Source organism: Micromys minutus (genome assembly GCF_963924665.1).
Source record: "Micromys minutus genome assembly, chromosome: 26".
Taxonomy (NCBI): domain Eukaryota; kingdom Metazoa; phylum Chordata; class Mammalia; order Rodentia; family Muridae; genus Micromys; species Micromys minutus.
Window position 1 is genome coordinate 42,329,530 of NC_137961.1, and position 60,948 is coordinate 42,390,477.

The following is a 60,948-nucleotide window of genomic DNA, read 5'->3' on the forward strand; positions in this document are numbered from 1 at the left end:
GTGAACTAAGGTCATCATGGTGTAGAGATGGGGGCTCACGTGACCCACGTCTTCAGGAACTTCAACGTGGAGACTCGAGCAGAGCCGGTGATCAGCAAGAGGAAGCCCTCCATGGCACCCAAGCACCCTTCCACCCTCAGCCTCCTGCAGGAGCACCAGAGTCCGTATCCAGAAATCGAAGAAGAAGTTTCTAGAAAAGATAACAAGCTGCCTTCATTACTAAGAGAAGTATGTCGATTCCAAAGATCCGGTGTCTTCCTTGCTGGTAAAAGAGAAACCACAGCAAAAACCAAAGGAATTCAGACTGCCGATAGATCACTTTGACAAGAATCTCATGGACATTCCCAAAGGCAAGATTACTGTTGTAGCAGCCCTGACCCTTCTCAAAACCACAAACTCTCTCCAGAAAGATGGACCGCTGAAAAAATCGCCCAAGAATACCATTTAGGATTGAAAGATGTAAATTCCCTTCTCAAATACTTTGTTACTTTTGAAGTCAAAATCATTCCTCCTGAAGACAAGAAAGCAATACAATCAAAATGAAGAAAATCACAAAACAATTTCCTAGGTGCCCTTCCAAGCTCTGTGTCCTTGTTTTTCGTGCATTAAATTATACAAGTTACTGTAAGTTGAGGACCATTACTTGAATAGCTCTTTGGCCTCTTCAGGATTGTTCTTTTTTTTTTTTTTTTAATTTATGTATGGGTAGTTCCTGGGTATGTGTCAGCAGTACTGATCATGTGGCCTGAAGGATTCAATATTAAGTTTCACTTTCCAGTTTAGGGTGGTTTGTTCTTTGTAGGAGACACTGAAACAAGAGCCCTCCTGACTCCTATGAACCTGGCATTGTATTAGGACAGACGCTCAGCAGTGAGACAGGTGTCTGTATTTCCAAATGGAGGAAACTGAGTGCAAAGAAAGAAAAATATGTATTAGTATCTGCAGAATGAAAACCCATGAGGGTTTTTTAATGTTTTAAACATGAAATAATGTTTTTGAAGAATTAGTGCTGTCTGTGACAAATAAAAACAGGTAACTTGAAAAGTTTTCTGAGAGGCAATACTTAAAACTATTTGAACAAATAACATCCTTTAATTTAGAATTGAGAGAAATATGAATGAACAGCTAAAAATAAGAGGTCCCAGTTTGATAGCCAAACATAGCTGTTTTCATTCTAGGAGAAAAATAGCCAGTAGAAGTATAAAATAAATCCCTGAAGGGACCTAGAAAGTTACTGATTCATTCACTTAAACTCTGGAGCATGGCACAGTCCAGTGATGGAATCTCAGAGAAGGTAACGTGACTTTGGCTCATTCTGGCGTCTTAGACCTGTGGGTTCCTGGCTGTATTGTTTGACCTCTCTGAAACACAAGTTCTGTAAAATGATAACTCCGCCTCATGTAAACGCCAGGACAACAGTGAAGATAAGTGACAAAAGACCAGGCAAGTACAAAGTCTTGGAGTTAACATGGTCGCCTACAGAACATGTGACAGAGTTTGTAGTTTATGGTGCAAGGAAACTGGAGTCTAGGTTCTCAGAATCCTACTGGTCTTTTTACTTATTCCTCCAAAACCAAACAGATTTCCAGAGGACAGAGTGGACTTGTCCATGTTCTCTCAAGAGAACAGACAGGCAGACATACTTTCCTGGAGATGCCCCTGGAAATGATGTGGAAGCTGAAAGGAATCCAGCACAGTGATGGGGGGGAGGCAGATGGAACAGCAAAGATGGAGGTGATGGAAAGTTTGAACGCTTTTTCAGATCCAGTTCCAGGGAATAAACCTACTTATTTGTGGTTCAATACAGAAGTTTAAGAGAACATGCTAGTTCTAATCATTGCAAATTTTATTGTAAAATGCAATTAAAACCATCTTCCTTCCATTCAAAATGAATATGTGAATCCGTTGTACTGACTCATGTTTCCTGGGGGTTAGCCAATGTAAATACGGTTTCTTATTCGATGTCACACAATAAAATCCTTCCATTTACACATAAAAAAACAAAAAAAAAAAAAACAAATAAAAAGGAATAATAGAACCTGGTGTGTGTGTGTGTGTGTGTGTGTGTGTGTGTGTGTGTGTGTGTAAGAGAAAGACAGAGAAAAGGAAAGGGGGTGGGTGGTCATGCACATATGGTCAGAAGTCAGTGTTGGTCTTAATTGTTCTTCATCTTATTTTTTGAGATAGGGTCTCTTTCTGCAGTTCACGAATCTGTCTAAAGTACCTGGCCAGCACACCCTGAGGCTTCTCCTGGCTCAACCTCCCCGTCCCTGAAATTTCAGATGTATATTTCCATGGGTCATAGAACTTAGGTCTTCACAGTCACACAGCAAGAACTTTATGACTGAGCCGTGTCCTCGAAGCCTGTTTTCAGTGTGTTGATGATGGACTCATGCATGCCATGCCGCAGTGCATATGCAGAAGTCAGAACAACCTTCAGGAGTCTACCATCTTTCTCCACCTTGTGACAGGGTCTCTTGTCTTTCTGCTGCACTACATCCCAGGGTAGCCCTTAAATTTCCAGGCAGTTCTTTGGTCTCCCATCTTACAGTAGGAGTTCTGGGATTGCATGTGCTCACCACTGCATCCTGCCTGGATGTTTTATTTGGGGATGGGAGGTGTTTTCATTTTGTATTTTTTTTTACTCTAATAGAACCAGATACCGTGGCACATGCCTATAATCCCATCATTTAGAAGATTGAGACAAGAATCAACATAGAACTCTTGGTCAGCCTGAGCTACAGAGTGGGTGTCTCTCTCAATTAACTGATTAATTGATTGATTGACTGACTGACTGACAGATTGACTGGTGGACTGACAGACTGACATCTAATACATGTGAAAGACCACAGAATTCCAAAGGAACAAAGCTGCATAGCAATGTGCAATAGAGATCCCCTCCGTGCGGCCTCAAGTAAGAGCAGGCTCTGCACTTCCTCTGGAATTGTGAAAGGACACAAGGCAAGGACTGCTGCAGGACTTCCTTTCCTGACTGTGGCTCCAAAGCCCAAGGCACTTGGGAAATTTGCCAAATGTCCTGAGGGAGAAAAGAATCTCTGTGGGGACTGTAATCTGCCCCTGACAGACAAGAGGAATACAAATTCAAAGCCAGGCTGGGCTACATCCTGTAAATTCCAGGTCCACTTAAGCTACCTGGAAAAATGTGTCTCAAAAAGAAAGAAAAAAGCAACAACAAAAATGATTAAAGGTAGCAAATCTTCTCAAAGATTTGAGAGAAAGGAGGGCCTTTGTACACTGATGGGAAGGGGTAAGTTAGTGCAAAAAGAAATTCTTCAGGAAAAAAATGAACTGCTCATAAACTAATAATCCCATTACTAGGTATATATATCCAAAATAAGTAAAATCAGTATATCAAAGAACTATCTGCACTCTTGTGGTCAAAATAGTACCATTCCCAAAAGCCAACAAATAGACACAGCCTAAATGGCCATCAACTTATGGATGCAGAAAGGAAATACGTGCAGGGCTAGGGAGATGACTCTGTCCATACGGGGATGCTGTGCACACATGAGAACCTGAGCTCTAGCCTCAGCACCACATTCTAAAATCAAGGTATCAAAGGTGCACACTTGTAATCCCAGCCCTCAGGAGCTGAGAGAAAAGTATCCTTGAGGATTGCTGGCCAGCTAGTCCTGCCAAGTCAGTGATTTTCAGGTTTGGTGAGAGACCCTGTCTCAAAAAACAGAGTGGGGCACAGTTAAGGAAGACAGTCAACATCAACCCCCAGGCTCCACACACACCCACATACATGAACATATGCAAACATAGACATACATACACCACAGACAAACAGACAGACAGTGTATACAGATGCACAGTAGGATACAATAAACATAAATCAAGAATGAAATCTGGTTGTTTGTGGCAATGTGAATAGAACTAGAGCTTGTTAAGTGAAATATGACAGACACAAAAAGACAAGTGCTATATGGGCTCACTCATGTTAAATCTGAACAAATTGACCTCATGGAAAATGAGAACTGTAGGGAAATTTTAACTCAACAACATGGCTGCTCTAGCAAAAGATCTCATCAAAAGACCTTCTAGATCTATGTGATCTGGATGGAATATAGACAGGCCCTTAGTACACACCTATAATCCCTAACATGGAAGATAACAATAGTTTGGAGAAGGAAACATCCATATGTGGATGTTATATCTAATTGAGGAGCAGACAAAGTGACAAATCAGAGAAAGATTTGACAGAATGAATCAGAGATAGGACACGCGCAACAGACATGAAGGAGAGGCGACTTAAGAGCAGCAAACAGACAGGACGGTGTGGTGATGAGGTTATGTGGTATAGGTGTGGTATGTGTGGACAGTTTTACAGAGACAGGTTGCAAAGAGAACAAGCTAGACACAGTGAAGACAGAATGAGCCAGAGAATGAGAAGAAGCCATAAGATTAGAACAAATTGCCAAAGTTAGGATGAACCCAAGCAAAACAATTCAGTCAGAAGCCAAGAGAAGCCAAACTGAATCAGTCAGCTTGGAAGATTCGATTGTATGGAAGCTAGAAGCTTTCAGGCCTAGTCCTATGGATACTTAGAACAGAAAAAAGAAAAAAAAAAAACTCTTGGCCCAACCCAAGCCATGTATTCGCATAGCTTGGGTACAGTTCTCATCTCATTCCTTTATCTGAGGAAATAAAAGTAACATTTACAAGAACAGGGTGGTATTTAGTAGAAGTTGGAGAAGAAAAGGTGCAGAGAGGCTGGGCAAGGCCAAGCAATACTAAGTTACGCTAGACAGGACCAGATACCCTGCTGTACTAGTAAGGGACAGGCAACTGTAGGTAATGATGAGTATTGTAAAAGCAAGAAATGGCTTCAAATACTTCCAATAAAAGATAATGCTTGAGGAGATAGAAATGTTTCACTTGATTTAATCCCTACACAGTATTGTATTACATAAGACCCCATTATATGTATAATTCTGTTTCTGATGTATCCCTTTTCAGAATAAATTGTATAAAATAATAGAATAATAGTACTTAAACAATCTGCCTGACTTACTATGCTACTTTCTTTGGATTCTTAAGACATGTTGTCTCTTCTTTCAAATGTTCATCTCTAAACTATTCAACCCAGCCAGCAAAACAAGGAGGTGCCTCTGCATCCCATACCTACTCCAAGGGACAAGGGGATAAGGGAGTTGTCTGTACTGGAAACAAGTCTGGCTGAGGTGTAGAGAGACTAAAACTTGATGCAATCAGGAAAGAATGTTGTGACCAAGCTGTGGTGATAAGAGTTGAAAAGGAAGAGGCTGAAGCTGACTCTGTGGTTAATAGCACTGTTGATCGTGCAGAAGAGCTGAGGTCGTATCCTAGAACCAACAGCATGGCTCACAACCATCTATAATTCCAGTTTCAGGAAATCCTCTTCTAATTTCTACAAGCACCAAGCATGCATACACCAAGCATACACACACGAACAAAACATTCACACATATAAAACAAATACACCTAAATATTTTTAAAAGAGTTGAAAAGATTGCAGAGCAGAATTAACACAGTAGAAAACTAAATCAGTGCTGAGATGTTTCTCAGAAATGTAAAAAAAAACAGAAACAAATAAACTGCTGAGAATGGAAATAAGAACCACTGATGGACACCCTGGCCCTTACCTATAATCCTAGCAGTTGGAATCAGAAACAAGAAGATCACAAGTTCAAGACCAGCCTGAGCACTAGAGCGAAACTCTGTCAAAAAAGGGGGAGATGGTGAGGGGGAATATGAGCTACTGAGAACAATCGTTACAAGACAGAAAAAAATGAGTCTGAACTGGGAAAAAAGAAAAAGAAAGAATTATATCCTCTGGAGGAAAAGGACTCATTTGGAGCCACATAGATTTGATAACCAATGTTTAAGTCTCAGGGTGTTTTTTTTTTTTTCAATTTTTTTTTATTCACTTATTCTCAGGTTTTAAAAAATACAAATAAGGAATATGAAGATAAGAAATCGATCAGTGAATCATCAGGCATGCAAATCAATGGTATCTGCAAAGAAATAACAGTGAAACATAAGTTTTTGCCACAACACAAAATATAGAACTCCGAGGGCAAACACTGTCATTCAAACATCCCCTACCAGCAAGCTGTGTTTCCCACGGAAAGTAGTATGACTTGCTGAGATGTACCTTACCACCCACACAGCCTTCCCCGGTAGCTTCCCAGCCAGCTGCCTGAGCTGACAGAAAGAACCCAGAGCCTGGCAAGTCACAAGAAAAGCAGACTGATAACCACTGCGGTGGCAACAGGATAAAAGTTCAAATCATTGTAGATATGCTATTTATTCAAAATGACAAAAGACATGCAGTATAGAAAGTAGAAGATCATGGCTCCCTGGGCACAGTGGGCTCCCTGGCATGCAGGACGCTCTAGGCTCAGCCCTATACTGCATCACTCAGGAGGGGCATGCCTGCAGTCCCAGCGCTCACAAGACATCAGACACACTTGTTGCCGGCCAGCACTCCTGCCTCCCTGTAGCCCATTTTCTCCTCTCATCTTGCAAAGGAACTGTCCTCCATCCTCTCTGAGTCACTACCTGTGCTTGAAATAGAGAAGAGGTGGGTGACTCATGGTGGACTGGCCACATTCAGAGATGTTCGAAGTCAGGTTGGTGACACTCACCTGTGACTGGGCTCATCTGCCTTCAGGCTTAGAGCTTGGGAGGGAAGTGGAGGTAAAGGAAGAAAAGGAGGCTATGGAGGAGGCCCTTCTGGGGTGGGTTTCTCAATGGAGCAGAGGTAACAAGGGGAAACACAGGGCTGGAAGTACACAAACATGTGCAGGAAGTATCAACTAATCTCCCAATTTCTAGATACAGCAAATTAATCAAAAAGCCTATTGAATGCAATAAAAAGAACTAACTGGAATATTTAGTAGAAAACCCCTAAACAGCTGGATGGTGGAGGCACACATTTAGTCCCAGCACTGGGGAAGCAGAGGCAGGCAGATCTCTGTAAGTTTGAAGTCAGCCTGGTCTAAAGAACTAGGGCAGCCAAGGGTACACAAAGAAGCCCTGTCTGGGGGAAAAAACAGAAGAAGGAAGGAAGGGGGGAGGGAGGGAAGGAGAGAGGGAGGGAGGGAGGAAGGGAGGAGAAAAACAGAATCTTTGTGGGTGTTGGAAGCTGGGAAGAGCAGTTAGCTAAATCAAAGCAAATATATCCAGCTCACAGACTATTGAACTTTCAAAATGTAACCAACAAGCACTTTTTCTCTCCTTATACTTTTCCTTTTGAAGAATTTATATATTTTTTATTTCACAACCCAGTTGACATAATTAGAAATGGCATAGCTCCCAGGTACAGATAACACCCATTACCTGTCCCATGGCGTTAAGGCCAGGACAATTTCCTTTAACTGACAAGATTCGAGAGTCCTGAGCAGAAGATGAGAAAGCAAGGCTCTACACATGTCTAAGTCTGGGGGTCAGGACAGGGCTATCCAGTATCACACCTAGATTTTAAATTGTTCACAATATTTTGGCAAATGGATATTGGAGGGGAGACAATAAAATCAATAACTACCAAGAGGGGAAAGTTATCATGTTAGTTTACCTAAAACCTTTAAAACTGTCAGGCTATAAAAACCAATCAAGATACACACTAAGAGGCTAGTTAGAAAATTCATTACCAGGCTGGAGAGATTGCTCAGTGGTTAGAGCACTGACTGCTCTTCCAGAGGTCCTGAGTTCAATTCCCAGCAACCACATGATGGCTCACAACCATCTGTAATGAGATCTGATGCCCTCTTCTGGTGTGTCTGAAGACAGCTACAGTGTATGTGTGTATAAAAAAAAGAAAATTAATTACCCAAATCAGTAACTTTTCTACAATGATCAAACAAGAAAATACTGAAAACAAGAGCTGAGGAGCCAGCTCCGTGAGTGAAGTGTTTATCATGTAAGCAAGAGGATCTGGGCTCAGACCAAAGGAAAAAGAAAAAAAGCCAGGAACACAGCGTCAGTTCGTAGGCAGGCAGATCCCTGCAGCCAGGTGTCAAGTCCAGCCAATCAGTGAGCCCAAGGTTCAGTAGGAGACCCTGTTTCAAAACATAAAGTGAAGAAAAAATTGAGAAAGAGATTCTGAGTTCAACTTCTGGTCTCCTTGTGCATGCTTGTATGCACATGCATGCACACATATGCAATTTTAAAACTACAGATCTGTAAGATGGCTGAGTACATAAAGGTTCCTGCTACCCTGCCTGATACCTGAATTCAGTCGTTGGTACCCTCATGGTGGAACATGAGAACCAAGCAAGTTGTTCTCTGACATCCACACGTGTACCGTGCATGGCTTGTGCACATGTGCACACTCACTAAAACTAAATTTAAAACTTGCAAAGTTTTGTTGTGGTTTTGTTTTGTTTTTTGAAATACAGCCTCACTGTGTATGTAGCCCTGGCTGCTCTGAAACTTATTACGTAGACCCGGCTGGCTTTGGACTCGAACTCAGAGATCTGCCTACCTCTGCCTCCCAAGTGCTTGAGAGATCTGTGCCACTATACCAAGCATGAATTTATTTTAAATATGAAAGCATTAACCCCATTTTCATTGCCACAGTATCTTTTCTTTGACCCTGTTGCCATGGAAGTCAACAGATACAAAGGTGACACTCCCACATGCCCAATGAAGCACCTCATGAGACCATCATGTGATGCCAAACCCAAAAAAAGGAGCTTTCTGAGGGTTCTAACCATTAGACACTGAACATTGGTGATGACATCATGACAAAAGGCCCAGTTCCATTGGTCAGCATGTTTCTGACCTCATAAGAGCCTTTAAGAGTTGCCTTGACCATGCTGTCAACTAAGACATTTCTCCTTCCCAATATTCCTGCCTCTAACCTACGCTCTGCTTCCTCTCCCGAGTGTAACCCTTCCTACTCCATTGTTCCCTTTCAACCCTTCATGTTAGCGCATTCTGTGCCCCAATAGCTACCTCCACATCCCTTAGTAGTTTCCTGACCTCTGTGGAATTTCCAAATGAAACACACATGTCTGAAGACTCAAAGCTAACATGCACACATGAGAAAAAACATGTGACATTTGTCTTCTTAGTGTGGGTTGCCACACTCAGAATAATTATTTCTAGCTCTATTTTTGAGTCAAATAATTTCTTTAAGTCCAGTCATCCCAAGGGAAAGAGAAGAGAATCAAACCGAGAGGGTCTCTGTCATCTTTCATCTACGCTGTAATAGTTCAAATGAGAACAGCCCCTCTCCCAGTAGTTTATATGTTTAAAAGCTTGGTCCCCAGTAGATAAATCTGTGTGGGAAGGATGGGATGCATAGCCTTGTTGCTGTCTGCCTCCTCCTGTGGTTTGAGATGTGTGCTCTCAGCTGTTCTTGCTACTTTGTCTTCACTCCACCATTATAGACTGTAAGCCCAGTTAAACTGGTTTTTTATCAGTTTCCTTGGTCATGGTGTTTTATCACAGCAATAGAAAGGAAAAGAACTAATATACAGGGCTCCTCTGGTTGCCATGGACATCAACATCATGCAAACAGAGGAAAAGAAAAACATTTCTTCCAGATCTAAATGAGTCATCCGTCACTCCTGCTCCCATCTACTGAGTCCACCCAGTGTCATGGCCAGAGAGCATGGAACCAGAACTCAGTTACATAATAAAGACAGAAGGACCAGCCAGCTATCCTGCTCAGATGTCTGGATCTGGCCTTTTCTGAGAACACACAGTGTTAGGTTCCAAACCGTGGACAGAGGCCTGAGGTGCCTATTGTACACATCAAAGCAGAACTGGCTGTCAGTCCTACCCGTTACAGGATCATCCTGGCAGGCAAACCCCTGCCCCCTACCCTGAACTCTCCAGTCCTTGTAAAATCCAACCAATTTGTTACTCGTTGGTTTTGCACCTTTAAGCCTTGCTCCCCTCTCTCCGTTTCCTCCCTCACCTCTTCTCCCTACAAGGCACAACTCAGTCTGGTCAAGTGCATTCTGAACTCTCCCGGATGTGTCTGCCTCTGGCTGTGCTCTCCCACATATCTGCAATAAACTTCCTCCTCCATCATACCTGCGACCAGTCACATTCTTTTTTTTTTTTTCTTTCTTTTTATTTCCTTTTTTCACTCATACATTTCTCCCCTTCACCCATTCCCCTTTATGGCAGTATTTTTCTGTGTAACCCTGGCTGTCCTGGAAATTGCTCTGTGTTCAAGCTGACCTCAGAACACTTGGATTAAAGGTGTGCCCCATCACTGGCCAGCTGAGACAGCACTTGAACAATAGGCAAACATGGGCCTTTTGGTCTGGCTCAGGACACTCATCAGGACTACCAGGCCTCCCTGGCACTACTGTCAGAGGATCTTGGAGAGTTGCTGGTCCTCCACTCCCACAATCAAAGGTTCTAAATTATTCTCTTCTCATAAACACTTTGAAGTGATCCTTAGGAGACTGTCTATCCTTCACGCCTTCACAACGTGAGTGTGACACCCGTCAACTCCTACTGCTGTCACCACCACAGACTTCCAGGATCCCTTCCCTGACTAATGTCTTGTTTCTGCTAACATTTGAGCTCATTTTCACTATGGCTAAAGTAAAAGCATACAGTTGGAGCAGACAAAGGCCCACTCCCAAGTAAACAACAAAAAATGTAATCATCTGGCATTTTTTTAATGTGATTTGATTTTGACTGATTTTTGTTTTTCTGTTTTTAACAGTTGCCATGTCTTAGTCGGGGTTTCTATTCCTGCACAAACATCATGACCAAGAAGCAAGTTGGGGAGGAAAGGGTTTATTCAGCTTAAATTTCCACATTGCTGTTCATCACCAGAGGAAGTTGGGACTGGAACTCAAGCAGGTCAGGAAGCAGGAGCTGATGCAGAAGCCATGGAGGGATGTTACTTACTGGCTTGCTCCCCCTGGCTTGCTCAGCCTGCTTTCTTATAGAACCCAGGTCTACCAGCCCAGGGATGGCTCCACCCACAATGGGCTGGACCCTCCCCCTTGATCACTAGTTGAGAAAATGCCTTACAGTTGGATCTCATGGAGGCATTTCCTCAACTGAAGCTCCTTTCTCTGTAATAACTCCAGCCTGTGTCAAGTTGACACAAAACCAGCCAGTAAATGCCAATAAACATTATGTTGTTCTATGATATGATACTAGAAAATAAAATAAATCATGTCCCAAAAAGAACCACTTTACAAATAGCTCTATCTGCAGGGAAAAAAAAAAAAGACAAAACAAAGCTGTGATGTTGAGTGACAAGGAAGCAGGCCTGCAACACACTCTCACATAAAAACAAAAGCAAGAAGAAAAATAGCTATTGTCATGCTGATTGTATTTTTAGAAATAAATTTTTTATATACATAGAAAAAATCTGAGGTATAGGATTACTGGGAGCCTTTATTTTTTAATTTTTAAAGATTTATTTATTTATTATATATAAGTACACTGTAGCTATCTTCAGACACCGAAACAGGGAATCAGATCTCATTACAGATGGTTGTAAGCCACTGTGTGGTTGCTGGGATTTGAACTCAGGACCTCTGGAAGAGCAGTCAATGCTCTTAACCACTGAACCATCCCTCCCTCCCTGAGAACCTTTATTTCTGATGCATTTCTCTGTACAGTGTTTGACTGGTGTATCAAAGCATGGTATCTTAGTTACCATGACCAAGACAACCATGACCAAACTTACAAAAAAAGACCCTTGCTTACAGTTTGAGAGGGTGGGCGCACAAGCATCAGAGCAGGGCACATAGCAGGAATGTCCTGGAGCAGTATCTGGGAGCTCACATCCTGATCCACGGGCAACAGGCAGAGAGACCAGGACTGAGCCTGGTGAGGGCTTTTGAAACCTCAAAGCTCAAAACTCAGATATCAGTGACAAATATTCTCTAACAAGTCACACCTCTTAATCCTTCCTAAATAGTTCTACCAACTGGGAACAGAACATTTAAATGCATGAGCCTATGGAGGCCCATTCTCACTCAAAACACCACACACATTTTTTGTAAACTTAATACAACGGTTATGCAGGAGGTTCAGATATGCAGCCTTACTGAGGAAAGTATGTCACTGGGCCTGACTCTGAGAGTTCATATCCTTCCTCACTTTCACTCCCCTTCTCTACTCTGTGCTTCCAGGAGGACATGTGATCTCTCAGCTTGCCTCCTCTGCCACCATGCCGCTTGCTCCCAGAACATGATCGACTCACCCCTCCGGAACCACAAGCAAAATGTGCTCCTTTTTGTTTCTTAAGTTGCCTTGGTCATGGTGTTTAATCACGGCAACATAAAAGTAATTAATACACATAAAAACAGTAAAAACGACAAGTATATTCATGCTATCTTCTCAGAAGCTTCTGGAAGATTTGATGGCAGGTAAGATCCTCTATATGCTGCCTGTTGCCAGGAATAGGAACCTCCTAATAAACACTGGCCTTGTTAATTCAGAAAAAAGAACATTGAACTCAAAGTCAGTGTCAAAGCCAGGGTAGTTTCAGGAACCGTCATTCCCCTCCACACCAGACTTTGGTCTGGAAACCTGCCAGAAACGAGCATTAAGTGGAGTTTCAGGAGCAGCCAAAGCCCTCATAAGCTGTGATAATGAGAGCCATCACTAGCCTACCCCAGAATCATCCTAGCAACGTTCAAGGTGTTCCAAAGTCGGCCTGAGTCCCTCATAGAAACTGATCATTTGGTACACAAAACCAACATGCACTTTGATTCTGAAGCATCCTAAGGAGATCCCACAAGACAGCTTCTTTCACCATCCCATGACCGTCCTTCTAACACTCACATAGACTAAGCCATGAACTTCAGAATACCCCAGTTTAAATGAAAGTATACTTACTGATATAAGTACCAGTTAAGTAGTGCGACTTTAAAAAAAATGCTGTGTAACAAGTTGCCCCCTTTTGTTAGTGTGCTTTCTGTTGCTGTGCTAATTCACTGACCAAAAGCAACATGGTGAGAAAAAGGTTTGATTTACAAATTACAGTCCATCTGCAAGGGCAGCTGAGAAGCCAGGGCAGAACACTACATATTGACCTACTTCCCCTGGCTTGCTCAACTAACTCTTGTATAGCCGAGGCCCACTTGCCCAGGAATGGCACCACCCACAGTGGGCTAAGTCTTCCTCCAGCAATTAATAATTTAAAAAATGCGCCCATGGACATGGCCACAGGCCAACCTAATAGAGTCAATTCCTTCTTCTCAGTACGTCTACATTTGTGTTAAGCTAACAAAAGCTCACAGGCATTATCTCTTAAGTTGTGGGGCATGAAACAAGAAGCATTTATTAGACATGTCTAGCTGGGTCAGGTCTACCTGGGGCAGCTCAAATTCAGGTTGGACATGTGAGCAAATGTTCCACATGTCACTTATTCTTCTGAAGTATGTTCGAAAAGACTCAGAACAAGAGGATAAGTCTTGAAGTGTATACTACCAGTGTGTGTACTATTGTCCTGGCCAGTCCTAAAAATCAGTGAGTCGGGGCAATGTATTCCAGTAAGAAGAAAAGCAGCCACATGGGAAGAGATGAAACCATAAAGAGGAGTGAAGAATGTGAGACAGTATTGAAATTTTTCAGAATTCGGGTAAATTCCCTGCTAATCAATGGTACAATAACATCTGTGTTTTATGTGTCGCGGATCTTAAATGGAAGCTCTACAGTCAGAAGGAAGGGAAAAGCCGGATCATTCTAGACCCAGCTAAAGAAGGAAGGAAGGACTGGGTCGGGTGCCACAGTGAAGGTTGGAAGATGTCACACTGAAACTGAACATCTCCTTGGATGAAATTCTCTGGTGAAAATCCAGAATTTAAGAAAAACTACTCAAAGCGGTAGGAAGAAACAGATGTCTAACAGACAAGAGAAACTCCCCAAGAAAGGCACATTTTAAGAAAACTATGCAGAGAAAGCAGGCGGGAAAAGGTGTAAACACACCTTTAAACACATATTTAATTTCTTACTTGGCTTCCTGTCTGTCATCTACTATTTATGACTTGGGGTTCTCAACCTTCCTAATGCTGAGACTGTTTACTCCAGCCCCTATGCTGTGGAGTCCCCATAACATAACATTATTTGTGTTGCACATCATAACTGTAACTTTACTACTGTTATGAATTATAGCATAAATATCTGTACCTTTCAAAAGTCTTAGGTGATCACTGTGAAATCGTCTCAGTTCACAAGCTGAGAACCACTGAACTAGAAGAATAATGTATGCATAAGTGTGCATACATACAAACAATTCTTTCTCAAACTAGGAAGATAAGTAACTCCTTAAAACTTGAACCTTGACACACAGGGAGATCAAATTTAGCTCAAAAGCTCACGCCTGGGCTGTAATGGGGGCTCAGCAGTCATAAGCACTGTCTGCTCCCACAGAGAGAGGACACAGAACTCAAGCACCCACATGGCAGCTCACATCTGTGACCAGTGCCAGGGAATCCAAATCCCTCTTCTGGCCTCAGTGGGCACCAGACATGCACATATAAATACACACATGGAAGCAAAACACTCATACCCATAAAAACATTTAAATACTCTTTTCAAGCTTGCTCCTTCTGGGGTTGCTCTGTGTGCCTGATGCCCCTACATCCCCTCTCACACACGTTTCCTCAGCCCTCTCATCTTGTGGGCTTTTCTATAACTGAACCAAAGTTGACTGGCTTCTTTTATTATCTTTAGAATTTTAACTTGATATTTCACAATGTCATGCATGTATATGATGTATTTTATCATATTCAGCCCTTCAACCTCCCTTAGGCCCCTTCTACTTCCTCTAGACCTTTTCTTCCTAAATCATTTACTTCTTTTAATCAAAGAATGACATCAGGTATGGGTAGCTTCCTTTCCTATTTTTTTATTCCCCAAGGCATATGTGGAGAGAATCTATGATAGCAAGCATTAAAGATGCCTCAAAGAGAATAATAAGGCATGTTATCACTCAAGAATCTCTTATCTAAAATCATCTTCTGAAAATTACTGTTACTATGGCAACCTCCGAATGTGTATGCAATGACTTTAACATTTTAATGTAAACTTTACTATCCTGGTTTATTTAGCTTTGGTTCCTTTTAAATATAGACTATTTGGTATTATAGATTTATCAGACAAACACTATCGTGAAAGTATTGTTGAAATCAGTCCGTAACACCAAGAAGCACTCAAATCCATAGTTTTCTCTGAAATCAGTGTAAAAATATAAATTTTACAATAGCATTATTTATCCTGGATATGAATAGGAAAAGCATGTTTTTAAAATACTGACTAGCTTTCATAGTGCTACTGGAGAAGAGAAGTGATTGTTGGTCTTAACCACTTGTGAGTCCTGCACGCTATCACAGGAATATCCTGGGAAGACACACCCCTAGTGCAGTAGTGTCAGGTGTGTCATGGAAAGAACAACCACTTTTTGACTGGATTTAAGGCCCACTTTACAAGTTTAAACCTATACCCAGCACTGTGATCAGAGCCAAGAGCCTGTGTCTAGACATGTCATAAGCCTTATGGGAGAACCCACTACTACTCTTCGGGAAAATAGACACAGTAATGTCCTGACCTCTAAGAGGTTGTGGCCAGAGGTTGGTACCTCTCTCAGCCCTCACTGGACCCTGCTTAAAGGATGGCTAACTTGGAAACAATACTCACACCATCATTCCCACCCTTCAAAGGACAAGGTATGCCCATTTGTTCCGGAATTTATAACTTTGACCTTTTAAACCTTATTTAAATAAGTCTTATATCTTATAAATGTGCAGATTTGATTCCTGGACTTTGTTTCAAAGCACTAGAGGACAAGGAGGAAGTGTAGTGCCAGGAAAATGTTAGTGATCCAAAAAAAAAAAAAAAAAAAAAAACAGACAGGAGCCCATCTGATGCAACTCACAGCAGGGTCTTTATTCTATGCAAGCTAGCTCTCCCCACAACCCCCCAGCACACCTCTGTCACACAGGATGGTTGGGGAGGGCTGAATATCTATCAGGGCAAGGCTTTATAGTGAGCAGCAAGTGGGGGGTAAGTGTGCAAGCATCTAATTGAAAAGCTACTGTGACTTTAACACAATTGGCTGGTGCTGGGAGTCATATCATAAACTAAATTTCTGTTCACCTCTGCATTGGTGGTTCTTAGGCAGTGGGTGGGCTTGTAACCTGTGGGTGCAGGTTTGTTGGGGGGAAGAACCTGGAAATTCTGATCTTGTTGAGAATTAGCCTAGAGACTGGAGTTAGGCTTGGGTTTTGTTGCGGGGGCCCAGGGGGAGGCAACTTGGAAACCTGAGTTCAAACTTAAGTCAGGTTCTCTAAAATGGAGTCTGAACTTAAAAGATTTGGCCTTTCAGAATAACAAAATTGTAATGGCAGAACATTGGCCACTCCTGCAGCTGGGCACTGAGGCTGCTCTCGATGGTCTTGTGTGTGCTTGGCTGTTTTGAAGTTACCCCAAGTACTTTAAGTTGTATAGTTATTTTAAATAAAGTACTTTTCTACTTTAAAGACTGTTAATACAGAAAGAAATGGCTGCTTTTTATTGTCTTGAATCTTTTCACTTTTCTAAAAACTATCTAAAACTCTAATCATTTGTAATTCAAGTCTTGAGTTTTATAAGCAAATAACCAAATCATAAACAAAACAGTTCCTTTCCTTCAAGCTTATAACAACTAGTACTTTTTTTTTTTAACCTACCTAGACATTCTTGACATAGAAACATAATACTGTCGAGGAGTCCCTGTCTCCTGCACTCAGTGAAATTATATCAAGGTCTTGCCATTTAGAATTTCTACTACTGTGTTTGAGGTAAGTTCCCTAATATTCTTAATAGTACTGAGGATTGAACTTTGAGCATTGCACAGGCTACCATATACCCTGTCTCTAACACACTCTCAGCTCCAGGGTCCTAGGTAGAGTGGGAGGTCCTAGTAGAAGCAAGCTGGGGAGAAAAGGGTTTATTCAGCTTACACTTCCATATCACTGTTCATCACCAAAGGAAGTCAGGACAGAAGTTCAAACAGGGTAGGAACCTGAAAGTAGGAGCTGAAGCAGAGGCTGTGGAGGGGTGCTGCTTCTTGCTTGTGGTTTGTTCAGCTTGCTTCTGTACAGAACCCCAAGCCCATGGGTGGCACCTCTCTGAGGTGCACCCTCTCCCATCAATCACTAATTAAGAAAATGCAATATGCCTGTCTCCAGCCCTGTCCTACGGAGCATTCCCTTCTCTCTGATGATTCTAGCTGTGTCAAGTTAGCATAAAGTTTTCCAGCACATTCAGCTTCAACCCTTTAAATGTTCCATGAACATATGCAAAAGGTAATTTATCCCTTCTACTGTACAGATATAACGATTTATTTTTCCCTATATGTCTGAGTACACAGGCACATACCAGACACACTTGTATTCACATGGGCGTTTATTGTATTCACTCTTATTTATTTACTTAGTTATTTGTCTGTTTATTTATTTATTGCATGTGCACACACACACACACACACACACACACACACACACACACACACACCTCAGTTCGTGTGCAGAAGTCAGAGAACAGCTTTGTGAAGTTGGTTCTCTCCTTGTACATCTCTGTGTGCTCTGAGATCAGACTCAGGTGTCCAGACTTATACAGCACGGGCACACCAAGACATTCTGTCAGACCATGTTCAATTGCTTTCTGTCCTTATTTACTTTTGTCTCCTAGAGATGTCTCATCTTGATATGTATTCATGAGGATCTCTTCTATTGTTCATCTCGGTAGCTAGTGAGAGTTATAATTAAGGAATCATAGAGTAAATTGAGATGTATGAGCTAAAGTGGTTTCTTTGTTAAGCACCACATGAATCCAGGGGGGAAAAGGGAATTAAAGGGAAGTCTGCCGGGAGCCAGCCCCAGTGTGAGGGTTCTTCTTTCTTCTTGAGGCAGTGGAGGAGGAAGAGCGTCTGCGGAGGGTAAGACTTGGTCTTAGGAGATTCAGGGGTAAGACCAAGTCTTACAAGATATTTAGGGTTGCTGTATAATGAAAGTTTACTATCTAAGTCTAAGTAACTGTGCTACCATAGCTGCCCTGCCTTCTGTGATCCTCTGAGGCCAGAAACTGCAGTCTGTGGCACTTAGCCCCTCTTGCTAAAACCACAAGGGATTAAGTAAATAGATTTTGTACTATCTCAGCTGAAACTTCTGGGCCCTAACTTTTAGTCTGCTAGTAGGAAGTTGCAGGGAGAAAGGGGCACTTAGAAAAGTGATTATAATGTTTGTTACTAAGTAGTGAAAGTGTCCTATGAAAGCTATCTAAAGGAAAAGAGAAAGAATGAATAAAGATAGAATAACTTCTCCCTTTGTCCTCAGTCCTTATACATCTTTCAGAATACATGATCACATGTTACAAAGTTCATCACAAGTTCACACCAAAAGTCGAATCATAAATTGAGATAGAAGTTTACAACAGAGAATGCTTACATGCATACCCATTAGGAGCGATTATCTGGCTAAACATCCATCACCTGTCTCAGCTCCACAGGTTCACTGAAGGTTTAAAACCATAACTAAGTTATTAGTGAAGTTTTGTATAGATAAACCCAGTCAATATGTTATCTTCTGTCCTAGTACCTATCATAAATCGTTAGTTCTCTTTTATGACCTTTGGTTAATTGTTTTACAACCTCTTGGAATGTGCTCTGAGTAGGAGAAAGTCTGGTTACTATCTAAGAGTAATTTACTGGTGTCACTTGTGAGACTGGCAAAGTTCTCATTGAAGTTTTGACTATCAGAAATAACCTGATGGTAGTCCTACTATAAAAGAGCTTAATAATCAGTTGTAAGTTTAGGATTTCTCATAGGATCATCCTTAAGACTTAAATTATTTATCTGCCTATATAGCATCACTACAAGACAATACATCTACATAGATCTGCAGAGACCTGCTCTAAAGGGGTGTGCTATTACTTAATGATTGTTATATATGTTTAATAATAACAGGAAAAGCATGTTAATAGCAGGGATCTTTCCTAAAATGAATCCCTTACAGCCTGGCTGAATAAGGGCGAATCCAAGGCTGGTCATCTCAGGATGATCACCTGCTAGTTAATAGCTAGTTCCGGACATAAGTCCAGTCTCTTGCCCTCCTCGCCCTCTTGCTCTCCCTCCTTGCCCCTCCTTTTCCCTTCCCTTCCCCCCTCTCTCCATGTGCTCACGGATGGCCTCTACTCCTCTCTTCTCTCTCTCTGTCTCTCTCTGTCTCTCTCTCTCTCTCTGTCTCTCTCTCTCTCTGTCTCTCTCTCTGTCTCTCTCTCTGTCTCTCTCTCTCTCTCTCTCTCTCTCTCTCTCTCTCTCTTTCTCTCTCTCTTCTCTGCCTCTACCACCCTCTTAACTCCCCCATGACCTGAATAAACTCTATTCTGTACTGAAGAGAGAGAGAGAGAGAGAGAGAGAGAGAGAGAGAGAGAGAGAGAGAGAGAGAGAAAGTCCAGTCACATACAACTAAATGTAGCTTAATACACTGAGGACTACATTACAACATTTTTTCTTTACACACACACACACACACACACACACACAGATGCTCCTCATTCTGCTGATGTCAAATCAAGTTCCCCAAGCCCAGTTCTATCATGTCATTTGCTTCATTATAGCCAGAACATCATAATTATTTCCCTTGATTCATTTTTAATGTTGGCTTTTGTCTGGTTGAAAGTGATTATAATTAGGTAATTCTGTTTTTTTTTTAAATAGACCTTTTCTCTTAAGAAACAAAGCCATAACTAATATGGTGATGAGAAACTAAAAAAGCAATTTGAAAACACATTTTATTACAATACAAAGTCCTGCTACACAAGACTACAAAGAAAATCACAGAAAGCCCGCCTGGATTGTTCCTCTCTAATGAGCTTTTAGCGGTCCTATTTGTTTATCCTGTTTCACGTTTAAATTAAGGATAGATAGTATGCAAAATGTAATTACAAATGCCCCTGGGGAGAGCCAGACACAAAGCTGTGAGGCAAAACTAGGAGGTGCCCTGAGCACCTTGGCCACTGTAAGCTTCAGGTTTGTGGGGACAGGACAGGTAAACATCCATAGGAAAGGCCCCAGAAATGAGTATGATGGTAACAATCAGTGCTTAGACTTTATAAAATGTTTCCTTTCCCAGAGGTACAACACACCAGTTGGGAGGTTAAATTGCACCTGATCGTTGCCCTGCACATGTGAGTAAACTCACCTGTCAGAGTGTTTCTCCACTTCAAAATGTATAGTTTATATAATGTACAAACTACTGCTGTATAGTTAGAACTTCAGAAAGGAAGATAAAGGATATTTTTATGAAAATTCTTTTTCCTATTTTTCTTTTATTAAATATAAATTTTTCATACGATATACTCTGATTATGGTTTTTCCTACCCCACCTCCTCCCAGATCCTTGCAACAAATCCAAATCCACTCCATTCCTAACTCTCATTAGAAAACAAATTAATAGTAAAGTAAGATAAAAGAAAAAAGCAAACAAATCAGAGCAGAACAAAACAAACAGAAGAAAATGAGCCAAACACACAAGAAACACATGTAGACAGAGACAGAAACCCCACAAAACCCAACACCAGAAGCCATGGTATGTATATATAAAAGATCTGTAAGGTAAAATAAATTAAAAATGCAAATAAATAAATGCCCTGACTGAACATTATGAGACAGAGACTCTCCAGACACCAGTGGGTTCGTTTTGTGTTGGCCGTTTACTGCTAGGCACAGGGTCTGCTGTTCAGAGTGGTTTGTATCCCCCATGATACTCCACTGAAGAAAACAAAATTTTTATTTGCAAGTGCTTATCAATTAGAAATAGCCTCTAGACTATGGATAGGAACTGCTTAGTCAGTGTCCTGCCGCTGTGAGAAGATACCATGACCACAGTAATTACATTTGATTGGGGGGATTGTTTTTCAGTTTGGTTTGTTGCTTGCTTGTTTGTTTGTTTGAGGCAAGGTTTCTCTGTGTAACCCTGGCTGTCCTGGAACTGAATCTGTAGACCAGGATGGCTTCAAACAGAGATCTGCCTGCCTCTGGCTCCAGAGCTCTGAGATTAAAGGTATTCGGTTCTGCTGCCAAATTGTTAGAGGAAAACACCTAACTGGGGCTTGCTTACAGTTTCAGAGGTTTAGGTTTAGCCCATTGTCATCATAGCAGGGAAGTATGGTGGCAGGAAGACATGGTACTGGAGAAGTAGTTGAGAGTTCTACATCCGGACCCACAAGCCACAGGGAGAGAAAGACTTGGACTTAGAATGGACTTTTTGAAACCTCAGGGTCCACCCCCAGTGACAAACCTAGTCAACAGACCACACCTCCTAATCCTTTCAAATGGTGCCACTCCCTGGTGACCAAGCATTCAAATCTATGCATCTATGGTGGAGAGTCTTACTTCAAACTACCCCATGACTGTTTCCACTTCCGTCCCATGGGACACACCTGGTGCAGACCTGTGCAGCCTGTGCTTGATGCCACCATCTCTATACGCTGTGTGTATGTCATGCTGTGCTTAGAGAGCCTTGTTTCTCTGGCATTCTCCATCCCCTCTGACTCACATAAGCTTTCTACCTTATCTTCTGCAAGATTCTCTGAGCCCTAATGGGAAGGATTTGGTGGAGACATCCATTTCGGCTGAATTTTCCTAGGTCTCTTGCTCTCTGCACATTGTCTACCTGTGGGGTGTCTACACTTGTTCACATCTGCTGCAGGAGGAAGTTCTCTGATGATGACTGAGCAAACACTAATCTAAGAGTACAGCAGAATGTCATTAGAAATCATTTTGTTGCTAAATTCCTATTGCAGAACAGTAGGATTTGGGGTTTGTGTGTTTCCATAAAAAGCTGAAAATTTTTCTTTCAAGTTCTGTGAAAAGTTGGGTTGGAATTTTGATAGGGATTGCACTAAATCTGTAGATTGCTTTTGGTGAGATGGCCATTTTTATTATGTTAACCTTACCTATCCATGAGCGTGGGAGATCTATCTTCTGATAGCTTCTTCAATTTCCTTCTTCAATGTCTTAAAGTTTTTATCAGACATGGCTTTTACTTTCTAGGTTACAGTTTTTAGAGGCTCTTGTGAAGAGGGCTGTTTTCACTGATGTTGTTCTCAGTCCATTTGTCATTTGTATATAGGAGTGTTACTGATTTTTGTGCGTTAATTTTGGATCCTGCTATTTATCAACTGTAGCAGTTTTGAAGTGGACTTTTTGAAGTGTGTCACTGGACATGGGCCTTGAGGTTTCAAATGCTCTTTCTCTCTCTCCCCCCTAGTTATTTTGGATAAGAGCTTGTCAGTCTTACTAGTTTTTATTAAAGAACAAATTTTTTTTCACTGATTCTGTTGTTTTTATTTTCTTTATTTCAGCCCTGAGTTTTATAATGTCTTGCCTTCTCCTCCTATGAAGTGTTATTCCTTCTTTTTCTTCTAAAGCTTTCAGGTGAGTCATTGATGTTATGCCCAGATTTCAAGGTCCCCTACAGACCATCAGAGACCACCAGGAGTTCAACTTGTATGCAAAAGTAAAGAGTCTTTATTCAAGCTCAAGCTCAGACCCTCTAACCTCTCCAGTTGAGTAAAAGATATGGCAGGTCCTGAGCTGGTACAGGCCTTGCCTATTTATCATGATTGCTGTAGCAAGGTGAGGGACTTTCCAACTTGGCAGTTATGTGATTGGTTAACATTTGCTTGGTGCACTTCTATTGGCTAGTAATAATTTCAGCTAGATATAAACAATTGTTGCCAACCTAATCAGTCTACTTCAAGACAGTAGGTACTTTCCCCTTAAGAACTAATTGGTTGTTGCTGAGGGTAGGGTGGCTGTTTGCTCAAGAAAATTGTGATTGTTGCCAGGGTGGCATGGTTCTTGGAACAAATTGGGGTTTTTACAGTAGCTGAGTACATTTAGGGTGTAAGTTAATCATAGGCAAGGTTTGAAACCAAAATGGTGCTTGTAATGTTAAACTGGGCCCTTCAACTGTTACTAATATGAGATCTTTCCAATTTTTTATGTAGGCATTTTCTGATATGAACTGGTATCTTGGAACTGCCTTCAAATTGTGTCCCAAAGTTTGTAAAACATCCATCCAGGTCCATCTGACTTTTAGGGTTTCCACTGAAAAGTCAGGTGTTACTCTTATGGGTCTACTTTTATGTTATTTAGTCATTGTCCCTTGAAGCCCTAAATATTCTTCGTTCTGTGCATTTAATATTCTGATTATTATATTCTAAGAATTTCTTTTCTGGTCCAGTCTATTTGATGTTATGTGTTATTCTTATACCTTGGTAGGTACTTTCTTCTTTGGTTTAGTAAATTTTTCTTCTATGGTTTTGAAGAAAATATTTTCTGTGCCTTTGACCTGGGCAAAACAAAAATTTCTGGTTTCTTTAGAGATCTGGTTGTATCATATGATGTTTTTCTGAAAACTGTCTTATGAGAGGATGTTTTGTTAAAGCAGACATGTGAGATGATGTTTTGCTGAAAACAGACACATGGTGTTTTTCTGGAAGCTTCCTGAAAAAAGAGCATGTGATGTTTTGCAGGAGTGGACTCCTGAGAGAATACATGATGTTTGGAAAGAGAATAAGTATAGCCCAACAGACAGTGAATGATACTGTGTGGTATTGGTTCTCTAGAAAATAAAGATTTTAGGGGTTCTGAGACTTTTCCAAAACACCCATTTTTGAAGACAGGATTTACTGGTTGACAGCCACAAGGTCTCATAAGAAACATCCAAATATACATCATCATCAGCCTAAACCCCTCAAAGTTTTTGAAAATGTATAAACAAGGTTCTAAAAATGTTAAAACAAAGTTTTAGTGGACAGCTCATGCTATGCTGACCAAGCTGAGTTAAGACAAAACAAAAATGACTGCTTTAGGAACAGCTCCCCTACCCCTTCCTGTACTGAATTCTGAGAATTGTTAACAACCTTATTGCCAAAAATTTCTCCCCCCTTAACTCCCCACTTCCTCCTCCTCCTTCCTCTTCTCTAAAAATTATACTGCTGCTTTGCTGACCAATGGTAAAATAGCAGTTCACCCCCCCTCACAAAAAAATGTATGCTTTTTGAGTTCAGGATTGACTTTCCCTGTGTGGCTGAGCAACCCCACGTGCATCAGATCAAAAATAAACCTCTTGCTATTGTAGCGATCTATCACCAAATTGTGTTCTGTGGGGTGATGCACCGAGGCTAAGACGTCAATGGTCCAATAGTGCTCCTCGCCACTCTTTGCTGGTTTTCTGACAATGGTCTTCACTGACAACCCTGTGGCATTGATTCACCTTGCCTTTTTCACTGATCATCATTTCTAGTAACTTATAGACAGAAATGCATCAAAGAACTTCTAGTGAGGTTCTGGCAGCTTCTTGCCACTTCTGTGGAATCGGGTGAATTGGAAGAGCCTTGTGGTTTCTTCTGAATCGAGATGCCATTGCAAACTCAGATGTTTACCATCCCTGTGCAGCATGACTTGCTTCAAAAGAATATCTAACATCAGCCCATCAGTAGTTAAGTCTCCATAAAAAAAAAAAAAAAAAATCCACTTGTCAAGAGCACACCATGGATAAATGTCTGCTTTTTTAATGTCTGCCACCTGAGCCACTCACCACCCCAGGGATCCCTGTGAGGAAAGCAGGGGCACTACCTCGAGGGAGCTGATTAAGGACACTTGCTACTCTTTCAGAGTTCCAGAAGTCACTTCCCAGCATTTGTGTCAGGAGATTCAAGACTGACTGTAGCTCCTGCTCCAAAGAGATGTGAACCCCTCCTCTGGTCTATGTGTACCTGAAGACAGGTGCACATAGACAGACACAGACAGGCACATATACATAAATAAGAATCAAGTTGGCAATGTCCTTAGCCTTACAAAAACTTTGCAATATCATTAAGTCCCATTTGTTAATCTTTGACCTTAGAGCTTGAGCCATTGGTGTTTTGTTCAGAAAATTTTCTCCTGTGCCTATGTGTTCTAAGGTTTTCCCTACTTTCTCATCTAATAGTTTCAGGGTATCTGGTTTAATGTGGAGATCTTTGATCCACTTACACTTGAGCTTTGTACAAGGAGATAAGAAAGGGCCTATTTTCATTCTTTTGCATGCTGAGTGCCAATTGGACCAGCACCATTTGTTGAATAGGCTGTCCTTTTTCCATTGAATGTTTACGGCTCCTTTGTCAAAAATCAGGTGACCATATACGTGAAGGCTCATTTCTGGATCTTCTATTCTATTCTATTCTAAACGGCAGCCAACAGAATGGGAAAAGATCTTTACCAACTCCACATCAGATAGAGGCCTAATACCCAAGGTATACAAAGAACTCAAAAAGCTAGACACCAGAGAATCAAACAACCCTATTAAAAAATGGGGTACAGAGCTAAACAAAACGTTCTCAATTGAGGAATATCGAATGGCTGAGAAACATCTAAGGAAGTGCTCAACATCCTTAGCCATCAGGGAAATGCAAATCAAAACAACCCTGAGATTCCACCTCACACCAGTCAGATTGGCCAAGATCCAAAACTCAGATGACAGCAGATGCTGGCGAGGTTTCAGAGAAAGAGGAACACTTCTCCACTGTTGGTGGGGTTGTAAACTAATACAAACACTCTGGAAATCAGTCTGTCAATTCCTCAGAAAATTGGACATAGTACTACCTGAAGACCCAGCTATTCCACTTCTGGGCATATACCCCAGAGAAGCTCCAACATACAACAAAGATACATGCACCACAATGTTCATAGCAGCTCTATTTATAATAGCCAGAAGCTGGAAAGAACCCAGATGCCCTTCAGAAGATGAATGGATACAAAAATTGTGGTACATTTACACAATGAAATACTACTCAGCCACCAGAAACAATGACTTAACCAAATTCTTAAGAAAATGGTTGCATCTAGAGAATATCATCCTGAGTGAGATAACCCAGTCACAAAAGAACAGACATAATATGCAGTCACTGATAGTGGGATGCTAACCCCAGAGGCTTAGACTGCCCCAAAAACAACTCACAGACGGTGTGAAGTTCAAGAAAAAAACAAAACAAAACAAAACAAAAAGTCATGGTCAATCCTTACACACCAAGAACACATTGACAAATTCCGGGTTACACCCTGTTTTACGTGTACTTTTTACTCATTGTAAAAAAAGGAAAAAAAAAAAAAAGCCAAGCACTGACACAATTGTATTTGTATACATTTATGCAAAAATGTTTAAAAATGTTTTATCTTTGTTTTTTAAAATAAAGTTTAAAAAAAGAGAGAGAGAGAAAAAAGAATCAAGTTGGAAGTCTGGTCTCAACTCAAAATGGAGGGCCATGATCCAAAGGAACCAGAGCAGCTGAGGAAGCTGTTCATTGGTGGGCCGAGCTTCGAAACCACAGATGACAGCTTAAGAGAACATTTTGAGAAGTGGGGCACACTTACAGACTGTGTGGTTATGAGATCCTCAAACAAAACGTCCCAGAGGCTTTGGTTTTGTGACCTATTCTTGTGTTGAAGAGGTGGGTGCTGCAGTGTGTGCTCGGCCACACAAGGTTGATGGGCGTGTGGTGGAACCAAAGAGAGGATTCTGTGAAGCCTGGTGCCCATTTAACAGTGAAGAAAATTTTTGTTGGTGGTATTAAAGAGGATACGGAAGAATATAATCTGAGAAACTACTTTGAAAAGTATGGCAAAACTGAAACCATAGAAGTTATGGAAGACAGGCAGAGTGGGGGAAAGAGATTTACTTTTGTAACTTTTGATAATCAGGACACAGTTGATAAAATTGTTATTCATAAATACCACACTATTAACGGGTATAATTGTGAAGTGAAAAGGGCCCTTTCTAAACAGGAGATGCAGTCTGCTGGATCTCAGAGAGGTCCTGGAGGTGGATCTGGCAACTTTATGGGTCGTGGAGGAACCTTTGGTGGTGGAGGAGACTTTGGTGGAAGGGGAGACTATGGTGGTGGAGGTGGTGGCAGCAGAGGTGGTTATGGAGGTGGTGATGGTGGTAACTGTGGTGGTTGTCCTGGTTACAGCAGTAGAGGTTATGGAGGTGGTGATGGTGGTAACTGTGGTGGTTGTCCTGGTTACAGCAGTAGAGGTTATGGAGGTGGTGATGGTGGTAACTGTGGTGGTTGTCCTGGTTACAGCAGTAGAGGTTATGGAGGTGGTGATGGTGGTAACTGTGGTGGTTGTCCTGGTCACAGCAGTAGAGGTTATGGAGGTGGTGATGGTGGTAACTGTGGTGGTTGTCCTGGTTACAGCAGTAGAGGTTATGGAGGTGGTGGACCTGGACATGGAAACCAAGGCGGTGGATCTGGTAGTGGAGGAGGAGGAGATGGTGTTACAATGAAGGAGGAAATTTTGGTGGAGGAAACTATGGTGGTGATGGGAACTACAATGACTTTGGAAATTATAGTGGACAGCAACAATCAAATTATCAACCCATGAAGGGGGCAGTTTTGGTCGCAGAAGCTCAGGTAGTGCCTATAGAGGTGGCCATGGATCTGGAGGTGTAAGTTGTGGATATGAAAGCAGGTAGTTTTAAAATAAAACAGAAACAGCTACAGTTCTTAGCAGGAGAGAGAGGGGAATTGTCAGGAAAGCTTCAGGTTACTCTGAGACAGTCGTCCTAAATGCATTAGAGGAACTGTAAAAATCTGCCACAGGAGGAACGATGATCCACAGTCAGAAGAGTTACTGCAGCTCAAACAGGAAACCCTTCTTGTTCTGGACTGTCAGCCAGTTTGCAAAAAGTGCAGCTATTGATTAATGCAATGTAGTGTCAATTAGATGTACATTCCTGAGGTCTTTCATCTGTTGTAGCTTTGTCTTTTTCTTTTCCTTTCATTACATCAGGTATATTGTCCTATAAATTGTGGTAGAGATACCAGGAATAAAAAAATTAAGGAATTTTTAACTTTTCAATATTTGTATAGTTCAGTTTTTCTACGTTTTAGTACAGAAACTTTAACAAAATACAGTTTTGAAGGTGTTTCCTTGTGAGTTAACAAGTAAAGAAGATGATTGTTAATTACTATTTTGTATGAATTTTGCTAACATTAACTGTAAAGAAACACTGAGTTGCAATTTAAGGGGAATCTACTCTCCCCACTTCCAAAACGGTGGTGAATGAGCACCGATGTGTGGAGAGAACAGATATTTGTATGTTTGCAATGTGTGTTTTAGATAACTAGGATTGGGTAATAAAAATAGCATTTGTGACTTTAATAGCATTAAGATTACCTTCAAATGAAAAAGATCTCAAAAATTGCTGTTTGGTTTTTGTGCATTTTCTTTCAAAATGTGATCATTATTTTAGTGTGTTAGACTTAAGTCCTGGCAATGTTAAGAACATTCACCTTGATCACAGTGAGACTGCTGCCAATGGTTTGGGTGTAAAGTATTTATACTGCCCTCTGCTTACCAAGGCTGGCAGATGTGTGTCATCTCCCTGCCCAACAGTCTTTCATATACAACCACCAAGTCTGCTGTGTCTGAGCAAACTGGTGAGTACCTGGTTTGTTTCTGCTTTTAAATTTAAGGTCTTGAAGCCCCATTTGGTCTTTCCTTGGTCAAGTTCCTCCCACTCACAACTTCTCAGAGCAAAGGAATAAAAGTCAGTCATTTGAACCCGACTGGCTGGCATGCTTTCCTGTTGATACCCTGTCCATTTTGCTGGATGATGAAACAAAGGGTAGTAAGGTGTCCAAACAAAGCAGCAGCAGATGTAACACACAGCCACTCGGTGCAAGCACCTCACTTCCCAAATAGCTCAATTCAAATTCAGAACATCTTCATTCAGTCCTTAAGTCCCCAAAGAACACATAGTTATTCTCTGTATATATCTCATTGTAAAATATGTTGGGTGTGACAATTTGTTTGGATACCCTGCTTGAGAGGAGCTTTAGATACTAAGGTCATATATATGAAGAATGTCCACTGTTCCAACACCTAGTGTTTAACAGTTTCATTCAAGTTCTAAGTATGTGCCCTGCTGTTACTTTCTTTGGCAGTTGACGGTTAAATTCAGACTTTCACTTGGCTTCTAGAGTATAAGCTAAACAAGCAATAAAATAGATAGGGAGTCCTAGTATCTCCATATGCTCTCTTGTTGCTCTGTTCCTGTGCCTCTGTGCGTTATTAATATTTGGATGCATGCGATGCTAGCATGGAACTTTGGTCTTCACAATACTGCAGTTTTTCTAGAAACACTCACAATCAAGATGCACTGTATGACTGGGGAGTACTGACACAAACTTCTGCCCCAGCACTAAGAAGACAGAGGCAAGTGGATCTCTGAGGTCTAGGCCAGTCTGATCTACAGTTTCCAAGACAGCCAGGGCTACACGGAGAAGCTTTGTCTGTAGGTGGGGAAAAGATAGATTATGTAAAATTCTACAATATGTAATAAAAATACTTTAAAGAGAGTCACTAACTTGGGATCCAAGTAAGAAACAGGAGAAATGGCACAGCATGTTTACTTGGTCACCAGGTACTTGACATGGTCCAAAGACCCTCATGAGTGCAGAGTTAGGACTCAGCCTGGAGTCCAGCCAGTCACCTCAAAGCCAAATTTTTTGTTCCTGTCAGTTGGCTGTATATATGTTAAAACTATAATTACCTACTCATATTTTCTTTCAAATTCTAATTTTAAGTAGTTAATAGTCTTATTTTAAAAAAAAATGGGGCTATAGTCCTAGCATAGGATGATAGGGTGGGGGCTGTAGTCCTAGCATGGGATGGTAGGGTGGGGGCTGTAGTCCTAGCATGGGATGGTAGGGTGGGGGCTGTAGTCCTAGCATGGGATGGTAGGTGGTTCAGAGCAGGAGCTTCGGGAGCTCGAGACAACCCTCTATCTACTACATGTGAGCTGCAGGCCAGTCTCAACCACCCTGCTTCAAAAAACAAAACAACAAAACATACTCGTAGGAGATAAATAAGACCAACATACAACATATCTACGTATGAAAGTATTGTAATGGGCTGGGTGTGGTGGTGTACAACTGCATGAAGGTGTTGTAATGGGCTGGGTATGGTGGTGTACAACTACATGAAAGTGTTGTAATGAAGCTGGATGTGGTGGTGCACAACTGCATGAAGGTGTTGTAATGGGCTGGGTGTGGTGGTGTACAACTGCATGAAGGTGTTGCAATGGGCTGGGTGTGGTGGTATACAACTGCATGAAGGTGTTCCAATGGGCTGGGTGTGGTGGTGTACAACTGCATGAAGGTGTTGTAATGGGCTGGGTGTGGTGGTGCACAACTGCAGTCCCAGCACTGGGGAGAAATAAGCACCCAAGGCACAAGACCTCTGAGTTTCAGGACAGCCAAAACGTGTCTTACAAAAGGGTTGTAATGAAACTCTGACAACTCACATATGCTGCTAAGAGTCAAAACATGGACACATTTAAAGTGCTGACTCTGAAACAGAAGACTTAGGAAACATCTTCCCAAAATCCTCAGGCCAAAAGATACTAAAATTTCTTATTTACATGCTGCCACCTGGTGGCCAGAGTGAGAAAACTCTGAAATGCTACCACAGAAGAAACCCATTTTGTTGAAAAATCTAAAACATTGTCTTCTCTACGTCCCCACATTCCTATCAGAGATCCTTCGCCCACTCAGGATGGCATCAAATTGGCCGACCAGACAGCACACTAACTAGCTCGTTACATTCCACTGTGAGAAAACTCCCTTTACTGTTTGCTTGCAACACACAATTTTCTTTACTCAACAAAATCTTGTGTCCCGTATTTCCAGATAGTCAGAGTCCCACTGTGAAGGGGCTAGAGAGCCCACGGGAAACAGTCCCCACCCTGAATGCTCATGTAGTTGTGCCTCATATGGACTCTGGCCCTGGAGGATTTGGGTTAAAAGGCTTCCACATGTACCTTTCTCTTTCATGTAAAGATGATGCACTGGGCTGTCAGCTTGCCAGGGGCAAGTTCAGTCAAATCTACATACTGGGGTCTCTTTCTAAAATGCTGAGCCTCCTCTCACTCGTGGCCAGCCACAATCAGCTGTATTTAGGAATGTGACCTATCACTGAGTTCTTGAAAACAAAAGTTCCCAGCTGCCATAAACTAGAGTGTCTGTAGTCTGGAAATGTTGTCAACAGCAGATAAGAACCCAGCTGGTCCACAAGCTCCTTAGAACTGAGTGCCAGAAGCCCCTCCTCTGCCCTGCCCCCACCCCTTACCTGCAGGGTCCAGCCACAGAAAGTTTGGTTGGCCCACATACACGAAGATGCCTCATGCTCTGAAAACAGTATTCTGAGAACTCTTCCTAGCCAGGCAGGGCAGCACACATACCCAGAACTGCAAGACCAACCTGAGCTGCATGAATTCCAGGCCAGCCTTGGCTACATCCTCTTTGCCCCGTGTGCTAAGGCTCTGTACATGCTTCAACCTCTGCCATACACGTGCCTCGCAATGGGCCTAGAGTCAGGGGAGCCAAGAACTTTTAAACTACCAATGAGTCTGGCTGATTGTGTTTCACAGGATGATCTCCAGGTTATCTGTCTTCTGGCAAAGGACATAATTTCATTCTTATTTATGGTTTAAATAATGCTCCATTATATACCTCCAAATTCCGAATGTCCTGGTACACCATAAAGCCTGAGTGACAGGCAACCTCACAGCCATCATATTCATCACCAAAGGAAGTGTGGACAGAAACCTGGAGGCAGGAGCTGCTGCAGGCCATGAGCAGGGTGCCACCCCCTGGCTTGCTTCCCCTGGCTTACTCAGTCTGCCTTCTTGTAAGACCCAGGACCGGGGCTAGAGACATGGCTCAGCAGTTAAGGGCTCTGACTGCTCTTCAGAGGTCCTGAGTTCAGTTCCCAGCAACCACATGGTGGCTCACAACCATCTGTGATGGGATCTGATGCCCTCTTCTGGTGTGTCTAAAGACAGATACAATGTGCTCCTAGAAATAACATAAATGAATCTTAACACAGGATCACATCCAGGGATGGTACCAGTGCTATCCCCATTGATCACTAATTATGAAATTAGCAAATCGACACACAAAACCAATCAATGCACCGTTACCAACATTCAAAAAAAAAAAAAAGAAAATTCTAAAAGGACAGATCTGAGAATTACTGCAAAGGGGAATGATTTTTCATGACAATATTTCATTCTCAGGAAACACTGACTTTTAATTATATAGGCAATGTCTACCTAATCCTTGAACATTTTTTTCTTTTTTGTGGTGTACCTGAATCCCAGTACCCTAGATCCACAGACTGGTAGATCTCTGCAAGTCCAAAGCCATCCTAATCTACATGGTGAGTTCTAGGATAGATTGGGATGAGATAAGGGTGTATGTGTATGTATGTGTGTGTGTGTGTGTGTGTGTGTGTGTGTGTGTGTGTGTGTGTGCGTGCGTGTGCGTGCGCGCACGTGCTCACGTGTGCCTGAGAATTAAGTTATTATTTTTTAAAAAGAGTACTTCTGACTTACCGGAACTCAGTGGGTAAAGACACAGCCTAGAACAAGGACATGAGCTCAATCCCCAGGGCCCAAATGGTGGAGACAACTGACCTCAAGAAATTGTCCTCTTGCCTACACACACACACAGTGTCAGTCCACAGTAGCAGAGATGGGTGGGCTGTTCACAGGAGGCAAAAAAGTCCAACCAGGAGTGGGTCTAACCTTCAAAAGCCTATTCCTGGAGCCCTGCTCCTGACAGCCAGGCTCCACTCTCTAATGGCTCCACAGCATCTAAGTAACACTGCAAAAAAGGACCAACACTCCAAACATGAGCCTGTGGGAGTTATTCCAGATGTGATCCGTAACAACTGCTTTGATAAAACTGACTTACCTGGTTATGATGCCAAGGATAAATGGGCAAAATAATATACTTTGGTATCTCAGATATAATTTTATTTCCCTTTTTATGTTTTTATTTATTCGCTTATGTGACATAGGGTCTCACGTAATCCAGACCTCAAGTCCAACATATAAACAAGGATAACCTGGAACTCCCAGCCCTCCTGGAAGTATTCCTAAATACTTCCTCAATTTGGGGTTGCAGGAGTTTGCCACTGTACCTGGCTTTAGATGTGGTTGGTTTTCTTCTACTCTGCAGTCTCCCATCAGCCCTCCCGCTGAGGCTTCAACTAATTACACAGTGACACATCTGTCAAGTAACCAGAGTTCAGACAGTCTTCTTCCTCCCAGTGAAAAAAGCCCATTTGGGAGAAGAGGGCTGGGGATGAATAGACCTCAATACCTGGTTCCTGCAAGTCATTTACATTTTTTCTTCTCAGAGATCTAATTTTTTAAAGACCTTAGTTACGTCTGAATGTGTGTGTGTGTGTGTGTGTTCAGGCTTGTGTACTTGAATGCAGTGCCCACAGAGGTCAGAAGAGAATGTAGGATCCCCTGGAAGTACAGGTGGCTGTGAGCCACCTGATGTGGGTGCTGGGAACAAAACTCAGGTCCTCAGGATGAGAAGCCAGGCCTCACCACTGCCTTAAAAAAAAACTATGTTGGGCAGACTAAAGAATGTAAGCATTGTCACCTCATTCTCCAAATGTTCATCATACCCAACATTCTTACAGTCTGTCACAGACATTCCTTCACTTTATAATCAAATATTCATTTTAATATTGATGTGCTAAATTATATAACATTAGGTAGAAATTGAACTATTTTGCAACATCTGCTCTTCCAATATACATTGGGGAAACTTTACCTACAGTTTAGTTAAATGTTCTGTAATTCTCAAGCGAAGTAGATGAAGCCTCCATAAAATCTGCCTGAAGCTAACAATGCTGCTCTCAGCACAGACAATACTGACAACTGACAGTTCACACTGCCCCGGGCTGCCCTCAGCACAGGCTGGACTGTTAACATACTGTGCCTGATATTAACACTTTCTCTTCCCTGTGCAGTCATACACACACAAATTATCTCTGTGCAGATGACCACCAGATATCTTTACCTAGACACTCAGCCTAGTAGATTAAAAGTCTCCTCATGGAGGGAAGAATACTGTAGAGCAGAGAACCAGGCCTCCTCAGAACCTCAGCTCCCTTGGTGAAAAGATACTACACAATCCAGGGGTAAAGTAGGAACAAAATATATTACCAGTCCTTTGCTTCTACATTGTGCATTTGAGTCTCAAGACGGTTCTGCCCTCTCACTAGTCAGGCCTGTCATGGTCCTGGAAAGGGTGATCAGACATGTCTCAGCTTCCATTACCAGAGAATACCCCATATAAACCCATATTCCAAGGTCCTGAACCAGAGTCACCCAACGAGTGGCTGCTCAAGAATAAATAAGCTTTGTTTTGAAAAGCCATATGCTTTAGTTCAGGACTGAGCAAAGCCCAGGCAATGCAGAAGGGTGCTCAGTCACCAAGGGGAGTATCACCCGCCCCAGTGCTTCCTGAGGTGCTCTTTCAGCTGCGGGATGGAAGGCAGCAGCTGCTGACACACATGGCAGCAGAGAGGTAGCTTCAAGAGTTCACAAGTCCCATCTTTAACAGTCACTCTGCCGGCTTCCTGAACCATCTTGATCACAGCTACAAACACAAGTAAAATGCAGATCCCAGTTATTTCAGAAGGCCAGTAAGACATCAAGAAAGAAAAGATAAAAAACATGAGTCTAATCAACATACCCAATATCCTAAACCTCATACCTTAAAGTTAGCCTTCACAGTGAGAAAATGTACTTGACCAGATTCTAAGTGTGAGCAGCCCACCTTCAGGACACACTCCATGTCACCACATCATGGGCTTATCACCATGCTTTTCCCCAGGTGGCTCTTTGCAAAATGTTTGCTGCTCACACATTTAACACCGCAGCAGTTCTAAAGTTGTATAGAAAACACACTGGGAAATGCTTACATCTCAAATACACATAGCATCCCTGCACCACTACTAACAGGAGAGACACCTACTCAACTCCTGCCACCAGAAACAGGAGCTACTGAGCCCCTGCTGATCCGAGAACTCCTTAGTGCTTTGTAATAGCAATCCTATTACAATGAAACACCTTGTTCGTTTTAGAAGTGGCTTCTTAGAGCACTCACTAAATGTATGAGGGTCATTTGAGGCCAGCTTGTTACTTAGAGAAACAACTGAGTCAAAGAGCAAAACATCTAAGAGAATGAATATTAAAAAGATTAAAATAATAAAAAATAAAAACAGTATTATTTACCTTGTGATTCCAGAAAGTATTCTGTATTGAAAGAATTCCAATGCTTTTTGTTTTTAAGGCAAGGAGAATCAAAATCCTGGCTGATCACATGAAGATGCACGTGGCTAGTAGAAAGTTGGAGAACAAAAAAGAACTGAGTACTAAAAACTCTGGTTTAATCAGACAACAGCAGTCAGTTCAGTACATAAGGTAAGTACAGGTGCACAGAGCTCTTCCACGGCTCCCAGTCATTAGTGGAGAGGACTTATGTTTGCCATGTGTGCTGCAGTTTCATGTCAACCTGACACGGGCTAAAGTCATCTGAGAGGAGAACCCTCAATTATGGAAATTCTTCCAGCCAGGCGGCGGTGGTGTAGGTCTTTAAACCCAACACTCTGGTGGCAGAGGCAGGAAGATCTCTGTGACTTCAAGGCCAGCTGGGTCTGCAGACTGCATTCTAAAACAGTCAGAGCCATACAGGGAAACCCGGTCTCAAAAAAAAACAACAATAAAAAGAAAACCCCTCCATAAGTTCAGGCTGTATGAAAGGCTACAGGGTATTTTCTTAATTAGTGATCAAGGGAGGAGAGCCCATCAACTGTGGGTGTTTCTATCCCTGGGCTGGTGGTTCTGGTTCTATAAGAAAGCAGGCTGAACAGCAAGTCATGAGGAGCAAGCCTGTAAGTAGCACCGCTCCACAGCCTCTGCATCAGCTCCTACCTCCATGTGCCTGCTCTGAGTTTCTGTCCTGACTTCCTTTGAGGATGAACAGCAACATGGAAGAATAAGCCAAATAAACCCTCTCCTCCTCAAGTTTCTTTGGTCATGGTGTTTCATAACAGCAATACAAACTCTAACTGAGACACCAAGCAAGCACAAAGACCTAAACTTAATTTTCAGCACCAAGGTAAAAAAGCCAGGCACAGCAATACACACTCCCCTAGCATTGAGGAACCAGTCTAACAAATCAGCCAGTTCCACGTGCAGTGGGTTCCCCCATCCCAAAACAGGAGGTAAAGGCTAGGTATGGTAGCATATGCTTTAATCCCAGCGCTCTGGAGGCACAGACAGCAGGAGCTCTGTAAGTTCCAGGGAAGCCTGATGTGCATAGCAGCTTCCAAGCTATCCAGTGCCACACAGTGTGATGCTGTCTCAGATGGGTGGGTGGGTGGGTGGATGGATGGATTGATGGGTGGATGAATGGATGGGTGGATGGGTGGGTGGGTGGATGGATGGATGGATGGATGGATGGATGGATGGATGGATGGGTGGATGGGTGGATAGGTGGACAGGTAGACGGGTGGACGGATGGATGGACAGACAGACGGGTGGACAGATGGGTGGATGGATGGATGGGTGGATAAATGGATAAATGGATGAAAAAACAATAATGAGATGCTGTCTCAAATTAATTAAGAAAGCAATAGTGAGAGAGATTGACTCAAAGTCATAAAAACAAAAATAAATGAGAGAGAAAGCAACTGGCCTCACACACACACACATGAATACTTAATGCTTAGTGAGTATCTAATTAAACCAAGCACTAAGAATGTCATAGCAAATAATATAGGAAAGGACTTTGCATAAAGAAAAATTAAATTCTAGTTAAGAAAAACAAATAAGAAGATTCAAATGAAGAATAAATTAAAAAAAAAGAAATAAAGAAAAAGAACATGCATGGCATACGCCTAAAATTCTAGCATTCGGGAAGTTGAAGTAGACAAATTCTGAATTTAAGGCCAACCTGGGCTAAACAGTGAGAACTTGTCTAAAACAAAAAGAATAACAAGTTGGGAGGAGCAGAGGGGACAAGAACAACAACAGGATATAACCAACATACATTACACACATGGATGGAGATGTCATGATGAGGTCCATTCTATGTAATACACACTAACAACAAAGTAAAACGAGGAACCAGCCTCTGCCCTAACATTAGGGCTAGGGCAGTGAGCAGCGCCCAGAGAACGCCTCTGCCAGATGAAGCAAGAGCTAGGCAACTGTGTCTTCAGAGGCTGAATTCAAAATCCCAAGATTCTCAAGAAGCTGCTCTGTGCAAACACAGCACACAACAGGTGAGATGGCCACCGTGACGGCAGACCCTCATGGTCGTAGGGCCTGTGAGGCTGTGACTTGTTCTGACTACAGCAGGGAGCTGCCGGAAGAGTTTAACCACAGATACACCCCGGCTGTTGGGAGACAATGATGGAGAGTGTGTAAGGTAGGACATCCGGAGTCCTGACACCAGACTACTGCAACAGTCAGTGCCAGAAACCAGCACTGCTTCCACCAGAGCTGTAGCAGAGATGATGACAAACAGCCCAATTTTGGCCATGTTGTGGAATAAAACTAATGAGACTTAGTGCGTGCAGTTGGGCAGGGCCACCTGCTGAGAGGTTTGGGTTGAGCTGACAGCTCTGTTGGTAATGTGCTTGTCCTGTGAGTATGAGAATCTGAGGTTTGATCCCTAAAAAAGCCAATCATAGTGTCATGTGCTTGAATCCTACACTAGGGACCACAGGGGGTCTCACTCCACCGAAGCTGCTCTCGCTCCAGGAGCCACTGCAGTGTGGAGCGAAGCACCCGGACTCTGTCGGCCGGTCCAAACTGCCGCCCTCTCCACGCAGTTCCCTTCCCAGGTGTTCACTCCGCCCACCCCGGCTGCTTCTGTCCCAGGTGGTCTATGACCACCCCAGCATGTTGTTTTCACTCACTTTCCCTTGGCGTGTTGTTGCCAAGCCTCAGACACACACACATCCCAACTCTGTAGTGGGCTTTGTGCATCCCACCACTACACCCTCTTTGAACTCAATTAAGTCACCACATCAAAGAACATACCAAAATACTCTTATCCAACTGGTATGATATAATTTGCTCACTTACATTAGTCAAATGATCCTGTACAATTCCATCCCTTATAAAATATCCTTAACAACCTTATCCATATAGGGATGTGCCAGGAAAAACATCCACGTCTGCTTCCATGCTGCCCCCCTCTTGAATCTCTTGCTTCCTCCTTCTCTTCCCCTCACCAAAAGGTTGTCCCCGCCCCACTCTCTACTGTCCAATCATGTATTGCCTTGAATCAACCTACAGGGAGACTGGTGGATTCCTGGAGTTAGCTGGCCAGCTTAACTTAATCAGCAAGTCCCAGGTCAGTAAAAGTCCATCTCAAAAAAAAAAAAAAAAAAAAAAAAAAAAAAAAAAACAGAAGAAAAAAAGTGGATACACCTGAGGGGAAAGACACTTGGCATTCACCTCTGACTTCCACATACATGCACACAAGCATAAACACAAACACACACACACACACACACACACACACGTATGGACACGCACATGCACACGTACATGCCAGTAGTTTTACTCTGTTAAACTAAATAGAATGACTTTTGTATAATTTTTATTCTTGGAATTAGTGGTATGTCACTTTGTCCCATTAATAATCAAAAGCCACCAGATGTGTACAGAATCCAAAATGGAATATAAGCAATAACAAATTAACATAAATGAAGGGAGCCACAATAAAGAGGGTGAGAAAAAAACCTATCTTTGGAAAAAAGTACTTTGTCTAGATACTATAAAGCTAAAGGGGAGGGGAGGCTTGTCACAAACACTGTACTACAGTAATAAATGCCTTTCCACAAAAGATGAGTAACAATTCTCTAAGTATATTGAATATATGCTAGGACTGAACACAGTGAACTCATAATGAATGACAGTTTCTCATTGGTGGAGAAAGAAGACACAAAAAAGGCAAGCTGGGTGTTGCTAGTGGAGATAGACTGGAAGGAAAGTACCAGCATGTCCTGGAAGCTAAGCGGGCTCAAGTCTAGAAGAACCAGCAGCAGTTAACACTTCCTATCTACATACATGAACACAAATCAGAGATGGGGCTTAGGATTTGTGCGTTACTTCCTGGCTTTACCTGCTGAGAGGATGAAGACGCAAAGACACCCTAAAATCAACCACTCCTATCACAGAAACCTGGGAGTACCTAGGTCTCTCTAGAGAAGATGAGCCTGGGATACCATGTAAGGACAGAAAATAACATAAACCTTAAAAGATGTTGGAGCAAGAAGTGACAAAGAACCAATCTAAAGGAGCTTCTAGTGACCAAAGGTGAAACAATTTAAGCAGCAAAAAAATAAGAGTACTGAATTAGAAGGTACAGAACTTTCACAAGCAACACTGGAAATGGGAGAAGTTCCGCACACAACAGTACAGTTCACACAGTAGATGGGAGAGCAGGAAAGAGGAAAGAGTAACCATAATGCAGGCAAGCAGCCACCACTCCAGCTGTGTGGGGCAGCAACCTGTGATCCCAACACAACTCTGAGATCAAGGTCAACCAGAGCAAAACAGAAAGATCAAGGGTGACCTAGACAAAACGGAAGCCTGTCTCAAACAATTAAATGAAAAATAAAAATAAAATAAAATCACCAACAGATAAAATGATGGGTCTAAATTTGAGTGACAGGATAGAAACGATCTTGACAACATAACAATGACCACAAATCATCTCAACGGCACAGACCTCGGACAGGATGAGGACACTTCCCTTATGTGTCCTCACAAACCTACACTGAAGGAGTTCTCCCGCCAAGGACGGGCAACACACCTAAGCCAAGCACTCAGGAGAAAGCAAAAGAATCATGAATTGAAGACTAGCCTAAAACATGTGAGTTCAGGGCCAGCCTGGACATCAGAGAAACCCAGCCTCAAAAACTCAAAAAAAAAAAAAAAAAAAGAAAAGAAAAGAAAAAGAAAAAAGAAAAAACAGATGTCCTACAAACAGCCAGTACTCAATTAAAGGTATGAAAATCAGGGACTCAGACTGTGGAGGATGAGAGCAGATGAAAAGTAAGAGTGTGAATCCTGAGGCTGAAAAAGAACACACATGCAAAAACAGGTAACATTCAAACAAGTCTACCTTTTAGTCAGTGGTGGAAGGCCTTTATTTTACTTCACATTTAACAAATTGTAGTTTTTTTAATTACAAATACTGGCTTACCAAATATATATATATTGCTTTATAGTAGGAAAACATGTTACAATTTCCTTTGTTGTTTGTTTTGTTTGTTTTAGAAAGTGTCTCATTCTCCCATGCTCCTTTCCATTGTATTATTCAAAACTCCATCATGGGGCTGGAGACATCACTAAGTTAAGACAGTGCTTATGCCTGGCCCAGTTTCATCAGGACAGACAGCCACCTGCCCACAGGTCACTGGGGGCTCAGAAGAGCTGCAGGAGTGCTCTCCATCCTAAGTGAAAGGGTGAGTCAACTTCTTCTGCCCACTGTCTACCCCTGGAGAGGCCGCCCAGAACTCCCACTGCCCAGGTGGCTGTACTGTCTGGGAGTGCACATTTTCAAGCCAAGGCCAAACCCAGCCCAGCTACATCAGGACTGGGCTCTGCCATTACTCACAGCCTACCCAGAGAGACGAACACCCAGGAACAATCTCCCTCTGAAGACCACTTGGCCCACAGACCCGAGAGTGACAAGCTCCAGCAAGAGACAAGTTCACCTAGCATCACCTATAACAAGATGGCAAGAAAAGAGGCAAACACAAAACTCTAAGAAATGGAAACCAAGACAACCTGGCAACATCAGAGCCTAGTTCTCCCACCACTGCAAATAGTGGATATCCCAACTCACCAGAAAAACAAGATTCAACTTAAAATCATACTTCATGATAATGATGGAGATCTTTGAGAAGCACATAAATAACACACTTAAAGAAGGACAGGAAAGTCAAGAGACCACACACAAACAACTTGAAGCCCTGAAAGAGGAAACACAAAAACACAATGATCACTTAAAGAGCTACAGGAAAGCACAAACAACCAGTGAAGGAACTGAAAACAGAAGTAGAAACTATCAAGAAATCACAAAAGGAGACAACCCTGAAGTTAGAAAACCTAGGCAAGACATCAGGAGTCATAGATGCTAGCATCACCAACAGAATGCAAGAGATGGAAGAGAGAATCTCAGGAGCAGAAGATACCATAGAAATCATTGATTGACAAAGCAGTCAGAGAAAATGCAAAAATCAAAAAAAAAAAAAAAAATTAACCCAAAACATCCAGGAAAACCAGAACACAATGAGAAGACCTAACCTAAGGATAATAGGTGTAAAAGAGAGCAAAGACTCCAAACTGAAAGGCCCAGTAAATATCTTCAACAAAATTATGGAAGAAAACTTCCCTAACCTAAAAAAAGAGATGACCAGGAACCTACAAAAAGCCTACAGAAACTCAAATAAACTGAACCAGAAAAGAAATTCTTCCCGACACTTAATAGTCAAAACAACAAATGCTCAAAACAAAGAAAGAATACTAAAAGCAGTAAGAGAAAAAGAACAGTTAACATATAAAGGTAGACCGATCAGAATAACACCAGATTTTTCAACAGAGACTGTAGGACCCCCTTTCGGGGACCCCCACTCGAGTCTCAGGACACGGGGTTACCCAATGAAACGCGAGAGTCCTTCTTGCTGCAAAAGCACGAGGTAGTTTAATGATGGAGCTCCGGGTCGATACATATCTCACACAGGAGACAGAGGCATCGACCCTGAACTCAATTAGGGGGACATATTTATAGGGAAAATTACATAAGCAGTTAGCAACAAGCACATAATAATTTTATTGGTTTATTCAAATTGGCACTCTCTGTCTGCTTTTAGATATGATTCAACTCTAGACCACTCTGTTTTGGGGCACAATGACCTTCATACTAGGTTTTCTCAGGACTGCAAGGCCAGCCCAGACCTTATCGAGTCTGGCCGGTCTGTGTTTGGGCCATTTCTTTAAACAAGTTATTTTGTTTTAGCCTTGAAGCAAAGCATACTTGTCCTCAAAGCAGGGTCAGTGGGGCCAACTTGATATTTTAACTCTTTCAAGACTAGCTAGAAGATCCTGGACAGACATCATACAGACACTAAGGGAACAAAAGTTCTAGCCCAGGTTACTATATCCAGCAAAACTCTCAATCACCATAGATGGAGAAACCAAGATATTCCAGGACAAAAACAAATTTCCACAATATCCACAAATTCAGTCCTACAAAGGATAATAGATGAAAAACTCCACAACAAAGAAGAAAACTTCACCCTAGAAAATAAAGAAACTAAGCCTCTTGCAACAAACACCAAAGAAGAAAAGCACACAAATATAACTCTAGCTCTAACAAAAATAGCAGGAAACAACAATCACTATTCCTTAATATCCCTTAACATAATGGAATCAATTTTCCAATAAATAGACATAGACTATCAGACTGGATACGTAAACAGGATCCAGCATTTTGCTGCATACAGGAAACTCATCTCAGCAACAAAGACAGACACTATCTCAGAGTAAAAGGTTGGAAAAAAACCTTCCAAGTAAATGGTCCCAAGAAACAAGCTGAAGTAGCCATCCTAATACTGAATAAAATAGATTTTCAACCAAAAGTCATCAAAATAGACAAGGAAGGAAACTTTTTACTCATCAAAAGAAAAATCTATCAAGAGAAACTCTCAATCCTGAGCATCTGTGCTTGAAATACAAGCGCCCACATTCATAAAAGAAACCCTACTCAAGCTCAGAGCATGTACTACACCACACACAATAATTGTGGGAGACTTCAACACCCCACTCCCATCAATGGACAGATCATGGATGAAGAAACTGAACAGAGACACAGTGAAACTAACAGAAGTTATGAACCAAATGTATTTAACAGACATCTATAGAATATTTTATCCCAAAACAAAAGAATATACCTTTTTCTCAGCACTTCAAGGCACCTTTTCCAAAATTGACCATATAGTCAGTCACAAAACAGGCCTCAACAGATAAAGAAGATGGAATTAATCCCATGCATTCTATCAGATCACCATGGACTAAGGCTGGTCGTCAATAACAACAACAGCAAAAATCCCACATACACATGGAAGCTTAACCAACAAAAAGAAGCAGAAACACCCAAGTGGAGTAGATGGCAGGAAATAATCAAACTCAGAGCTGAAATCAACAAAATAGAAACAAAAAGAACTATACAAAGAATCAACAAAACCAAGAGCTGGTTCTTTGAGAAAATCAACAAGATTGATAAACCCTTAGCCAGACTAACTAGAGGGCAAGGAGAGAGTATCCAAATTGACAAAATCAGAAATGAAAGAGGAGACATAACAGAAACTGAGGAAATTGAAGAAATCACCAGATCATATTACAAAAGCCTATACTCAACAAAGCTGGAAAATCTAGAGGAAATGGACAATTTTCTAGACAGATACCAGGTACCAAAGTTAAATCAGAATGAGAGAGACTATCTAAACAGCCCCATAACCCCTATAGAAATAGAAACAGTCATCAAAAGCCTCCCAACAAAAAAAAGCCCAGGTCCTGATGGGTTTCGTGCAGAATTCTATCAGACCTTCATAGAAGACCTTAATACCAATACTCTCCAAACTATGCCACAAAATAGAAACAAGAAACACTACCCAACTCATTCTTTGAAGCCACACTACACTCATTCCTAAACCATACAAAGACTCTACAAATAAAGAGAACTTTAGACCAATCTCCCTCATAAACATTGATGTAAAAATATTCAATAAAATTCTTGCAAACTGAATCCAAGAACACATCAAAACAATCATTCAACGTGGTCAAGTAAGCATCATCCTAGGGATGCAGGGATAGTTCAATATACAGAAATCCATCAATGTCATCCACTATATAAACAAACTCAAAGGGAGAAAAAAATCACATGATTATCTCTCTAGATGCTGAGAAAGTATTTGTCAAAATTCAACAACCCTTCATGTTAAAAGTCTTGGAAAGGTCAGAAATTCAAGGTTCATACTTAAACATAATAAAAGCAATATACAGCAAACCAGTAGCCAGCATCAAAGTAAATGGTAAACTTGAAGCAATCCCAGTAAAATCAGGAACTAGACAAGGCTATCCACTCTCTCCATACCTATTCAATATAGTATTTGAAGTACTAACCAGAGCAATAACACAACAAAAAGAGGTCGAAAGGATACAAATTGGAAAAGAAGAAGTCAAAATATCACTAGTTGCAGATGGTATGATAGTGTACTTAAGTGACCCCAAAGATTCCACCAGAGACCTCCTACAGCTGATAAAAACCTTCAGCAAAGTGGCTGAAAATAAAATTAACTCAAATAAATCAGTAGCCTTCCTCTACTCAAAGGACAAATAGGCGAAGAAAGAAATTAAGAGAACCGATACCCTTCAAAAGTAGCCACAAAGAATATAAAATACCTTGGTGTGGCCCTAACCAAACAAGTGAATAATCTGTACAACAAGAACTTCAAGTCTCTGAAGAAGGAAACTGAAGAAGATCTCAGAAAATGGAAAGATCACCCATGCTCATGGATTGGAATGATCAACATTGTAAAAATAGCCATCTTGCCTAAGGCAATCTATAAATTCAATGCAATCCCCATCAAAATTCCAACTCAATTCTTCATAGAGTCAGAAAAAGCAATTTGCAAACTCATTTGGAAGAATAAAAACCCAGGATAGCAAAACCATTCTCAACAGTTAAAAAAAACTTCTGGGGGAATCACCATCCCTGACTTCAAGCTGTATTACAGATCAATTGTGATTAAAACTACCTGGTATTGGTACAGAGACAGGCAGGTAGACTGTCTCTAGGTCTTTCTGGGTCAGAAATGAACCCACACGCCTATGGTAACTTTATCTTCGACAATGGAGCTAAAAACATTCAATAGAAAAAGGACAGCCTTTTTAACAAATGGTGCTGGTTCAAATGGCAGTCAGCATGCAGAAGAATGCAAATTGACTCTTTCTTATCTCCTGGTACAAAGCTCAAGTCCAAGGGAATCAAAGACCTCCACATAAAACCAGGTACACTGAAACTGTTAGAACAGAAAGTAGAGAAGAGCTTAAAACACCTTAACAGAACACCAATGGCTTATGCTCTAAGATCAAGAATCCACTCATGAAATTGCAAAGCTTCTGTAAGGTCAAGGACACTGTCAAAAGGACAAAACAGCATCCAACAGATTAGGAAAAGATCTTTACCAATCCTACATCCGATAGAGGGCTAGTATCCAATATATACAAAGAACTCAAGAAGTTAGACTCTAGAGAATCAATTAATCCTATTAAAAATGGGGTACAGAGCTACACAGAGACTTCTCAATGGAGGAATACTGAATGGCTGAGAAGCACCTAAAGAAATGCTCAACATCCCTAATCATCAGGGAAATGCAAATCAAAACAACCCTAAGATTCCACCTCACAACAGTCAGAATGACTAAGATCAAAAATCAGATGACAGCAGATGCTGGCAAGGATGTGGAGAAAGAGGAACACTCCTCCACTGTTGGTGGGATTGTAAACTGGTACAACCACTCTAGAAATCAGTCTGGTGGTTCCTCAGAAAATTGGACATAGTACTACCTGAAGACCCAGTTATTCCACTACTGGGCATATACCCAAAAGTAGCTCCAACATCTAACAAGGACACATGCTCCACAATGTTCATAGCAGCCTTATTTATAATAGTCAGAAGCTGGAAAGAACCCAGATATCCTTCAACAGAGGAATGGATACAGAAATTGTAGTACATATACACAATGGAGTACTACTCAGCTATTAAAAATAAGTTTGTGAAATTCCTAGGCAAATGGAAGGAACTTGAAGCTGTCATCCTGAGTGATGTAACCCGGTCACAAAAGAGCACTCATGGTATGCACTCACTTATCAGCAGATACTAGCACCCCCACCCAAAAAAGAAAAAAAAGCTCAGAATACCCAAGAATCCATCCACAGAACTTATGAAGCTCAAATACAAGGTCAAATAGAGGTGCAGGGATTGAAGAAAAGATCTACAGAGACTGCCTCACCTGGAGAACCACCCCATATGCAATCACCAAACCCAAGCACTATTGCTGATGCCAAGAAGAGTTTACTGGCAGGAACCAGATATGGATGTCTCCTCAGAGGCTCTGCCAGAGTCATATAGATACAGGTGAGGATGCTTGCAACTAAACATCAGACTGAAAACAGAGGACCCCAATAAAAGAGCTAGAGAAAGGACTTAAAGAGCTGAAAGGCTTGCAACCTCAAGGGAAGAAAGAACATCACCATCAACCAGCCAAGGCACTGAAGTGGAAAGAGTGATTGGGAGAGGAAGCACTTTCATGGAAGCAAATAGAGGGGGAGGAGGAAGGGGAATGTGGGGGGAAAGTATAACATTTGAAATGTTAATACAGAGAATATCCAATAAATTAAAAAAAAAAAAAAAAAAAAAAAAAAAAAACAGTGCTTATCCAGCCTGTATGAAATACTAGGCTGGGCTGGAGAGATGGCTCAGCCGTTAAGAGCACTGACTGTTCTTCCAGAGGTCCTGAGTTCTAATCCCAGCAACCACATGGTGGCTCACAACCATCTGTAATGAAATCTGATGCCCTCTTCTGGTGTGTTTGAAGACAGCTACAATGTATTTATATATAATAAATAAATAAATCTTTTTTTAAAGGGGGGACTACAGAGATATCTCAGCAGTTAAGAGTAGGAGCTGCTCCTCCAGAGGGCCCAGGTTCAATTCCCAGCACCAACAGTTGGCAGTTATCAACCATCTCTAACTCAAGTTCCAATGGATCCCATGCCCCTTCTGGCCTCCATGGGCACCAAGAACACACACACACATACACACACACACACACACACAAAGATATATAAGTAGGCAAAACATACACATAAAATAAAGACAAATCTCAAAAATATTCAAGTGGTTATCTGGAGTAGAAAACACCTGTAGTCCCAGCCTCAGGAAGCTGATGTAACAAGAGTTCAAAAGAATAAAAAGCTTTAGACTCTAAGCCCTGTTGTTTATTATAGCTTAGTCTGTTAACAGCTGGGACTGAAGCATACCCCAGAGGTGTAGCCCATGCATTTTCTTATTACTTGGACCACATGAACTGAAGGAGTTTATCCTGCATGCACTCTGTGGAGAGAAAAACAAATACTTCTGCAACTAAGCCAATGAAGAACAAACCCCACATTTTCCTAAGTCTATGATGCTTTGTTTCCTTTAGAGCAATGGTTCTTATTTATTTATTATAGGTAACTCCAAAAATACCAATAAGCCACAAGACACTGAGTCCTCATCTAAGGTCGTGAAGCTACTTCATCAAGCTTGCATTTTAAAACGTTTAAACTGTGTGAGAAAAAAAACAAAACAATAAAACAAACAAAAAACAAAAACACAAGGGACTGAATTACATGCAGAAGCAGGACCTTGGGCTCACAGGCAAGTACAAGATTCTGGCCCATCTGCCTCAGAAACATCCCATCTACTCCGCTGGGCCTTAAAACTACTCAGACACTCAAGTCCAAGCTGCTCACCCAGACTGAACCAGTGTGCACCACCTCACCCCAAGGCTTACCTCATGCTGGGAATGGCATGGTAACCCAATCGAAAGCGCAGTTTGCTGGATCCAGCAAAATCTGCTATCACCTTTTCCCCTACAGCTTGCATATGTTTGAGAAGTTCAAGGTGTTCACTGGTTACAACTTTCAGACTGGAAATGGAGGCCCATGGTAAGACCAGCCAGTGGTGCCGGGCCTTGGGGTATTTATCCTTAATCACCACCACCTGATCATCTTTGTAAACCTAGCAGAGAGCACAAGGGAAGGAAAGAGACATCAGCTGAGATCTTTGTATATGTGCCAGCTACTCATTCATTTATTTGAAAACATGGTGGAAAACGTTTTTAGAGGTAGAGAAGATGCAGACACACTGACAGCGTCTTACACCCGTCGTCATATCACGGCACAGTTTCCCACCCGAGTCCCATAAACTCCAAAGCCCATGTTTTCAAACACCACAGTACACAGGATACAGAGATACATAGTACAAGACTTCTCAAGAACTCAGTGTTAAGATCTCCCCAGGCAGAATTCAATCCAAGCTCTCTAACAGACCTGGAGTATGTGTAGACTTGAAGGAGCCCTGACTGAGGGATGACAGACGACTTCTGACATGAAGGCAGCATTAATACAGTCATCACCTGATGATCCCTTCAAAGGGACCTTGCTCAGATGAGCAAAATTTCCTTTTTAACATCTATTATTTATCTGTGGAGAGAGACTACAGGACAACTTAAGGAGTTTGTTCTCTCCTTCTGCCTTGTTGATCCAGGGACTGGACTCAAGTCATCAGCCTTGGCAGCAAGCACCCTTATCCACTAAGCCATCTTGCCAGTCCACAATCTCTCCTAATAGCACCCAGAAGGTAAAAAGAGACAAAGCAGGCAGTATATTCATCTCAAGAAGTGAGTAACCTCCAGTTACTTCTTATAAAATCATTTTAACAAACTCACAAACAAAAACAATCACACAGATCAACGTAGCTACTTGCACACACTTGCCATTACATACTGGTATACATCTCAGTGAACTTTTATAGTTAAAATGGACATTCTCAGGCTGTGGAGTTTCACTTAGGGTTTGACACATTCACTATCAATTACAATGTATACACTTATGTACAACAACAACAACAAAAAAATAAACTATGAGAACTCAGGCTAGAAGAAGCTTACATGCTCTTTCATGACTCATGTGTCCATCAATGATGAATGGATAATGTGCTATAAATACAAAATGGAATAGTATTCAGGAAACCAGGGACTGGGTGTGGAGGTGTATGATTTTACTCCCAGCACTCAGGAAGCATAGGCAGACATATCTCTCTGAGTCTGAGGAAATCCTGGTCTACGTAGTATTTCAGGACACTCAGGGCTGTAGAAAGAGACCCTGTCTCAGAAAGAAAGGGAGCAGGAGCACTGTAAAGAGGACATGAGGAGCACTGGCTGCTCCTCAGAGGATCCAGGTTTGATTCCCAATATCCCTCTGGTGGTGCACAATCATCTGTAATTCCAGTCCCGGGGATCCTCAAGCACCAGGCACATACATGGTGTGCAGACAAACATACAGGGAAAATGCCCTTCACATTAGATCAAAAGATTTTCAAAAGAAAAATGAAATCACAGCATCTATAGGAAAATAGATGGACTCAGAAAGTATAATGCTAAGGAAGGTGATCCAAAATCAGGAAACTTCATTTATGGCTCCTAGCCTACAATGCATGCATGGATATGTGGAAACAGCCATTAAGTGTGGGTACAGTATAACACTTGAGGAGGAGACCAAGAAATGTAGTATTAGGTGATACTTGTTCTCACAGGAAAGTGCAGTAACAGAATCCCACGAGGAAGAACTGCCGTCCTTTGGCTTCATTTATAATCACAACTTTTGTAGTATGATTATGTACTACATGACAGACACTAAAATTATACAATTTTATTCTGACCTGCATTTTGGGGTCTTTCATAGACAGCTTCAAGCCTTGACTCCAGTGGCCCAGTGATTCCTAAATTAAAAAAAAAAAAACCAATATAAACGTAAATGCCAATAACTAAATGGAGCTAATATTGTGTATCAGCAAAGTCCAAATGAAACATGAAGTAAGGATAGTTTTTGAGAGTCACACTAGACTCCTTTACTTTAGTCCATCGCCCTTGTGGACCACAACAGCCTTCTACATCAGGAGTGTAAAGAAGAAGGCCTTCGAGCTGGAGAGATGGCTCAACTCTCAGAGCTCAGGCTGAACTCTTCCAGCTCACAGTCATCTGTAGTGAGATCTGATGTCCTCCTCTGCTGTGTCTGCAGAGAGTGACAGTGTACGAAGGAGGAGGCCTGCTGTGGAACTTCGTGACTGCTGTCCTGAATAGAAGCAGTTGTGACTACCTAAACAAGACTGGGGGATGAGGAGGGAGGATACGCGAGCGGCTATCACTGCTAAGAGGGAGACTCCTCTCTGATGAGAGTCACACTTAAGATGCCCTTGCTCCTGTAACCACAATTAAAATCACTGGTTCACTATTCACATCTCCCCGGGAAAAGTGCCATGAAGCCACTGCCAGAGTACAAATCAGCCTCCTTGCCTGTTTACACTCCAGTGCAGCTGAGCCAACTTTCTCCTTTGACATCAGCATCTGAAAACATTATCAAATAGGTACAAGTAGGTTAACAAATAGGTAGACAAGCAAGTGGCCCATTTTAGTATTAAACATTAATTATACTATTATGGGGACTAGAGTGTAAGGAGTGGATGAAGTCCTGAATAAATGTGTGTTGTTGCCATGACCAGTCATGGCAAGGACCTCAGTGCCTATGGATTCCTCAGATAGGGCCCAGAGGGATGGCAAACCCATCCCCTAGTCCAAGTGCCAGTGTTTACAAATGGCTGGCTATGCAGTGTATGCAGAAACCATCAACTACAGGTCCTCCTCCAAGATGTTTTACAGCCTGAGATCTCCTACCAGTATCACCTAGACCTGTCTCCTTGTTCAGCTGTACACAATACACCCACTCCTCAGTTCAGATGTACAAAATAAACATGCTGAGTTTCCCAGCTGTTGGTGGTAATGTGTCTCCATTAGAGAGTGCAGCCAACCCAACTCCAACTTTTCTCTGTGTGTGTCTGTCCTTTCCTCATTCCCTCACTAAGCCGGGCAGGGTGTAGCACACTGTCATTACCGACTGCCCTGTCTTTCTTCAAGTGGTTTACCTCAGGAACTTAATAGAAAGCCATCTAAAGGAATGTTCACCAAGTGATTTTCAGGCCACCAACAAGTGAGTCTTTGATCATAGTTAAAAGCCCTCATTAGATTACTACCACCTTACTGTGTACAAACAATTTACAGTGTACAAACAATTAAGCAGTCATCGTCTCAATTCATCTCCACATCATCTACCAATCACGCTATTCTCACCTCTTTGGTGGCTCCATCCTTGCCCTTCTTAAGGGGCACAGAGCACTGGCTGGGGCTGCTCCCAGGTGCCAGCCCTGTCCCAGACTCGGCTTCCATCTCCTCAGTATCACAGTCTGACCTCTTTCTCTTCCTCCGCGTTAGGTTAGGGTCCTCTGCCACTTCCTCAAACTCTACAGTATATGGATAAAGTTCATTCACCATGTGGAGAACCTGACCAGGCAGCAGCTTCATGTCTTGGTCCTTCCCAATGACAACCGAGTCAATGCTGGTGGGATTGACCCCCATCTGCGGACACATCATCACAATGTAAGTACAATAGCAACAACGCCATCGGTGACAGAGCTGCATCTACATTAACTACTTACTCTGCCTGCCTATTACTCACTCCATCTCTTCCCCTATGACAGACAGTAGCTGGCAGGCAGTCCACAACATCATAAGAAAACTATCAAGTGTAAAAACGGAGACAGGTCATGAACACACATACCTGCTTTACTTCCACATATCCCTTGTTACACTCTGCTTTCAACTGTACTGAAAGACATAAGAAAACAGTAAACACAGATGCAACCAAAACCAGGCACTCTGTTGTCCCTACAGGACAGCAAAGCTTGACCACTGCAGGCAACCCACAGCTGAGCCAGTTCTGCATGTGCCTGGGCCTACAAATCCCACCAATGTCTAATAGCTTCAAACCCTTCCATAAACGCCCATCAGTGAGCTGGCATGGTGGTAATCCCAGTCTTAGGAAGTAGAGTCAAGATCAGTTCAAGGCCAGCCTTGGCTGCCTAGCCAGTGTGTGAGGTCAGTCTGGAATATGTAAGAATATCTTAACTGCCCACACACACAACACACACACACACACACACACACACACACACACACACACACACACCACACACACACATTATATTAGTGCATGTATCTGTTACCTACTGCTAATATTCTTACTGAAAAGCTGTGGAGGTGAGGGGAGTGGAGGCTAGAAAGATGGCTCATTGGTTAATGGTACTTACTTGCTGCTGCTTTTTCCAGAGAACCTAAGTTTGGTTCCCAACACTGGACAGCTCATTACCACCTTCAACCCCAGTTCCAGAGGAATCTGATGCCTCTGGTCTCCACAGGGAACTGAAGTCAAATATACCCATATAGACACACATATAACTTTTAAAATAATAAAATCAATCAGAAAAAAACAAATGCTCAGTCTCTTTCACTCTCTGAAGCAGGTTGCAGTGACACACACTTTAAACCCCAGCAGTTACGAGGCAGAAGCAGGTGGATCTCTGTGAGTTAGAGACCAGCCTGGCCCATATTGTAAGTTCCAGGACAGACAAGGCTACATACTGAGTCTCAAAAAAACAAAAAAAAACAAAAAAAAAAAAACAAAAAAAGAACAAAACTATGATGCAGCTTTCATGAATCCCTACAGACCCCTAGCCAGCTCAGGATCACAGACTGCCAAGAGGAGAAAAGCTCCTAGCTCATGATTACATAAAATTCCAGTGGGCTGGAGAGATGGCTCAGTGGTTAGAGCACTGACTGCTCTTCCAGAGGTCCTGAGTTCTATCCCCAGCAACCACATGGTAGTTCACAACCATCTATCTGTAATGGGATCTGATGCCTCTTCTGGTATGTCTGAAGACAGCTCACATTAAATAAATAAACAAATCGTTTATTAAAAATTATAAACAAACAAAAAAAAAAAAAAAAAAAGATTCTACTACTGAAGAAAAAGAAAACCTACCAAGAATTGAGCTGAAGCTAAGTAGACTTGTAAAGAACTTCTCTAGCATGAGCTTCAGGGCAGGGAATATTACCATCAAGTGACTTCAAGAGAGAAAGAGGTAAAAAATGTGATCTTAGAAAACATAAGTTCAAACTTGCCTGAAGAAATGAAAAGAATCTTCAAGAAAGCACTGCAGAATCCCAACTCTAAATCCAGACCCTTAGGGTTTACACTGAACGTGCCTATAGTTTGTAGGAGAGAGAGAGAAAAAGAGAGAGAGAGGGGGTCTAGATTGTGTGTGTGTGTGTGTGTGTGTGTGTGTGTGTGTGTGTGTGTGTGTGTGTGTGGAGTGTGTGTGTGTTTTAGCTTTTCCCATAAACCATTTGAAAGACAAGATGGGTGCCACATTCTTAAAGAGACCTACCCTCTGTGTAAAAGCTGACACCACCCCACTGTGACTCAAACAGGGTTTCAGATTGGAGATTCCAGAATTTACTGGACACAGCAGAGTACAAGACTCAATCCTGCCATCCCAATATAACAAAATGTCGGCCACCCATCCCTTTCCTAAACCTGCCTTACTTGTTACTGCACTGTGAAAACAGAATCAAGGATGGCCCAGCCCAGGGGTTAGCTAAAGGAACACAACTTATAAGCCTTGTTTTTGGAATACAGAGGTTTTTCAGCATGAACAGCAGGAAATGTGTTTCTCTGGTTATCATTATCGTCCATAAATAAACACAGTCATTGCTATGACAGTTACCTTGCTGGCGGGAACATTTCTTATCTGTGATCTGGGTCTCTGGGCTTCGACCAATCACAACAGCTTCCAAATGGGAAAGTTTGATTCGCTGGTGCTGGCTGCCCTGTCTCACCAGCCAGCATACCCGCATCTTGGCTCTAAAAACAAAGCAGAATCACTGAAAAACAAATCACCCAGGCTACGCCCAGCCTCACCACACATATCTTTGAGGATAGTCACTGGGATAGGTGACTTCACCTCCCTCCTCACTTCCTCAGCTGTAACGCTGTGCTAATGACAGGAGGCTGCAGAGGATTCATGAAGGTATTTACCCCACCAATCATGTTAAGCATTCAAACGCTCATTACATATTTGTTGATATCCTATGCTGGGCATCATGTTAAATGCAGAGTGTCCCTCAGAAGTGAGTATAAGAACTGTCCCTGGCAGTTGAAGAGCAGACAATGCACACACTAGTTACTGTGGTAAGATACAAGCACTCTAAGAAGGTAACCAAAAGTGACATTAGCCCAATGACAAGACCGCCCCTTGAGAGTATTAAAAGGGGTCTCATGAAGAAAGGGATATATTTGAAAGTTTGAGTTGTGACAAAGAACCAAGAACTGAACAACAAAGATGTGGGACCAAGAGAAGCAGCTGAGCAGTAACGGCACTTACAGCTCCTCCAGAGACCCATATTTGGTTCCCAGTACCTACACAGAGATTCATAACCATCTGTAACTTTCAAGGAATCTAATATGGTACATTTATATACACACACAAAACACTCTTAAAGAACAAAACAGTCCTAAAGAAAAAAGTTCATCAGATCTCTGGTGTCTTTCTGTGTACTGGGTTTCTCTCTCACACTCTTTTCTTTTTGTTTGGGGGTGGGGAGAATTAATTGAAGTCAGGGCTTTACACGTGCGAAGCAAGTGTTGTCCACTGAACTCCATTTCTAGCCCTTGTTTTATTTGAGAGAGGGAACGTGTGTGCTTGTCACGAAATAGCTGCAGAAGCCAGGAAAGAACATCAAATCCTTGGACCTAGGGCTACGGCCATTATGACCACCATACAGGTCGAATATGTAACTGCTAAGCCGTCTCTCCAGCCCTGGTCTTTCCTTTTCTCATATCAGCACCGGCAAGCCTGGAACCATTTAGACAAAGCTGGTCTCCATTCTCAGAAATCTAAGGCCTGTCTCCTACATACCAAGTTCCAGGCCAGCCAAGACTACAATGTAAGACTCTGTCTTAACAATAGGGAAAGGAAGAGGAGGAGTCTAGAAAACTCACTTATCTTCTGGTGACATTTGAAAAATGGCAAAGCAGTAAAGAGATATCAAACAAAAGATTTCTAATTTAGCCGGACACCGTGCATGACTTTAACCCAAGCACTAAGGAGGCAAAGGCCGGCAGATCTCTATGAGTTCAAGGCCAGCCTTGAATAAATAATGAGTTCTAAGACACCCAGGGCTACATAAGACTATTTTTAAAAAATTGGGGTTGGGGGCTACAGTTCTAATTTGGAAGATGCCATTAAACAAACTGAAGGATTTATAGGAAGACACTACTTAGAGGTGAAGAAATGACAGAGGAGGCTCAAAGGCTAACAGTACATACTGTTCTTGCAGAGATACCAAGTTTGCAAAGCACCTATAATCCTGGCTCCAGGGGTCTGACACTTCGGTCTCCGTGGGCACCTGCATTCACGTGTACACACCACCCTCCGCCATACACATACACGTAATTAAAAAAAATAAAAATAAACCGTTTTTCTTTAAAAAATAAAAAAAAACAATGAAGAAGCAATTTCACATTGGTTCCCTTAGCTATTGCTTTTGGGAAGGGTAAGGTTTTGTGTGTGTGTGTGTGTGGTGTACTGGGAACCAAACCCTTGCTGAATAAGTACTCTACTAGTAAGCTAAATCCTCAGCCCTGAATTTTACACCAGAACACAATTAATTGACTTGGCTTGTGGAAGTTCTAAGAGTCAAGCAGAGAAACACAAGAATGGATGAACTGAATGTATCTGAGAGAAGTTGAAGCAAAGAAAAAGGACGAAGTAATCCAAGAAAGAAGAGAGAATTGTGGCAAGGCTAGGACTAGGTCTTCAGGATGCTTCTCTACCCTCTAGACCAGTGGTTTCTCAATCTTCCGGGTGCTGCAATCCTTTAATACAGTTCCTTGTGTGGTGCGCCAACCATACAGTTATTTTCTGTAATTTTGCTACTGTGATAAATTGTATTGCAAATATCTGGTATGCAGAGTGTCTGATGTGTGACCCCTGTGAAAGGGTTGGCTGACCCCAAAGGGATTGACAACCACTGTTCTAGAGCCTTAACAATGCTCAAGCTTCTAATACCTCTGGGGATGTCTTGCCTCCTGCCCAAGCAACATGCATGCCTTCTGCACAACTGCTGTATTTAGAAACAAAGATCATTGTTATCATCTGCAAAGACAAGAGGATGCAAGGCAGAATGAGGCAGAGGGACACATCCCCAGGGACTGGTTAGTGTGAGCACATGCAGACCAAGGAGGTTCAATGTTGTGGATTGGTTCTAATGCTATTTGTGTTAATTTGACTCCCAAACTTAGACGGGAACCAGCCAGAAAGATGCTGAGGGTTCCTGCCCCCAGTTGGCTTAGATTGGTAAAATAAAGTTACCTGCGGCCAATGGCTGGGCAGGAAGACTGGGGGGGGGGGGGGGGGGGGATTTAGATTTCCCAGGCAAGGGAGCAAGAGAGTTTTTAGAATCGCCATGCTGGGAAAGCAGAGAGATCAGACTTGAGGAAGCAGGAGAGAAAGCATCCAGCCATGTAAGAGTAGGGGAAGCCAGGGCTGGAAAAATGGCCCAGCAGTTAAAAGCACTGACTGCTCTTCCAGAGGTCCTGAGTTCAATTCCCAGCAACCACATGGTGGCTCACAACCATCTGTAATGGAATCCAATAACTTCTTCTAGTGTGTCTGAAGACAGCAACAGTGTACTCACATATATAAAATAAATGTTGAGTGGTGTGTGTGTGTGTGTGTGTGTGTGTGTGTGTGTGTGTGTCTTACATTCGAGAATCTAGAGTATCTTGGCTGGTGGTAACTGAAAATGTGTGCCTCTGGCATGGAGTTCAGAGCGATTAACAATTTACCTTTAGTTCAAAGTTCTCTGTCAGTCAGAAAAGGTCTCCAAAACTCCCAGGTCAGAGAAGGCCAGAAGGGAAGGGAACTAAACAGGAAGGATGAAACAGGCATCTCAGGTTAAAGAGCACAAGTGACAGTGCAGAATTCCACAAGGTAAGCATGAGTCAGAAGGCCAACTTGGCTGCACCAGATACGCTGCCTCAAGTGTCGCTCAAAAAAAGGGCAAAAGGAAAAAACACCAGGATGAGAGCTAAGCTTCAACATAACTGGCAGGAGACAAAGCCAAGTTTTACATGTCAAAGTACCGTGAAACAACAGGAGCCCAAGAATACCTAGCCAATGGCTATGTGTAGGCAGAGGAGTACAGGAAGCTGGGATCAGAGACTAACCCAGAAGCTGCCATTAAAACAGAGGCCAGAAAGTCCAAATTCAACAGGTGTCAGCTGTTCATCTAAGATCCTAAACCCAGGCCAGTGGTGATGATACTACAGGCAGATCCAATCCACAATGTTATGCTCCACGGTGCATCTGTTGGGAAATTGATGGGTGGGCAGGTAATAGACAGGAAAGTGAAGCATGTCCTCACTGGTACTGAGAAACAAATTTTATGACTGACAAAGTAGCCATCAGACAGAGCAGCTTGAGTAGGAGGAGAGGATCCAATGAACAGCTAGGAGCATGGAAAGACAATAGAAATAGCACTCCCTTCTGCCACAAATATATACACATTCCCTCAAGTTCTTAAGGTGTAATGTTCTGATATACTATTCCTGGGAAGCTGATGCAGTTAAGTAGCAAGTTGGGCCATTTGGGCCTACAGACCCAATTTGTAGGAATTAATGACTGTAAAATACAAGAATTTAGAAGGATGGGTGTTCCTGAAATTTAGCCAGACCCTCCAGTGAAACTCCATAAGCTGCAAGCATCATGCCTGATCAGCACTGTTACTACCAGCATTTACTACGTAGCATACAACAAGCCTACAAAAATCAGCAAGCTTACATTCAATGCTGGCAGATAACTGATCAGATGATAACCCTACCAAAGTTCTCAACATTTTCCACTTTCTCTTTGCTTCTTGAGACAGGATCTCATTACAATGTACCTGTGACTGGCCTAGAACTTGTTATATAGACCAGGATGATTTTAACTCAGAGATCCACCTATCTCTGCCTCCTGAGTGGTACACAAACACACCCAGTTGTGTTCTTCATCTTAAAGTAGAATGCCCTAAAACAGGAGTTTGGTTTTTCCTCTTCCACACAGTTTCTTTGTGTATAGCCTAGGCTGTCCTGGAACTACCTCTATAGATAAGGCTGTCCTCAAACTCAGAGATTCACCTGCCTCTGCCTCCTGTTGGGATTAAAGTCAAGTGCCACCACCAGCTACTTCTGATTCCTAGGTGTCTTAGTTAGGATTCCCATTGCTATGAAAGAGACACCATGACCAAGACAAGTCTTATAAGGACAACATTTAATTAGGGCTGGCTTACAGGTTCAGTGGTTCAATCCATTATCATCAAGGTGGAAGCCTGGCAGCATCCAGGCAGACATAGGGCTGGAGAAGCTGTGTGTTCCACCTCTTGTTCTGAAGGCAGCTAAGAAAAGACTGGATTCCAGGCAACTAGGACAAGGGTCTTAAGTCCACACCTACAATGACTCACCTACTCCAACAAGGCCACACCTCCTATTAGTGCCACTCCCTGGGCCAAGCATATCCAAACCACTTCATTAGGGAACCAAAATGATCTGGACAAGTGACATTAGGCCAGAAATCTATCTTGAAGCACTGTTAGCACAAGAATTTTCTGCCACAATGGAAATGTAGTAAACCTTCAAGCTACACTGATAACTGAACATCTGAAGGGCCATTAACACAAGTAAGGAACAGAATTTCCAATTAATTTAAACTTAAAGTTACATAAGCACAAATGATTGTAGACTAATGTCCAACACAGACTTGGATTTAAGACTCTCAGCCTCTGATTTCTCAGAAGTTACTTATTTCACAGAACTGGCCTCACTGGCCGCCGTCCTCACTCTTCCCTCCCCAGACATACATGCAGGCAGGCACCCTTACCCACACATACATCCTTCAAGAATGCAGTATGCTACTTTAAACATGGTGTTCTGATGTTGACTTATCCTTCTCTCCTTCCTAGAAACCCAAATCTTAGATTTCAGGTCCCATCTTCTCAGTCTTGGGAACAGACTCCCCACTGAATCCCATTCAAGAAACATGGAAGAAAGGTTTCTGGAAACCATTGCTGGCATGGTCTTGTGTCCCAGATCCCAGGTGTTCAGCATAACTTATTAAGAATTTACATCAGGGGGGCTAGAGAGATGGCTTAGCGATTAAGAGCATTTACTGCCCTTCCAGAGGAGCCAGGTTCAATTCCCAGCACCCACACAGCAGCTTACAACCGTCTGTAGCTCCAGTTCCAAGAGGATCCAACACCCTCTTCTTGCCCCCCATGGCCACTGCATGCACATGGTACATGCAGACAGGCAAAACGCTCATCCACAAAATAAAAATGTACAAATGTTTTAAGACATTCTACACAGTGGGTACTATGCTAAATGTCTCATTTACAATGTCTCGTCTTCACTATGGAAAATTAAGGCACAAAGAAGTACCCTGTCAAGTAACCAAGACTGTGTGCCAGAGATAGAATTTCAACTCTTTCCAAAGAATAGGTTCTTAACCACTACACAATATTGTTTTCGGGCTCATTCATTCATTCAATCAAGATTATTTCATGCCTAGTATGTGCTTCATGCTATTCTAGCATTGGGAATCAAGAGCTAATACATATGTCCTCCTTTCAAAGGCCTCCAATCTCATAGAAGACTCAGAAGTAATTATAATCAGTGTGGTATAATTTGCCTTTAGAAAGAGTATTATGGAAATACGAACCCTTAGTACCATGTGAAGGAAGGTTTTCTGGAGACAGGATGGGAGTAAGCTGAGTCTTATAAACTTGATTAATTTGGTAGGAGTAAGCAGCCTATTTGAGCAACAAGAACCAGAAAATGGAATTAAGAAGACATTTCTAGGCAAAGAGAACAACACAGACATGGCACGTTGTGCGTGGAGAAACATTAACTGTTAATGGAATCTAAAGCTGAAGACAGAAAAGGGACTAGAGACCCAAACCAGGACCAGATAAAGCCCCATGTGATTGGCTGACAAGCTGAAAATGTGTACGTTTCAATGCATTTTGTAATTCAGTAGACAATGAATGCTTGCTTAAAGAATATGGGCTGGGGAACAGATACATCAGCAAATAAGTCAGTAACAACCAAGCGGGAACTGAACAAAGATTTCCTTACAAAGAGCATCTTGGAAAAAAGTATAAAAACCAAATGTGCCTTTCTTTCCCACATAAACAATTTTGTATAGATTTATATGACAGAGGTCTGTAGTTTCAATACCTTAGTACAAGCAGGATATCCAGAAGTTTAAGGTCAGACTACTCTACACACTATAACCCATCTTGAAAAAGAAAAAAATTGTCCATACCCGGTGGCAAACGCCTGTATCCCATCACTGGGAGTTAGGGACAAGAGTAGGATCAGGAATTTGAGGCCACCTCTCAAATTAAATGGATAGGCAGGGAGTTTTTCGAAATCCCCAATATATATCGATTGCTCAAAAACACTTCCCCATCAATTCAAAATAGATGTAATTTCAAAAACCCTTGCTTTGTTGAATCGGTCTCTGCACTTGAAAAAGGCCTTACTGCTTCGGGCATTCTTAAGGCCCGCTGAGGACACTGCTAGAGCACCTCAAGTTACTCTTGGAAGGCGTTTCTAGCAGAAACACTTTCCCGACAGGCTGAACAGCCCCGTTGGCATGGACAGTGTCCACTCTTATCTACAAATCTTTCACGCGGATCTTGCAGCCAACTAGGTACAAAAGTTGAGTGGGGATGGGGGGCGGGGAGTCAGAGAGGCCGGAACACTGCGGCGGAAACTAAAACTCTGAAACACGCCCACCTGAGCAGGACAAAAGGGTGGAGCCTGGTCCACTCAGAAGGAAACCTCGAACTCCACCCTCAAAGTCTCCGCTCCGAGTTAGCAGCCCGGGTCAAACGCCCCTGCCCGCCTCTAACCCAACCGACCACTAGCTTACCTCGACTGCAGACACTCACAAACCTCCACGCTGCTCTACACTGCGCCTCGCCACTTCCGGTGCCGAAAGATGACGTCACAGACCGCTGCGTAGCAACCCGTGATGATTCAGGAATCTTTTGGAGGGTTGGCTGAAACGTTCCTCGCCCGATACCCAGGACGCAAAGTGGTCTTAGCGCCTAGACGTTCCCTGTGAGGATAACTCCTTTGCCTTCTCTGAGGCATCTAGCTGTTACAGTCTTCTAGTGTCTGAATCCGGAG

The 60,948-nt window shown here is 42.2% G+C and overlaps 1 protein-coding gene and 2 pseudogenes across 5 annotated transcripts; 2 read left to right on the top strand and 1 right to left on the bottom strand.

Annotated features, from left to right (window-relative positions):
* Window positions 1–27: 27 nt before the first annotated feature.
* Window positions 28–543, top strand: LOC308437518 (NADH dehydrogenase [ubiquinone] 1 alpha subcomplex assembly factor 4-like; annotated as a pseudogene). Its single transcript has one exon. The product of its transcript is annotated as an NADH dehydrogenase [ubiquinone] 1 alpha subcomplex assembly factor 4-like (transcript).
* Window positions 544–26,286: 25,743 nt separating this feature from the next.
* On the top strand, window positions 26,287–27,510 carry LOC308437393 (heterogeneous nuclear ribonucleoprotein A3-like; annotated as a pseudogene). The gene is made up of 2 exons: window positions 26,287–26,982; window positions 27,184–27,510. The product of its transcript is annotated as a heterogeneous nuclear ribonucleoprotein A3-like (transcript).
* Window positions 27,511–32,957: 5,447 nt separating this feature from the next.
* On the bottom strand, window positions 32,958–60,742 carry APTX (aprataxin). 3 transcript variants are annotated; one of them, XM_080938496.1, is made up of 10 exons: window positions 60,689–60,742; window positions 56,563–56,639; window positions 53,441–53,577; window positions 51,436–51,482; window positions 50,949–51,233; window positions 50,118–50,168; window positions 49,484–49,543; window positions 47,556–47,782; window positions 35,143–35,246; window positions 32,958–34,504 (listed from the first exon to the last, which is right to left on the bottom strand). In XM_080938496.1, exons 3-10 carry the CDS (start codon window positions 53,568–53,570, stop codon window positions 34,350–34,352), a joined length of 1,059 nt encoding a protein of 352 aa, XP_080794622.1. In that variant the 5' UTR covers window positions 53,571–53,577; window positions 56,563–56,639; window positions 60,689–60,742; the 3' UTR covers window positions 32,958–34,349. The 3 variants fall into 3 exon arrangements, with proteins under 3 accessions (XP_080794622.1, XP_080794624.1, XP_080794623.1); XM_080938498.1 differs by lacking the exon at window positions 50,118–50,168; XM_080938497.1 differs by lacking the exon at window positions 56,563–56,639 and having other exon boundaries at window positions 60,689–60,739.
* Window positions 60,743–60,948: the final 206 nt, after the last annotated feature.

Excerpts from the sequence above, each read along its gene's own strand:
- APTX (XM_080938496.1), bottom strand. The coding sequence starts at position 53,570 with ATGCGGGTATGCTGGCTGGTGAGACAGGGCAGCCAGCACCAGCGAATC. Across the intron at positions 51,483-53,440 it reads GAAATGTTCCCGCCAGCAAG|TACAGTTGAAAGCAGAGTGT; the intron begins GTAACTGTCATA and ends TATGTCTTTCAG. Across the intron at positions 47,783-49,483 it reads TGAAAGACCCCAAAATGCAG|GTTTACAAAGATGATCAGGT; the intron begins GTCAGAATAAAA and ends GCTCTCTGCTAG.